Source organism: Canis lupus, chromosome 5 (assembly GCF_003254725.2).
Source record: "Canis lupus dingo isolate Sandy chromosome 5, ASM325472v2, whole genome shotgun sequence".
Lineage (NCBI taxonomy): Eukaryota > Metazoa > Chordata > Mammalia > Carnivora > Canidae > Canis > Canis lupus.
The window spans coordinates 42254801-42306360 of NC_064247.1; the positions used below are offsets into that span (position 1 = coordinate 42254801).

The following is a 51560-nucleotide window of genomic DNA, read 5'->3' on the forward strand; positions in this document are numbered from 1 at the left end:
CTTGTAGCCCTACCTCATACCACTCCCCTCCAACCATCATGAGCTCCTTTCCTTTCCTCAATGTCAGATAGCAAATTCCCTCCCGCCACAGGGTCTTACCACATGCTGTTCTCTCAGGAAAATTTTGTCCCCCTTACCTTACTAACCTCTACTCCTTCTTCAGAGCTCAGCTTGTCTTGTTTCTTCAAGAAAGCCTTTCCTATTGTTCCCAGGCTAGGTCAGTTTCTTCTGTTGCATGATCCTACAGAACTTTGTTCCATTCCTTCACAGCACTACCCCTTTTTTTCAGGGTCTTTACTTATTATTTTCAGGGAAGAAGGATCACAACTGTTCTTACCAGTGTATTCCTAGCAACTAACAGCACGTTGTAAATGCTAAATAAATATATTGGATGTAATTTAAAATGTATGCTTATTTGCTCAACCCCTACTATGCACCAAGTCCTATGGTAGGCCCTTAGAGGATTCAGAGATAAGACAAATGCTTGAATTTAAGGAGGTCCATGCCAGTTAAGAGCAATGGATATGGTATGGATTTTGGAGACAATTTTCTGCAACAGAGTGGAAGTGTCTACATGAGAGAAGTGTCTATATGAAAGTGCTTTGGTTGTCAATTGGAGGAAGGACATATCAATTCCTATGTACTGTTCTAAGTGTTTTATGTGGCTGAGGTCATTGTAGGAATCTTACAGATAGGGAAAACAGGCAGAGGACTTATTGAAAGTCACACAGCGAGCAAGAGGGAGACGGATGTTGAGAGAATGAGAGGGAAGGAGAGAAAATGGTGTCCACGGATTACAGTACCTACAGCCAAGCTGCAGCCCAGCAGGGCTACAGGGCATACACCGCCCAACCAACTCAAGGATATGCACAGACCACCCAGGCATATGGGCAGCAGAGTTATGGAACCTATGGACAGCCCACTGATGTCAGCTATACCCAGGCTCAGACCACTGCAACCTATGGGCAGACCGCCTATGCAACTTCTTATGGACAGCCTCCCGCTGGTTATACTACTCCAATTGCCCCCCCAGGCATACAGTCAGCCTGTCCAGGGGTATGGCACTGGTGCTTATGATACCACCACTGCTACGGTCACTACCACCCAGGCCTCCTATGCAGCTCAGTCTGCATATGGCACTCAGCCTGCTTACCCAGCCTATGGGCAGCAGCCAGCAGCCACTGCACCTGCAAGACCACAGGATGGTAACAAACCCGCTGAGACTAGTCAACCTCAATCTAGCACAGGGGGTTACAACCAGCCCAGCCTAGGATATGGACAGAGTAACTACAGTTATCCCCAGGTACCTGGGAGCTACCCCATGCAGCCAGTCACAGCACCACCATCTTATCCTCCTACCAGCTACTCCTCTACACAGCCGACTAGTTATGATCAGAGCAGTTACTCTCAGCAGAACACCTATGGGCAGCTGAGCAGCTATGGACAGCAGAGTAGCTATGGTCAACAAAGCAGCTATGGACAGCAGCCGCCCACTAGTTATCCCCCCCAAACTGGATACTACAGCCAGGCTCCAAGTCAATATAGCCAACAGAGCAGCAGCTACGGGCAGCAGAGTTCATTCCGACAGGACCACCCCAGTAGCATGGGTGTTTATGGGCAGGAGTCTGGAAGATTTTCTGGACCAGGAGAGAACTGGAGCATGAGTGGCCCTGATAACCGGGGCAGGGGAAGAGGGGGATTTGATCTGGAGGCATGAGCAGAGGTGGGCGGGGAGGAGGACACGGTGGAATGGGCAGCACTGGAGAGCTGAGGTGGCTTCAATAAGCCTGGTGGACCCATGGATGAAGGACCAGATCTTGATCTAGGCCCACCTGTAGATCCAGATGAAGACTCTGACAACAGTGTAATTTATGTGCAAGGCTTAAATGACAATGTGACTCTAGATGATCTGGCTGACTTCTTTAAGCAGTGTGGAGTTGTTAAGATGAACAAGAGAATCGGACAACCCATGATCCATACCTACTTGGACAAGGAAATAGAAAAGCCCAAAGGTGATGCTACAGTATCCTATGAACACCCACCAACTGCTAAGGCTGCTGTGGAGTGGTTTGCTGGGAAAGATTTTCAAGGAAGCAAACTTAAGGTTTCTCTTGCTCGGAAGAAACCTCCGATGAACAGCATGCGGGGTGGTATGCCTCCCCATGAGGGCAGAGGGATGCCACCACCACTCCATGGAGGTCCAGGGGGCCCCATGGGTCGCATGGGAGGCCGTGGAGGAGACAGAGGTGGCTTTCCGCCAAGAGGACCCCGGGGTTCCCGAGGGAACCCATCCGGAGGAGGAAATGTCCAGCTCCGAGCTGGGGACTGGCAGTGCCCCAATTCGGGGTGTGGAAACCGGAACTTCACCTGGAGAACATAATGCAACCAGTGTAAGGCCCCGAAGCCCGAAGGCTTCCTTCCACCACCCTTCCCGCCCCCGGGCGGTGACGGTGGCAGAGGCGGCCCTGGTGGCCTGCGGGGAGGAAGAGGTGGCCTCATGGACCGCGGTGGTCCCGGTGGGATGTTCAGAGGTGGCCGCGGTGGAGACAGAGGGGGCTTCCGTGGTGGCCGGGGCATGGACCGAGGTGGCTTTGGCGGAGGAAGACGAGGCGGTCCTGGTGGGCCCCCTGAACCTTTGATGGAACAGATGGGAGGAAGAAGAGGCGGGCGTGGAGGACCTGGAAAAATGGATAAAGGCGAGCACCGTCAGGGGCGCAGGGACCCGCCCTACTAGACGCAGAGACCCCGCAGGGCTGCCATGACTACCAGATTTATTTTTTAAACCAGAAAATGTTTTAAATTTATAATTCCATATTTATAATGTTGGCCACAACATTATGATTATTCCTTGTCTGTACTTTAGTATTTTTCACCATTTGTGAAGAAACATTAAAACAAGTTAAATGGTAGTGTGCCGAGTTTTTTTTCCTTCTTTTAAAGATGGTTGTTTAAAGACTAAACAATGGGAACCCCTTGTGAGCATGCTCAGTATCATTGTGGAGAACCAAGAGGGCCTCTAACTGTAACAATGTTCATGGTTGTGATTTTTTTTAAATAAAATTCCAAATGTTTATTAAAAAAAAGAAAGAAAGAAAGAAGAAAGAAAGAAAGAAAGAAAGCCACACAGCGCTTAAGTAGTAGGGAAGGGATTTGAATCCAGGCTACCTGCCTGGCTCCAGTCTTCCTGACAGGTAAAAGCCTCATGGAAGAGGCGGCAATTAAGCCAGGCTTGAAGGATCTGGCCAGGTGGAAAACAGGACTGCCATTCCAAGCAAAATCCGGGAAATATGCGCCTAATTACAAGTTTCGTTTCTTCCTTTGCCCGGAGCCCCATTAAATAGCAGGAGGAATTTCATAAGTGCACCGAATAAAGAGAGAAGGAAAAGAAATCGAACTTCCGGCGGCGCTAAGCAGTAGAACTGTTTCCATGGGAACAGTAACTGCTTCCCAGGTAGGTGAGATCTCGCGGTGCGTGAGCCGGCGGAAGTGACGTCGGGCCGCTGTTGAGGCCCTGTGGAGGATAGCCGCGGCCCCTCCTCCCAGAGCAGCCGCCTTTTCCCGCGTGAGCTGCCTCTGCTGCTTGGGCCGCCGCGGGGAAATATGGCGTCTGCCCTGGAGCAATTCGTGAACAGTGTCCGACAGCTCTCGGCTCAAGGTGAGGCCCTGGACCGCCGGGCCGGGCCTGGGCGGGCCTTCCGGGCCGCGGGGACGGGCTTGCAACCCCAGCCGCCAGCGCGGACGGCTGGGACCTCCCTGTTGGTCCCGAGCCTCGTCTTCGGGGCCGGGCTTGGGGTTGCGGCGCTTAGACCAGGGAGGGATCGGGCGCGGCTGAGTTGGGGCAGCCCCCTTGCGCTCTAGGTCTCCGTTGCTCTCGTCTGCCTGCCCGTGCGCTTGGCGACCTGGCCACCTCCCCTCGCTGGGGCCGGCTGGACCCTCCTCCCCCCGGCCCGGGCCCCTTCCACCCGGGCGCTCCGCTTGACAGTTTTGGGGGCAGTGACTTCCGGTGGACGCCTTCCCGAGCGCCCATTGGTCTCCTCGGCCTCCCTTGCCTGCGGTGATTGGTACACCGCCTCGTCTGTCACCCTGGCGCTTGGCCGCCGCTGGGCTAGGCCGCGGGCAGCAGGCGCGAGATGAATCCTTTCTGGGTGCCTTGGCTCGGAGGCTCGCCTTGGCCGGCCCCTCGGATGCCGGCCGGCGCGCCCTCGGGAAGCCTCCGCGCCTATTTTAGTCCCGCAGAGTGCAGAGGGAGCTCTCGCTCGAAGGGCTCCATTTCCAGGGGCGGAATGATGACCGTTGTTACTTAAATTTTCATGCTCTTTGATTCAATTAATCTCATCAACCTGCATATAGGATGCTGGACTCAGAATTCAAGTAATCAGCTGCAGGCTGCGAAGGTCCCTTTAACTACCCTGTTTCTTTATCTCTAAGGTAAAAATAAGCCCCTGCTTCAGAGGTGTTGGGCTTGAATGAGAGGAACCTTGTAAAAGCACTTGAAACACTACCTCATATTTGGAGTGCAGTAGATGAAGTTAAAAATTATTGCTAGCAGCTATTAATCTGTAAGGTTCTAGGAGCTGCGTGGACAAGTCACCTTTAATCTCTTGAGTCTCAATCTCCATTTGTAAAAATAGAGGAGTGCTATGTCCCTCACTGTTATTATGAGTTAACTGATCGAATATGAAGCTATACTTAATGAAGTACTTCTCCTTACCCTTATTAAAGAAACGAGGTTCACAGGTAAGGCACAGACTTGCAGTCTCTATGAATGAAGAAAACATTCATTCATTTATGCCACAAACTGTTTGATTTCTACTTCCTAGGATGTAGTATGGGTATTTAATTTAGATTTGGGTTAGAATCTTGTCAATCACTACATGTGTGAGCCACTTAATTTTCCCTGGGCCAGTTTTCTCACAAAATGAAGCAGGGACTATTTAGCATCAAGTGAGATTTATCTGAAAGCTTTGCATGGATGCTGTGCAAGTCACTGCTTTAGGAACAGTCTGCCAGGCAGAGATAAAATTGATACTTTCGCTGCCTGTGGCTTCTGTGCCTCATGGTCACTGCCTAGTAAATGTTTTTGAGGCTTCTGTTTTTTCTGCTCTTACTCAGAATTTTCTCTTTTTTGAGATTTTATTTATTTATTCCTGAGAGACACAGAGAAGAGAGGGAGAGACATAGGCAGAGGGAGAAGCAGGTTCCCTGTATGGAGCCCGATGTGGGACTCGATCCTAGGACCCCGGGATCATGACCTGAGCAGAAGGCATACACTCAGTCACTGAGCCACCCAGATGCCCCCTCTTACTCAGAATTTTCTAATGTGGACCTTAAGTGAAGGGAGTTTCATAATGTCCAGCTTTCTTTGATTAGAGGAAATTTCTTAGGCCACATGTCTGATTGGGTTCGTGTCAGATGCGCCCTGTGGCACTGAACTTATTGTTAACTCTCCCCTTGACCTACATTAATTATAATTCTTATAATTTCATAGTGACCTAGCTTTTATTTTAAGTCTCAACTCTGCATTGATTACTTAATTGGGGAAAAATAATAGACTGAAATATTTATTTCTGTGTTTCATATCATTGTAAATGTATTTAGAGTAGCAAGTAAAAAGGAGGCAAATTGTGTAGAAGATTTCACATTTAGCAGTGAGATTTATAATAAAATGGTGGTATTTCCCCATTCAACTTGTGTTATCTCTGAAAGATGATGCCTAATCAGATCACAGATTTTTTTATTCTTATTTTGCAGTGCTGTTATGTGATGATAATATATTTCTTTATATTTGATAAAAATTTAATAGTATAGAAGGCCGAGAAACGAAATTACCAAAGTTCCTAGCTACAGTCACTTTTTTTTTTAAGATTTTATTAATTTTATTCATGAGACACAGAGAGAGAGAGAGAGAGAGAGAAGCAGAGACACAGGCAGAAGGAGAAACAGGCTCCATGCAGGGAGCCTGACGTAGGACTCGATCCCGGGACTCCAGGATCATGCCCTGGGCCAAAGGCAGGCGCTAAACCGCTGAGCCCAGAGATCCCCAGTCACTTGGTTTTTAAGTATTCTACTATTTAAGTGGTTTTTTTTTTTTTTTTTTTTTGTAAGAAGAAAAATCCCTCAGCTACTAAATAAAAATAGCTGATATTTATAGTTTGAAGTTCAAAATGCAAAAGAGAACTCTAAAGGAGAAGACAAGTGGTTGTTGCCCATGGACTTATATAAACCCCATACACAGCACCACCATTACCCCCAGGAGAATGGCTGAGTAGCCTTGGCAAGTGTAGTGTGGCCATGGTATCTTTTATCAGTATAACCCATCAAAATTAGAGTGAGTCTACTTTAGAGTGCTAACTCAGGCCTAACTAAATTCTTTACCTTAGTTGTTATAACATTGTGGTATGTGAGAAAAATCAGTGGATCAATTAGGAGATTAATTAACAGGCTGTTGATTGATTGGGTGGTAAATAAGCACTGTATTGTGATACTGGAGAAATGACACAGCCTGTCCATCTGAGTTTGTGTTGAATTACCTAACCACCACAACCCCAGGTGATGCACAACATATTTTCAGGTTAGGTAAGGGAAGGCGGGTGAGATGAGGGTCCGAAGAAGACTCAAGCTGATTGTTAAATGAAGTGTATGAATTGGTAGTGGAGGACTCAGGGGAACAGAGCGAAGGAGGGAACACCAAACATGGAGAACAGGATGTGTAGAGTCAAAGGTAAGAGAACATGGCATGTTGCTTGAATTTTCTGAGCTTTGTGTGACCAGAGTAGGTGTGTGTGTTGGAAGGGGGCAGGTAGCAGGAGGTAAGGCTAGGGCGGTTCAGAGCCCTGTTACTTGCCTGAGGCATTTGGACTTTTTCCTTTTTTTTTTTTTTTTTTTTTTTAAATTAAGATTTTATTTATTGGGATCACTGGGTGGCGCAGCAGTTTAGCGCCTGCCTTTGGCCCAGGGCGTGACCCTGGGGCCCCGGGATTGAATCCCACGTCGGGCTCCCTGCATGGAGCCTGCTTCTCGCTCTGCCTGTGTCTCTGCCTCTCTCTCTCTCTCTGTGACTATCATGAATAAATAAATAAAATCTTTTTTTATTTATTTATTCATGAGAGATACAGAGAAAGAGGCAGAGACATAAGCAGAGGAAGAAGCAGGCTCCTCATAGGGAGCCCGATGCAGGACTCGATCCCTGGACCTCGGGATCCCTGAACCTTGGGATGATGCCCTGAGCCAAAGGGAGACACTCAACTGCTGAGCTACCCAGGCGTCTTGCATTTGGGCTTCTTAAAGCCATTGGAGTAGTTTGAATTTTACATTTTGGGAATATCACAAAGGTACCAATATGGAGAATGGGTTGGAGGAGAGAAAGAGTGAAGTAGGGGGACTGTTTTCAAAGATTTATGATGTAGTCCAGGCAAGAAATGAGAAAGGTCTGAATTACGGCAGGCGAGAGAAAAAGGAATGGAGACTTAGGAAGTAAAAATTAAAAGTAAAATCGTATTTGGTAATGTTCTGTTATAGAGAGGGAGATGATACTGGTGGTAATAGTAATAGTAATGTGTGCATTTCTGGCTTGGGCGATGGAAGAGAGAACAGAGGAAACGTACAAACTTTCAGGGGCCAGAGGGAAATGGGAGGTCTGGTTTTGAGGTCATAGTCAAGGCTATTTCAATTCTCTGGCCCTTTTGAGTCCTCATCTGAAATGAAGGAGATACAAGAAATCATCTTTAAGTCATTTCTTGCTCTGAGGTATGAAGTCTGTGGTTAGAGTTTCTTTAGTTTGGTTAGTGCTGTAACTGAATGATAGTGTTATTCCTGTTTTCCAGGGCAAATGACTCAGCTTTGTGAACTGATCAACAAGAGTGGGGAACTCCTTGCAAAGAACTTATCCCATCTGGACACCGTGCTGGGGGCTCTGGATGTACAAGAGCATTCCTTAGGCGTCCTTGCTGTTTTGTAAGGGGCATCTTCTTTTATAGTCTTGTGCTTGCTAACCCTGAACGCTTTCTGGCTGTATTTGTGTGTGTGTGTGAGAGTGTGTGTGTGTGTGTGTGTGTGTGTGTGTGTAGAAAAATAAACCATGTAAACAACATTGAGTTCTTTTGCACAATTATAAAGTCAAGTCATAGGAGTTACATTTTACTCATCCTAGCTAATCATGGCATGTTTTCCAGTTTTATCATTAACTCTTGTTTATGTTTATACACATTTTGAAATTTAGTTTAAAAAATCAAATGGCTATCTCAGTTGTGGGCACTATGGTTTGAGTTTATCTGAATACTTTTCTTCATGTAATCCATCGGATTGTCCGCATTTTCTACCTTGGAAAGGAAATAGGGAAGAGTGATGGCACAGGGCACAGTGGAAAATGTGAAGTCAGATTACCAATGATCCAAAGCAACATTGCTTCAGATTCCCTTCAAAGAAGCTCAGGCTGTTCAAGACCAAATTAAATAGATCTTATTTCATTTGGGGTTCCTTGTAATTACGTGTGCTTGACAGAATTCTTTTTCTCTTTATGTTTTAGATTTACAAATTGGGATTTTATTTATGATAGGCACACAGTGAGAGAGAGAGAGAGGCAGAGACACAGGCAGAGGGAGAAGCAGGCTCCATGCACCGGGAGCCCAACGTGGGATTCGATCCCGGGTCTCCAGGATCGCGCCCTGGGCCACAGGCAGGCGCTAAACCGCTGCGCCACCCAGGGATCCCAACAAGTGGTTTTTATTTTTTATTTATTTATTTATTTTTAAATATTTTTTTTAATTTTATTTATTTATGATAGTCACATAGAGAGAGAGAGAGAGAGAGAGAGGCAGAGACACAGGCAGAGGGAGAAGCAGGCTCCATGCACCGGGAGCCCAACGTGGGATTCGATCCAGGGTCTCCAGGATCGCGCCCTGGGCCAAAGGCAGGCGCCAAACCGCTGCGCCACCCAGGGATCCCAACAAGTGGTTTTTAAATGAGTAAATAGCCCTAAGCACATTGGAGCTCAAAAGAACAATGGTTTTGTAAACTTCTGGTTAGAAGTTTATATTGTTCATTCATGAATATTAGCATGATATTTGGCCTCATTTAATAGAGTTTTCTTTTGTGAAAGTTCCTTTTAAAACATATTTTCTTCAACCTTTGTGTCTTGTTCTGTGTCTTGATCGTGCCAAGAACCAGGCCGGTCTCATAGACTCTCTTAGTTTTTGAAAATACCGTGACTCATTTACCATCTTTTTTTTTTTTTTTTTTACGATTTTATTTATTATTCATGAGAGACACAGAGAAAGAAGTAGAGACACAGGCAGAGGGAGAAGCAGGCTGCCTGCAGGGAACCCGATGTGGGACTCCATCCCAGAACCCTGGGATCATGCCCTGAGCCAAAGGCAGATGCTCAATCACTGGGCCACGCATCCCCTCATTTATTTTCATAGAGCACTAGAGATAGGCAGGCCTTCTGACCTCAGTTCCTTTTTTGTTTTCCCCTGCAAAATATCAGGATGAATTGATTCTTTTCTCTTTATTCCAGGTTTGTGAAGTTTTCCATGCCTAGCGTTCCTGACTTCGAAACATTATTCTCACAGGTTCAGCTTTTCATCAGCACTTGTAATGGGGAGCACATCCGATACGCAACAGACACTTGTAAGCCAAATAACCCTTTGTTTATTTCTCACTGAATGCATTTTGCCTATCTAGTCAATGATATTGTCAACATTCTGTCATTGCCATCTCTAGTTGCTGGGCTTTGCCATCAGCTGACAAACGCGCTTGTGGAAAGGAAACAGGTAAGCAATGTTATTTAAGTATTTATGGTTATGTTTTAAGAACTATCCAAGTTACACAAAGTACTGATTTGTTAAGGTTCTGGGTTAGTACTGAGCACCCTGACAAATAAATGTGGCGGCCATGCATTGGCCGTAGGGACAGCTGGCTCCTACATCAGGGGAGAGAGCAATAGTGCCTCAAGGCAGTCTACTGCTGCTGGTGGATGTTTTTGGAATGACTATCCTAGTGCCTGTTATGTTGTAATATATGGGGATTTTGTTTATTTGCTAGAACTTTTAACTTTTGACTATGACGTTTTAGCCTACAAAAAGACCATATGAAGAATCCCCACGTACCCTTCACCCAGATTCTTCAGATGTTAACGTTTTACCACACTTACTTACCTTATCTTTCTTTCTTTTTTTTTTTTTTCTGAGCCATTGGAAAAAAAATTGCAGATATGTTGCCATTTACCCTAGATACTTCAATGAATGTTCCTAAAAATTAGGACATTCTCTTACATAACCATAGTAAAATGATCAATATCAGGAGATGAATGTTGATAGAATCTTTTAAACAAATCTAATGACCTTATTCAGATTTTGCCACTGGTTTCACTAATGTTCTTTAAACAAAAATCTCAGATCATGAATTGCATTGGGTTGTCATGTCTCTTTTATTTCCTTTAATCTGAAACAGTTCTTTGGTCTTTAACTTTTGTGGTACTGACATAGGTTATAATTGGGTTTCTTTTTATTTATTTATTTATTTTTATTTTTTGGCTTCTTTTTAAATTATTATTTGAAATCGAACTTTGAGATAGTGCTTGGAAGGAGACAAAACCGAAAGAACCATTTGGTATTTTATAGGAATATTAAATTGTAGTTTGAAAGAGATGGTTAAAAAAAAAGTCCTTATTGAAAAAACCATGTAAGTTATTTAGCAGTTTTAGAGTCACATCTCCTGTCCAGAAACTGATTACCCTTCACTTGAAACTCGGTTTGGTATTTATAATCAAGGCAGGAAACAGTCTGTTTATAAGTTTTTTGGTATCAGTTTCAATAGGAATCTATTATCAGGTGAGAGAGGGTGGTGTTGGAGAGAATTTATGGCTGATCCATAGACTGCCCTGTGGGAAAATGCCAACTAATCAGGTTCTTTATTACAAATGATTTGAAAAGTTTTTGGTTTTTTTTTTTTTTTAAGATTTTATTTATTTATTCGTGAGGACACAGAGAGAGGGAGGGAGAGTCAGAGATACAGGCAGAGGGAGAAGCAGGCTCTATGCAGGGAGCCCAATGTGGGACTCAATCCCGGGTCTCCAGGATCAGGCCCTGGACTGAAGGTGGCGCTAAACCGCCGAGCCACTGGGCTGCCCCTGATTTGGAAATTTTTTGTTTTGATATAAATATAATGAACTGTTGAGAAAGTATTATTGCTTTTGATTATTGATCTTCGGTGAAAAAAAAGCTTTATGATGTAAAAAATGATGCTGAATTACTCTAACATAACAAACAACTTAAGAAAACATTTTCTGACTGAGTAGGGACAGAAATTTCCTGAAAGAGTATGGATACCTCATATTGTTATTTAAAGGAACCTATCAATTAGTGTTATTTTTTATTTGTAAGTGACAACCTAAGATCCAATGTGCTGCCATCTTTGAGAACTTATCTGAAAGAGATGTCATTTCTGACAGCCCCTGCGAGGAATCAGCATCCTTAAGCAAGCCATAGACAAGATGCAGATGAATACAAACCAGCTGACCTCAATACATGCCGATCTCTGCCAGGTAAGCTACCGAAGAGTGTGTCTCCCTGAGTCAGAGGTAGAAGGTTGGTCCTGTGTTTGCTTAATAAAGGAAAACAATTTGGTGGAGAGTGTGATACATTCTAGAAGTTGAAATAGAAGTAGGTACATTGTTAGCCAGGGAATTTTCAGCTGGCTGCTACTGAATGCAAACTCTAGAATGGGGGGCTCAGGTGGTAGGTTTGTGATGTGAGGAAACAGTAATAATGCGTGCGGTGTTAAAAATGTCCCAGGTCATTTTCTTTTTAAGGAATTCTAGAGCCTGAGAATAAATACAGGTAACTTCTTACAACTTAAAGTGTTACTCATTTGTTTTATTTTACATGGTTCAAAATCCAGAAGGCAAAAGGGAAGATATGTAATGAAGTCTCTCTACCACCCTGCTCACTAGTCTCACTCATCTCTTCTCTCCAGAGGATATCTGTTAGTTTTTTGTGTATCCTTCCAAAAGGAATTTTGTGCACATATACGCAAATGCGTGCATTCCCCCCCACCTTTTTTTTTACACAAACAGCAATGATCTGCATGAGCTCTTACATACCTGCTTTTTTCTTTTCTTTTTTTTAAAAAAGATTTTATTTATTCATGAGAGACCCAGAGAGAGGCAGAGACACAGGCAGAGAGAGAAGCAGGCTCCATGCAGGGAGCCTGATGCGGGACTTGATCCCAGGACTCCAGAATCACGTCCTGGGCCAAAGGCAGATACTCAGCCACTGAGCCACCCAGGCGTCCCACTTTTTTCTACTTAATATATCTCGGAGAGGACTCTACATCCATGCGTTACAGCTACAGAGTATTCCATAATACTCTGGGGTTCAACCAGCCCCACGGGGACTGTGTCTTTAATTAATAACATGGTACCTGGATTATTCCAAATACATGTCCTAGTATCACAGAAAGGTGCTTTCTTTTTTCTTTTTAAAAAAACTTTTGTAACTGAAGTATAACAAACTTTAGGGAAACAAACAAACCAGGGACAGTGCACTGGTCTTAAACATCTACCTCTGGGATCCCTGGGTGGCGCAGCGGTTTGGCGCCTGCCTTTGGCCCAGGGCGCGATCCTGGAGACCCGGGATCGAGTCCCACGTCGGGCTCCCGGTGCATGGAGCCTGCTTCTCCCTCTGCCTGTGTCTCTGCCTCATTCTCTCTCTCTCTCTGTGACTATCACAAATAAATAAAAAAAATAAAAATTAAACATCTACCTCTGAGTTTGTACCTATATCTACACCTGTGCCAGCATTGTACAGTTACAGAATGCTACCACATGTTTGGTTTTGAGTTTGAGTTGAGCAGTTCTCTACATTTACATAAAGGTTCAGCAATTGAAAAGAAATAATTGAAGAGAAATTTCCATTTTTAATCATACCATACTGGTCTGTTTCTGTTCCACTAATTCAAAGAGATAAAGGACTCACTTGTCTGGGTATCTGTAAACAGAATGGGTGCTAGGTGGGCTAGTAAGGAGTTTTAATTCATCTGTGGAGTACTTTATCTCATGGCTGCATTTAGTCTTTTATAAAGAAATGCTATTTTATTTTGAATGCTTAGGAAGATGGGGGTAATGTGGCAACATTTAGAACATTTTTTAATAAAATGGTTTAAAATATTGTCTTGAACTTTCTGAAAATCTGTGAATTTGCTCCTGCTTCTAAAGCCTTCCAAGTACAATGAAAATGATGACTTCATATAAAATTTTTCACAGCTTTGTTTGCTGGCAAAATGCTTTAAGCCTGCCCTCCCGTATCTTGATGTAGACATGATGGATATCTGTAAAGAGAATGGAGCCTATGATGCAAAGCACTTTTTATGTTACTATTATTATGGAGGGATGATCTATACCGGGCTGAAGAACTTTGAAAGAGCGCTGTACTTTTATGAACAGGTAATCATCTCTCTAAATCCCCCTGAGGTTGTGTTGAACTTGTGTGATCAAAGAAGTGCACAGCTGGAATGGATTGATCTCAGGCCTCTGAGTTTTGAGTGGAGGTCCTTTCAAAGGCTGTTTCTCTGTGATCATGTAAATAGTGGTAAACTGTTGCTTAAGTTGAAGGGCAGTGGCACTGGAGGGAAGAACAGTACAGAGTGGGGTCTAATTTAGGCCTTGCCACTCACACCCTGTCTGATTCAGGTTAAGTTCTGTATGTCTCTTGACCTTTATAGCTTCCTTTGCAGAAAGGGATGAGATTGAATTGAATGATCTTTCAAATGTCTTTTTGTTCTGAAACCATCTGTGGTATTTTGTTAAATTTTATTTACTTTAATAAGTAAAACATTCTTTGTGTTTTGTGTCCATGTAATGACCACTGGTCTATGTAATGAGATATATTACATAATTTGGTAAAAATTTTTTAAAGTCTGAGAAAGAGATATAATATTGGCTAATACTAGTATTTTAAAATTTTGTTAGATATTTATATTTCTTATTATATTCATAGCACGTATTAAGGTAATAAAGGATATTCATATTCTAAGCCTTGAAGGAGCTCACAATTTAGTGGAAGTGATAACACATAAATACACATGCATGGCATGTTTCTCTGACAGAGCATTGCCTCATTGCGTCAGGGGGTTGATAGGCACTGCTAAGGGGACCAAGGGAAGGGTCAACAGAAGGTGCTCTTGGGCAGAGATAGTGTCATTAAAGGATGTGTCTAGTCAGGGGTCCCTGGCTGGCTCAGTCAGTAGAACATGCACCTCTTGATCTTGGGGTCTTGAGGTCAAGCTCTTTTCTGGGTGTAGAGCTTACTCAAAACAATGATGTGTCTAGTCAAGCAAAATCTTCAAGGTGACTTCTCTTTAAGAGTACATAGTTCTTCAGAAAATGATAAACACTTCACAGCCACTGAACAGACGATCATTTTATAGCCCAATATGATAGCTGATAACATACTGATGAGCCAGAAATATCAAGATGATGAGGACATTAAAAAGGCAGAAAAGTATGTAATGCATTTAGAAAAAATATTTCTATCACAAGTAGTTAAAATTTTAAAAACAAAACATTTTTGATACAGATAATAGGATTCTTTTCGCTGAAAGTGCATATATCCCCTGATTTTGCCCTAACGACAAGCATTGTCTTGTGTTTGTCTACTTCATGTGACTGTTTGAATAATTACACAGGCAGCTATAGATGGCACTGGTACCTTCATTTCAGAAGGGGATACAGATTTCTTATGGCTTAAAAAAAATTCCAAAAGAAAGATACACTTACTGGAAAAAAATTAGATCATACAGTATTATATAAAGCAAAAAGTGAAAGCAGCTTCATCTTCTCATATCACTCCACATGTTGACCTTCTTGATTTACTAAGTCCTTGATGGGTGGAAATGTAAGTTGATTGTGATGTATTAAAGCAGTGTTGTGGGTAGGAATCGTATTTGTATCCACATGCATTTCTGTGTTTCTGTAGAATCTCAAGTACCTCAAAGTTTCAGTGATGGGTTTGGATTTGGAATATTTGAGCTGACTTGGGTATGATAGTTTTTACTTCTCCCTGACCTTTATAAATCTGGTAAAATAAAGTGGAAAGGCAGCCACAGAATGGGAGAAAATATCTGCAGATCATATTTCTGATAAGAGACTTCCAGCCAGAATGTACAAAGACTTCTTACAACTCAACAGTAAAAAAACTAAAATTTAAAAATGGTCAATGGATTTGAATAGACATTTCTCCAGAGAAGACACACCAATGGCCAATAAATACATGAAAAGATACTCATCATCGTTAAACATCAAGGAAATGCAAATCAAATCCACAATATACCAATTCACACCCAGTGGAATGGCTAGAATTAGGAAGAGACAGCCAACAATAACCAACATTGAGGAGCAGGTGGAGAATTTGGGATCCTCGTAACTGCCCATGGGAATGTAAAATGGTGTGGCCACTGTGGTAAACAGTCTGGGATTCCTCAAAATGTTAAACCTAGAGTTACCACCATGACCCAGCAATTCCACTCTTAGGAATATACCTGAGGGAAATGAAGACAAATGTCTACCCCAGAATACGTACACTAATGTTCATGGCCACTTTATTCATAGTAGCCAGGAGGTGAGACAACCCAAATGCCCATTAACTGAGGATGAATAAATGAAATGTGGTCTACCCATACAGTAGAATATCATTCAGCCAGAAAGTAGAATGAGGCACAAAGTATCTGCTACAACATGGATGAGCCTTGAAAACAAGTCAAAGAAGCCAGTCACGAAAGCCCATGTCTTTATTATGATGCCATTTATATAAAATGTCCAGAATAGGCAAATCCATGGAGACAATGTAGAACAATGGTTGCCTAGGGTTGGAGGGAGGAGAGAATGGGGAATGACTGCTAATGGGTATAGAGTTTCTCTTTGGAGGGATGGAAGTGTTGTGAAATAAGGTAATGGTCATAAATAGTTGGATAGCTTGGTGAGTATACTGAGAGCCACTGAGTAGTATTCTTGAAAAGGGTCACTTCACAGCACGAGAATCCTCTCTCAATAAAGACACTATTAAAAATACTGATACGACGTGTAATGCCAGAATTGTTATTTAATTAAAGTGATACACGTGGCTGATTGCCCTTTCTGCTGTGGTGTGCTCTCTCTCCTCTTGCTCAGGCTATAACTACTCCTGCCATGGCGGTCAGTCACATCATGTTGGAATCATATAAAAAGTATATTCTAGTTTCTTTGATATTACTTGGAAAAGTACAACAGCTACCGAAATACACGTCTCAAATTGTGGGTAGATTCATTAAGGTGAGTTTTTTAAATTGATGTCCTAGGTGACATGTTAAGTCCATAGAGAAATTGTAATGATACCTAGTTCTGTAATTTTATTTTATAATGACTTGGCTCTCCCAGCAGCTTCCAGTTAGCAGACACTTAATACATTTAATAGCAGACACTTGTGGTCTGGGAGCTGCAGTTTTAACAGAATCTCTATTCCATTCCACACACCCTCTGATCACCTGGTTGAGCTGGAATGTTTCTTAGAAATTTGTTTTCAGGGGGCCCCCAGGTGGCTCGGGTTGAGCGCCTGCCTTCAGCCCAAGGCGTGATCCTGGAGTCCTGGGATCAAGTCCCATATCAGGCTCCCCTGCATGGAGCCTGCTTCTCCCTCTGCCTGTGTCTCTGCCTCTCTATCTGTGTCTCTCATGGATAAATAAGTAAAATCCTTAAAGAAAAAAAAATTTTGTTTTCAAACTTTTGGTCTGAGTAATAATTGCCATAGATGTTTAGGCTCCTAAAAAGGTTGATTTGTTGTGGTTATTGTTATCCTTCATTACAATTTAGCAGAAATACTGGAAAGGCAGTGTTGATTTTTTTTTTAAAGATTTATTTATTTATTCATTCAGAGAGAGCAGGAGAGAGGCAGAGACAGAGGCAGAGGGAGAAGCAGGCTCCACGCAGGAAGCCCGACGCGGGACTCGATCCTGGGTCTCCAGGATCACACCCCGGGCTGCAGACGGCGCTAAACTGCTGCGCCACCGGGGCTGCCCGATTTTTTTTTTTTTTTAAGATCTTATTTATTCAGGAGAGACACACAGAGAGGGAGAGACACAGGCAGAGGGAGAAGCAGGCTCCCTATAGGGAGCCCGATGGGGGACTTGATCCCAGGACCCTGGGATCACACCCTGAGCCAAAGGCAGATGCTAAACCACTGAGCCACCCAGGCATCCTAGCAGTGTTGATTTTATTGAGCTCAATCTGTCCAAGTGTTGGGAAATCTTAAAGCCCCCTTGTGAAAACCACAAGTTCTGCTCACTGAACTGTTGTTTTCACTGAGGACCCAGCTTTGGGATCACATAAAAAAATAAATCATTAAAAAATTTTTTTTTAAAAACATGCTCATAGTTTATTTATTTATTTAAAGATTTTATTTATTTATTAGAGGGGAGAGAGAGAGAGAGAGAAAGAGAGAAAGAGGCAGGCACAGAGACAGGCAGAGGGAGAAGCAGGCTCCATGCAGGGAGCCTGACGGGGGACTCGATCCTGGGTCTCCAGGATCAGGCCCTGGGCTAAAGGTGGCGCTAAACCACTGAGCCACCCGGGCTGCCCTGCTCATGGTTTAGAATAAAATTTAGGGCAGGGTCACCTATGTGGCTCAGTTGGTTAAGTGTATACCTCGGCTCAGGTCATGATTCTGGGGTCCTCAGGAATCAGGTCCCATGTTGGGCTCCCTGCTTGGTAGGAAGCCTGCTTCTCCCTCTCCCCCTGCTTGTGATTGCGCATGCTTGCTTGTTCTCTCTCTCAAATAAATAAAATCTTTAAAAAAATAGAATAAAATTCGGCAATTCAAAATATGAGGTTACAATCATTTGGATAACAATTTTAACCTTGTTCTTTGTATAGAACTGAAAATTTCAGGATATCAGTTTGAAAATCTTCCCCATGAGATTTTTATGCTATCTTGTTGAAGATTGCCAAGTGTTTTTTGCTGAAGACCCCTATTGTGTTTTTTTCTTGTCAAAAAATAACAGATGAGCCTGGTGCATTTGGGAAGGTGTGTGTATATATGTGAGAAAGTGTGCAAGACAGTTGAGAATGATGGAGAATTTGCCCCCCCCCCCAATGCAATTCATCAGGAAAAAAAAAAGGCATGCATGCATTTATTAAATGCAGTATGCTTTCACCTGCTATGCAGTTATTTGCTCTGAAATACAAAGTTTTTTTTATAATAAATCCCATTGAATGTCTATCTTTGGTCCTAAAAACTAAGCATTCACTTTGGGGAAATTATAAGTTGCTAGGTAACAATAAAGAGTATTGAATGTACTTGTTCAAAACCTAGTAGCATGGTCGATCTGTTGTTGTTTTTGTTTTTTTGGCTGCCTCTAAGAAGTTTGTATCTCTAATGCTTTAATCTGATTTTTCCCACCTTTAATCCTTCAGCCTCTTAGCAACGCGTACCATGAGTTAGCACAAGTTTATTCAACCAATAATCCCTCAGAACTCCGCAACCTGGTCAACAAGCACAGTGAAACTTTTACTCGCGATAACAACATGGGGCTGGTGAAGCAATGCCTGTCTTCTCTTTATAAGAAGAATATTCAGAGGCTAACCAAGGTGAGGCAAGTGCCACTCTCAGATAACATCTTCTGATTCTCCCAGGGCCTCCTCTTCTCTCTTCCTCCTCAGTGCTCAGAAGCAGATCCAGGGATACAGTGTGGCAGGATTTCTTTACTAAGCAACAACTCTCACTACTGATGACTTAGAAAGAGTTTGATTTATACCTTTTGGTCTTTTCAGGGCTAGAGCAGGGTATTTGAGAAGAGGAACAGGTGAAGAGGAAGACAGGTAGGAGATAACGGCTCCATGGGGAGGCAGAGAAAGGTAGCCTGAGAGAGGTAAACAGTGCCATGGGCAGTCGGGGTGGGATTCATCATGCAGGCACGAATCTTTTGTGACAATTGTGACAAGCTGTAGAACCTCTTGGATGGTGCTGGTCTCTGTTTGAACTTCTTACTTGACACAGCACGACCCTGACATTGCCACCTAGGCCAGAGTTGAATGAGCTATGTGCAGGTCAACTGTAGGAGGTAAGCCAATTACGTGATTTTTATTTTCAAAATGAAAGTAACCTGATGGTTCTGGATTGCAGGAAATGTGCTTATTATTAAGTGTTCAAACACTACAAAAATGTATGAAAGAAAAATGAAATCTCAGGTGACCTCCAAAGGCACGTGCTACGGGTAGCAGGATGCTAAGAGCAGCTTAAACCACCAGGATTGTTTTTTCCTCCTGAAAAGGAGTCTAGTCAGAGGTAGCAGTTCACAGTGGGCGAAAACATGGATCAGTCTGTTCCCGGGCAGCAGCGGAGTAGAGGGTGAAGAGGCAGAGAGCCAGGATAGGGGATGTCTGTGGCTAGGTGACCTAGTGATGGAAGGCTCTGGGTGGAGGATCTGACAGTGAGAAGGCCTGAAGAAGCCAGAGAGTGGTGAGGAGGGGACAGTTGTGGAGGCAAGTAGTCCTTGCAAGGAGAGGAGGAGGGGAAAGTGAGGAGATGGCCAGTGAACAAGAAGGGGAACCCCTTCCAGTACTCGAGAGAGAGCGACCCTGGCTGCCTAACTCACAGAAGGAAATCAGGGGATTTGTAAAAAGTTAATTTGTAGAAAGAAAATGAAGAACAAGAAAGAGAAAGTAGCTCAAGAAATATCAAAAATGAATGTTGCTGTCAGCCAGAGAAAAGCCAAGTTGACCAGGCAAAAAAGGCCAGGATCTAAGAGATCAGGGTAACCAGCAGCCTGATTTTCCCCACGAAATTTTTTTATTTGGTCCAAGTGCCAACAGAACCACTTGAAGTAAAAGTAGTTGCACCCTGTCTGTGACTGGTGCTTGCACTTTAGATGGAAGAATCAAAATGTTAACATGGATAAAAGTCAGTGCCTTTCAGAAAATGTTAAATTGCAGAGTGGCAAATAAACGTTAAATGAAAAAGGTGAAATCTTTGCAGGCGGCTGTTATATACTTTTTACCATCATGTCCTAGAGCCAGAACACTAGAAGTGGGAATAACCCAAGGATTTTCTAACCACGTCAGTCTCTTTCTCGTTCCAAAGTCAGAAAATCAGAAGTTTTTCATAAAATCTTAAGTAGATTGTCAGTGTCAGTGACGGGGGTGGTATTCATGGCATTGCTGGGGCCAAGGGGTTATCACATGGAGACTAAATCTGCTACTTCTTATGCATGTTTTAGTGGACATTTTTCTATATTCTTCTCTCTGTTCTCTATGTATATGGAGATGCAATTAAATGTGATTGGGATTATATTCTACATACTGTTCTCTACCCTGCTTTTTTTGGTTCAGTATATCTTAAACCTCTTTCTGTGGCAATGTAAGCATATATCACAGTTACCCTATGTAGTAATCTGATGGATGGATCACAATTGATTCAATCTGTCTTCTCCTGGTGGACATTCAAGTGGAAGTTTCTATTTGTTTTGAGATAGGAAAAATGATAGTTCTGTGTATTTAGAAATGTTGACTTTTTAAGTCTTCACTTGTGTTAAAGTGCTTATGTACTTTAAAAATTAACAATAATTTCATTTTCTTGGATGCTACTCTTTTAACTAAAGTATATGTAGATTCTTTGGTCATTGGCTTATTAAAAATTCACATTTGGATTTTAACATGCCTTGCTCTGAAAAGGCCATTGCTCTAAGTATTGCCAACTTTCCTTTCAAAGAGCTCTTTTCATTTTCAGGTCCCCAGCAGAGCAGTGGAAAACACTGACTTCCTTCTAAACCCCCATGTGTTTACATATTTTAGCTTTGAATTTTGAAGAATGAATGTGATAATGTTAATTATTTTTAATAGGTAATACATTTATAATACAAAATTCAAAAGATACAAAAATCTCCATCCAGTTCCTATACCCTAGCCACCTCTTCTTCAGAGGCAACCAGTTTCTTGGCCTTCTAGAGGTTGTCTATGCATGTATATGCATGCATGAATAAAAGCACCCCTCCTCACAGGTATATATACACTTTGGTTTACACAGCATGCCATGCACACTTCTTCATTCTCCTTTTTTTTATATTTAATGGTGTACATTATTATCTCAGATCTTATTTCAGTCCGTGAGAAGTATCTGGGTTTTTGGGGTTTGTTTTGTTTTGTTTTGTTTTTTACAACTGCATAGGAGTCTGTTGATGCAATTGTACCAGACCGCACTAACCTGCCCTCTGTGGTGGACATTTAAGTGGTTCCAGTCCTTTGCTCTCACAGACAGTGCTGCATAAATAACCTAGTGCCTGCATACGTCACTCAGACCCGTAGGAATGTATGTGCCAGAAAACATTTCTAGAAGTCATTACTCCTCTAGGAAACTGATGACTAAAGCCACAGGTTTTATCAACTTCAAATCATCTTCACAACAAATAATTACTTTGCACAGTAATGGAAAGCAAATTTTCAGTAATTCAGTAGAGCTCTGTACGCATTGAATAAAATGTATGTCCTCAGTTGTTTCTACCTATGATTAATTCTACTTCTGAATTTCAGACCTTTTTAACATTATCGTTACAAGATATGGCAAGTCGTGTGCAGTTATCTGGACCTCAGGAGGCAGAGAAATATGTCCTACACATGGTAAGTGTGTTTTCACTTTTAAAAAGTTAATTAGTGGATTTTTGTCCTTGTAAAAGTCATAGGTGTTCATTATAGATAATATTTTTAAAGAGGAGGGAGGGACGCCTGGCTGGCTCAGTGGTTTGTCACCTGCCTTCGGCCAGGTGCGTGATCCTGGAGGACCGCTATCTATCTAGTTCTGCGTGGGGCTCCCTGCATGGAGCCTGCTTCTCTTTCTGCCTGTGTCTCTGCCTCTCTCTCTGTCTCTCATGAATAAATAAACAAAATCTTTTTAAAAAATAAATAAAAAAGGAGGGACATCCAAAGTCAGCCTTTGGATATTTTGGATTTTGTTTCCTTACAACCTATGGGGTTTTCCAGTCATAGGTACTCATATGATGTACATGGTGTGTCCTGTTTGTCCTCCTTATTTACGTTTTTTTCTTAAAGATTTATCTATTTATTCATGAGAGACACAGACTGAAAGAGAGAGACAGAGGCATAGGCAGAGAGAAAAGCAGGCTCCTCACAGGGAGCCTGATGTGGGACTCGATCCTGGATCTGGATCTCAGATCATGACCTGAGCTGAAGGCAGGCACCCAACCACTGAGCCACCCAGGCATCCCATACATTTTTAAAACACTTGTGAAATTATTCAGATGTACCAAGAGTCATAAAGCAGTGCTACTCAATGTGCTGGTCCATGATGAAGTCATGAACTTGTGCTCATATGTAGGTCAGGGCACTGCTGCCCACACCAAGGATGTCCTGCTCAGCTAGAGAGAGAACAGTTGTTGACTGGGATCGGACTTGAGCCCCTTACCTCCTCACGGGCCATTGTCCGTTCCCGACCACGCTTACAGCAGTATGGACAATAAAGGGGGCACCATCTCAGTACCCATCTTCAGAAATCAGGTATTACCAATACCCCTTCTGGTAATGTCCCAGTTACATCTCTCCACTCCCAAATTTGGATAAGCATCATTTAAGTGAGCACATGGTAGGGGTGCCTGGGTGGTTCAGTCAGTTAAGCATCTGCCTTTGGTTCAGGTGGTGATCTTGGGGTCCTGGAATCAAGCCCACATCGGGCTCTCTGCTCAGCAGGAGTCTGCTTCCCTTCCTCCCTTGCCCCCCCCCCCCTTTACTCATGCATGCATACTCTCTCTCAAATAAATATAATCTTTTTAAAAAATATTTATTTATTCATAAGAGAGACAGAGGCAGAGACATAGGCAGAGGAGAAGCAGGCTCCATTCAGGGAGCCTGATGTGGGACTCGATCCCAGGACCCCAGGATCACCACCTGAGCCAAAGGCAGATGGTTACCATTGAGTCACCCAGGTGTCCCAATAAAATCTTTTAAAAATAAATTTTAAAATGAGTACATAGTAACCCACTGAATGATACATTGTAATCTACTTACCTATTCAGTTATGTAAATACATGGCTCTGATCTGATCTGTCAAACTAAACATGTCCTCAGCCCAGGTCAGGCAAATCTTAGGTTACATAGAAAGTCAGCATTACATTTTTCTGCTAATGATCTCCCCTCTGATTTCAGGAGCACTGCCATATCAGGATTAGGAGTAATAAAACTATTTTCCATTATGATAATGGAGTACTTTATTTCCATTGAGCAATTTACAAATGTTTTGAGGTTTTTCTCCTTCGACCTAATTCTCAAAACACACGCACCCTTTCCAAAGAAACAAAATCTGACTTGATCAGCTTTGGAGTGCCTTTCAAGAGTGTAAACTCTACAGGGGTTACACAGACCGAGTAAGCTACATGGTAACCCCAGGAAACTCACTATTTGGTGGGTGAGAAGAAATGTGTTTATGACACCTGTAAGGACACATGAGCTAGGGAAATGCTTTAAGGGAGCAAAATGGGGGCGGGGGTGGTGGTGGTGCATTTTGAACAGTTTATGAACAACCCAGACAGACCGTAACAGGCTCTAGATCAACCAGCAGTGTTTTTTCTACCATGGGACATTTGGCAATATTTGAAGATATTTTTGGTTGTCACAGCTAGGGGTCCTAACATCTACTGGATAGAAGCCAGGGATGCTGCTATACGTCCTACAATGCAGAGGACCACTCCCACAGCAGACAGTTATCCTGCCCAGGATATCCATACTGCCAACCTTGAGTGTAAGCTCAAGACTTGCTCTAGAGTATCCGGTCTTTGGGGATGGGGAATGTTGTTGTTTGTAAGAACAGTTTGAGGTTCACAGCAAAATTGAGGGGAAGTTACAGACATTTCCCATATGCCCCCTGCCCCTGTACATCCATAGCTTTCTCCATGATCAACAACCCTCACCAAAGTGACACATGTGCTACATTTGGTGGCCTACCCTGACAGGTGGTCATTCGAAATCTATAGTTTACACGAAGGTTCACTCTTGGTATTGTACATTCCAGTTTTGACATGGATAATGACATGTGTCCATCATTATGGTATACAGAGTTATTTTTACTGCCCTAAAAATGCTCTGTGCTCTGCCTTTTCATCTTACCCCTGTCAACCAGTGATATTTTTTATTGTCTCCATAGTTTTTTTTCCAGAATGTCATATAGTTGGAATCCCACAGAATGTAGCCTTTTCACATTGGCTTCTTTTAGTAATCAAAATTTATGGTTCCTCAATGTCTTTTCATGGCTTAGTGCTCATTTATTTTTCATGCTGAGTAATGTTCCATTGCCTGGATGTGGGACAGGTTATCCATTCACCTCCTGAAGGATATCTTAGTTGCTTTCAAAGTTTGGCAATTATGAGTAAAGTTACTATAAACATCCATGTCAGGTTTTGTGTGGATGTAAGTTTTCAGCTCCCTTGGATAAATACTAAGGAGTGTGATTGCTGGCTCATATAAGACTATGTTTAGTTTTGTAAGAAGCTGCCAAACTGTCTTTTAAAGTGGCAGCACCATTTTGCATTCCCACCAGCAATGAAAGAGAGGTCCGATTGGCCCACATCCTTACCAGCATTTGATGTTGTCAGTGTTCCAGATTTTGGCCGCTCTAATAGGCATGTAGTGGTATCACATGTTAATTTGCACTTCCCTGATGACATAGGATGTAAAGCATCTTTTCATATGCTTATTTGCCATCTGTATGTCATCTTTGGTGAAGTATCTGTTCAGGTATATTTGGCCCATTTTTTAATGTTTGTTTTCTTGTTGAGTTTAAGAGTTCTTTGCATATATTTTTCTCTTTTTTTAAAATCTCATTGCCCAACATGGGGCTCAAACTCCCAAACCCAAGATCAGGAGTCACATACTCCACTGACTGAGCCAGATAAGCCAATTCTTTGTATATTTTGGATAACAATTCTTTGTCAGACGTGTTTTTTAAATATTTTCTCCCAGTCTGTGGCTTGTCTTCTCATCTTGACATTGTGTTTTGCAGGGAGAGGCTTTTAATTTTAATAGGAGCCCAGCTTATCAATTATTTCTTTCACAGATTATGTCGTTAGTGTAATACCTAAAAAGTTATCACACCCAAGATCATCTAGATTTTCTCCTACATTATCTTCTGGGATTTTTTATAGTTCTGCGTTTTACATTTAGATCTGTGACCCATTTGAATTAATTTTTCTTAAGGATGTAAGGTCTGTGTCTAGATTCATTTTTTTTGCATGTAGATGACCAGTTGTTCCAGTACTGTTTATTGAAAAGACTATCTTGCTCCATTGTATTGCCTTTGCTCCTTTGTCAAAGATCTGTTGACTATTTATGTAGGCCTATTTCTGGGTTTTCTATTCCATGGATGTGTTTCTTCTACAAACACCATGTTGCCTTGATTATTGTAGCTTTATGGTAAGTTTTAAGGTCAGGTAGTACCAGCCCTCCAACTTTGTTCTTCCTTAATACTGTGTTGGCTATTCTGGGTCTTCTGTCTCTTCACATAAACAACAATCAGTTTGTTGATATCCGTAAAATAACTTGCTGGGATTTTGACTGGGATTGTGTTGAATCTATAAATTGGGAGGAACGGACATCTTGATAATAGTCTTCTTATTTGTGCACATGGAATATCTCTCCATTTATTTAGCCCTTTTTTTATTTCCTTCCTTATTCTTTGATTTTGCTCATAGATCTTGTACATATTTTGTTAGATTTATTCTTAAGTGTTTCATTTGGGGTGGGGATAATGCTAATGTAAATTGTATTGTTTTTAATTTGAAGTTCCCACTCATTTGTTGCTGGTTTACAGGAAAATGATTGACTTTTCCACATTAACCTTGTATCCTGCAACCTTGCTATAATTGCCTATAGTTCCAGGAGGGTTTTTCTGTTGATACTTTCAGATTTTCTATATAGACAGCCTTCCTTATCTGTAAACAAAGACAGCTTTATTTCTTCTTTCCCAACTCTTTAATTTCCTTTTTAGTCTTATTAAACTTCCAGTATGATGTTGGAAGGAGTGGTATGAGAGGATATCCTTGCCCAGCTCCTCATCTTTGTGGGGAAGCTTTGAATTTCTCACCATTAAGTTTGATGTTAGGTGTAGGGTTTTTGTAGATATTCTTTATGAAATTGAAGGCATTCCCCCCTATATTCTTACTTTACTGAAAGTTTTTTTTATCATGAATGGTTATTAGAGTTTATGAGATATTTTTTCTGCATCTGTTGATATGATGATCATGATCTCTTTGGTCTGCTCATGTGATGAATTACTTTAATTGATTCTTGAATGTTCATCCAGCCTTGCATACTTGGGATAAATCCTGTTTGGTTGTGGTGTATGTACTTTTTATTTTATTTTTAGAGAGAGAGTACGCGCGCATGCGCGAGCGTGTGTGTGCAAGAGCAGGGGAGGGAGAGAGGGAGGAGAGGGAGAATCTCAAGCAGATCCTGCTGAGTGTAGAGCCTGATGTGGGGCCAGATCTCACCACCCTGATCATGATCTGAGCCAAAATCATCCTTTTATTTTGGGGGGGGGGGTCATTGGATTTGCTTATATTTTGTTGAGGATTTTTGCATGTATGTTCATGTGAGGTACTGGTCTATAGTTCTCTTTTTTTGTATTTGTCTGGTTTTAATATTAGGGCAAACCTGGCCTCATAGAATGAATTGGGAAGCATTCCCTCCACTTATATCCTCTGAAAGAGATTGTAGAGATGTTATGAAATCTCTGTAGAGTAGGAAGTTGATTGGTGGTTGCCAGGAGCTGAGATAATGGGAAAAGGAGTCAGTGCTCAAATGGGTACAGGGTTTCCTTTCGGGTAATGAAAATATTTTGGAACTAGATAGAAGTGGTGGCTACACATTACAAATTACACTGATTTGTTCACTTTATTTTTTTCTTAAGATTATTTATTTTTTTTATTGAGAGAGAGCAAGAGAAAGCACAAGCAGGGGAAGGGGCAGAGGGAAAGAGAGAAGCAGACTCCTCGCTGAGTAGGGAGCCCAATGCAGGGCTCAGTCCCAGGACCCTGGGATCATGACCTGAGCCGGAGGCAGACACTTAACTGAGCCACCCAGGCGCACCTGAATTTTTCACTTTAAAATGATTAATTTACATCATGTGAAACTTAGTTCAGTAAAAACTTGCAAGGGCCAGTGTGTGTATGTAGTGTGTGTTTTGCACCCCTTAGCATATATAATGGTGCCTAACAAATGATAGGTGTTCAGTAAGTACTTGTTGAATAAACAGATGGTGCTTAAAAATACACATACAAGCTTACTGCTTTTTGTCCTTTCCCCCAATTATGTTGAAACAGTATATATCTACATAGTGTCCAGGTCTAAACTACTCCTGATTTCTTTTTTTACAGATAGAGGATGGTGAAATTTTTGCAAGTATTAATCAGAAGGATGGAATGGTCAGTTTCCATGATAACCCTGAAAAATATAATAACCCAGCCATGCTTCATAACATCGATCAAGAGGTAAATACAAATGTCAGGTTTTGATTTGTTTTAAGTGATGTTCGAGATTCTGTATTTGAAATACTGTCTCTATGCTCTAGGACAATTTTAGTTTTAGATACAGGTAATTCCCAACTAGTTTCTAGGAACATCTTAGTTCCTGGGAAGTTATTTTAAAAATGGGCATTGCTTCAACCTCTCCCAGATTGTATGGTTATAAGTAAATAAATGGTGGGTTGGATTTCACCAAAGCCTAGTTTAGCTATTGAAACACTTTAGGGTCTTACAATCAGTACAATGTTATGTACACCCAAACATCATTTATAATGTAGAGCCTCATTTCTGTGAGAAAGTGCACTCAGAATTCCAGGTGGGAAAGTCAGAAACATCAGTGTCAGGGTGGCTGGAGGGGTAAGCCGTCCTGCAGTTTCCTATTAGGCAGCAGCCAAGAGCCAGAGCAGTCCCCTTTGCATCTTCTGAGGTCATGCTGCTCTGAGTGCCACTCTGGGGTCTAGATATGAGTTAGGATTGTGTGGACAGTCTGTGTTTCTTACCTCAGACATCAAATCTCAGAAACCTGGGACGCCTGGTTAGGTCAGCAGTTGAGCGTCTGCCTTTGGCTTGGGGCATGATCCCAGAGTTGCAGGATCAAGTCCCGCATCGGGCTCCCTGCATGGAGCCTGCTTCTCCCTCTGCCTATGTCTCTGCCTCTCTCTCTCTGTGTCTCTCATGAATAAATAAATAAAATCTTAAAAAAAAAAAAAAAAAAAAAAAAAAAAACCTCTCAGAAACCTAAAAGCAATCCAGAGTAACATAGTATATAACTTCCACAGTCCTTTTTTTGCAATTTAAAATCGGAAAACCCATGAAAACTGGAGGGTTTTGGTAACTTAATGTGATGACGAATTTCACCTGAAATGATGTATAGCCTTTATCCCACTTATTGTGCATTATTTTTAGGTTTCAGTGCAAAAGATATTAATGTGTCTGATTATGGGTGCTTCCCTAGATCCTATTGGGATGTTAGGTAATATACAGTATTTTTCCTGTTAACTTTCCGCATTCAAAAAATTCTGATTCCAAAACCTATGTAGCCTCAGGCATTTCAGATCATGGGAGTATGAACCTATAGCTCCCTATATTGATAATTTAGGTTAAAAAAGGAGGTAAATTGGGCAGCCCCGGTGGCTCAAGCGGTTTAGCACTGCCTTCGGCCCAGGGTGTGATCCTGGAGATCTGGGATCGAGTCCCACGTTGGGCTCCCTGCATGGAGCCTGCTTCTCCCTCTGCCTATGTCTCTGCCTGCCTCTCTCTCTCTCTCTCTTTCATAAATAAATATTATATATATATATATAAAGGAGGTAGATTGACCTAAACTCGCTTACTAACCACCTTCAAACATGTCTGTCACCAGATGCTGAAGTGCATAGAGCTGGATGAGCGACTGAAGGCCATGGACCAGGAGATCACAGTGAACCCCCAGTTCGTACAGAAGGTGATTAAGGTTCCCTTTGTTAACTAGAAATGGCCTGGGTAGAAAAGGAGGGGTATTTCCTCATCAGAACTGTGACCTTGATTTGAGGTTAAATGTTTAGTTGCCCCAAGTTCCTAAAAAATCCTTGTCACTAAGTTCACAGAGAGTCACGGAGGGCATTTTCAAACTATAATAGCCTTTCTGTGTGTACACAGGGTGGCTGACGGTTGTTGGGGAGGGGACGGGTGCTTGTTTGGGGCTGAAGGGAAACCTTTGACGAGAACAAACATAGATTGTCTTATTTTCCTCTTTACAGAGCATGGGATCACAAGAAGATGATTCTGGAAACAAACCATCTAGTTACTCTTGAAACTAACATCCATCCTGAGTTAGATGGAATTTATCACCTTGGCCAGTGGCAAGTGTTAGGAGGGCAGCAGGGAGGACCAAGCCTGTGTGACCTGGACATTAAGAAATTACATTTTGTTTTGACATCTTCAGTCCTATGTGCTTTAAGAAAACCATTCTCTCTGCAAAGAAAGGAAAAAAAATTCAAACTTTAAAGTCTGTTGTGGATTTATTTATCCTGAGATTAATGTTGTTGCATTAAATCTACATTTTTGTTTTAAATTACTTGAACATTCATGTGTCTTCTGTATCGCTTTTTTCCCCCTCTAAAAAGTTTTTAAAGGATATATTCATTGTGTGAACAGGAATAGTTAAAACTTCAGGAATTTTTGGAAGATTTTAATCTAAAGTTCGATATTGGTGGCCTTTACAGAGGAAAAAAAGCCTAGGAGAGTTTATAATGCAGAAGCTAATTTTTTATCAATAGAATTAATATGCATTTTAGTGACAGTATGAACTGTGAATTCAGGAGATGCTGTTGTGTGCTTTCTAACCTGTGGTATGTGCTACACTCGTGTAGTCTTGGAAATGGCATTTTTTATGAGACCAGCGCCAGATTTTCCTGCATTTTGTTCCAGAAGCATTTTCAGTTAAGCTACATGGCTGCATCTTGATTACTGTGTTCAGAGTCTAGTATAGAACTCTGAAATGTTGTCTAATGAGGGCTCACCGATTAAGCCGGGAAATGGTGTGTGGTCTTAGTAAAGTGTGATAAGAATTTAGTCCTTAAAAATGTCTCTCTCTTGCTAGCAACATTCACTTTTTAAAATGTGTCAACTTGTATAGTCAGTCACATTTTCATTATTTACAAAAAGAAAACTTACACCTCATGTAAAAAGTTGCCCCTAATCGACTTTGGGGGTCAGATGATCTATATTGGTACCTCCGCTATGCTTCAGGAAAGCAGCCACAGACAATGAGTTCCAAGAAAACAGATACAAAAATTGGCAGAGGGCTGGATTTGACCCTTTATCAAAATTCTCAAATTTTCTAGCTCAAATTAGTACTGCTTGTGGGCTGCACTATTTTCACTTACGTTTACATGTACCTATGCTAAGGAAAGAAAAAATATTTCATGGAAATTTTCCTTTTATCAGCACAGTAAATTACAGAGTTTTAAAAAACAAATTGGACAACTTTCTGATTTTCCTACATCTAAATTAAAATCACCTGAAATGTGGGGCACTTGGGTGGCTCAGTCAGTTAAGCCATCTGCCTTTAGTTCAGGTCATGGTCTCAGGGTCCTGGGATCCAGCTGCTGGGTGGGCTTTCTGCTCAGCGGGGAATGTGCTTCTCCCTCTGCCCCTCTCCCTGCTGCTTTGCCTACTTCTGCACACACCAGACTCTCTGTGTCAGATAAATAAAATCTTTTAAAAATTCTTAAAAAAAAAAAAAATTACCTAAAATGTATTTGAGAATTCTATTAGCTGCCAGTCATGACTTTTTTTTTTTTTTTAAACTTTTATTTATTTATGATAGGCACACAGTGAGAGAGAGAGGCAGAGACACAGGCAGAGGGAGAAGCAGGCTCCATGCACCGGGAGCCCAACGTGGGATTCGATCCCGGATATCCAGGACCGCGCCCTGGGCCAAAGGCAGGCGCCAAACCGCTGCGCCACCCAGGGATCCCCAGTCATGACTATTTTAAGAATAATTCTATTGTGGGCTTCTCATGAATTGGACACTATTCATTTTTTCCTAAAATGAATTCATTAAAACCCCGTTTGCAAACCACACATCCTTGCCCCTCCTGTGTCTGTTGTCTCTCACCTTCACACCTACCTTTCTGATCTATGGCTAGAAAGATCTTTCTGATCTTTGCACATCACATTTTGTTTTTTTACCAACTAGAGGCAGACTGGAAGGCTAGGGAGGAAAAAAAGAAGCCAGGCCTCCCCACTGTCTGCTTCCCATTGAAGAGTAAAACCCCAGCAACAGCTCTCTGCCTTAACATTATGGTTCAATGCAGCAGCAGTGAGGCCTGGTTGCATTTCCCATGCTCCTAGAATTAGCCTTCTCTTAATTGTTGAGAGATTCCACACTCAAAAGGCGGGCCTCCCTCACATGCACAGCCTGGGGACCCAGTTCTACTGGCACCTTCAACCTTCTAAATTCTGTTAATAACTCTTCCATTTGTCCCCCAGGCCCTAAGGGTGGTATCTACTCCCTTGTTTTTTTTTTTTGTTTTTTTTTTAAAGATTTTATTTGTTTATGAGGGACACAGAGAGAGAGAGGCAGAGGCAGAAGCGGGCTCCCTGCAGGGAGCCTGATGAATGACTCAATTCCGAGGTTCCGGGATCATGACCTGAGCTGAAGGCAGACACCCAACCACTGAGCCACCCAGACACCTCTGGTATCTACTTCCTGCAGTTACTACCTTGGTGAGACATTTTTCCCCCTTCCCCAACACCTGCTTAATGTACTTATTTCTGTTAAACTGGTGAGTGGTTTCTCTCTCTTGACAGGTGTTACTTCTGAAAATCTTGGATCAAGGAGACGAGTAACCTCATTTATTACTAATAGAAGACTCACACATGCTGCCTCTGAAAAATTTGTTGCTTGGCTATGCTTGTGTCTTGTTTTGGTATATTTATCAGAATCTGCTGAATAATCTGCTTGCTGAATCTGTTTGCATGAATGGTTAAGATACCCTTAGCTGTTCCTTTGAGTTAGTTCTCAGCAGCAAATTACCTTGTGAACATGTTTACTTATGAATACCTATTGCATTTTGATGGCACCAGAAGATGGTGAGTTTGTGCCTAGGGAAGTAAGGCAGTTTCTGAAGTCCAGGGATGTAGCCTTGGGTTGGTGTTCATTAGTGGACCTACCAGTTTTCTGAGGACTTTTCAAGTTCATTTTTCATGGTAATATCAAATGTTAATAAATACTCTGGATTAATGAGAGCAATTGCCCTCAGTACTTTATATATTTCTGTTTGTGTTGGTACCAAGTAAGCCACCCAAAGGGACAATGTTTAACTTTTAATATAGACTTTCTATATTAAATGTGTACACTTGATCTGAGTGATCTCCAATTTGGGATTTACTAGTATAAATTATTATTTAGAGAAATGCCTGCATTTATGTTTTTGAAGTGGTAAATGTTTTCCAAGCTCAAGAGTACTAATGGGCAATAAAGCAGTGGGATTTTTCTGCTTTGTATGGATGGCACCTCCTCTGTTTAGTAAATTAAAATCCTAAACGAAGTGAGGTTATACAACAGTACTGTAAAAGATGCTTAATAACAGAGTAATGCCTTGTAATCTAATCAGGGACAAATACTTTTCTAACAAACAATTTGGCAGAGGGGAAACATAAGTCTTTTTTTTTTTTTTTTTAAATTTCATTTATCTATTCATAGAGATGCAGAGAGAGAGAGGCAGAGACACAGGCAGAGGGAGAAGCAGGCTCCATGCAGAGAGCCTGACCTGGGACTCGATCCAGGGTCTCCAGATCATGCCGTGGGCTGCAGGCGGCGCTAAACCGCTGCACCACCAGGGCTGCCCAAGTCTTGGGTTTTTAGATGCTTGGTGTTCATTGGTGGGCCTACCTTGTTAAGTTCCTTCCTCAAGTTATGCCAGCTGAGGTCAGTGGTATTCTAATTCTCTCCCCCATGCTTGCTTTCAGAGATGTAGTGTGGGCTTTCTAAGTTCTAGGTTTCTGGGTTGCAACTTGAAATGGTAAGCAATTTGTAGAAGAAAACATCATACGCACAGAAGTCTGAGCAGTTACAAAAGGCCCAGAGAAAATAAATGTCTAGGTAAATCAGATTATTGTGAATAGGAAAAATCAATACTACCCTTTTTTAGGCACTTGAATTAATGATGGTAAACAAAGACAAAATCCTATCTGCATCCTTTCCTAAATTCAAAATTTGAGACCAGAGAACTTTTGCTAATTTTAAAAGGCATTTAACAAGCCTGGATCCATAATGATGTGGTAAAGTTTATTATTAGATGTAAAGAAAGCACTTGGAATTTAATATTTAACATGCAGCTAGTATTAAAACACAAAAAGCCTATTAGTTGAATTCTAACTGGGGGGAGGGGGATTATTTTTAAAAGCTTTCTGAACATGCAACGGTTAAAATTGCTAAATTAACACTAGTGACTTTTCTTTCCTTTTTTTAAGTAAGCTCCATACCCAACATGGGGCTCGAGCTCACGACCCCGAGGTCGAGTCACATGCTCTACCAACTGAGCCAGTTGGGTGCCCCACTTGTGACTTTTCTTTAAGAGAAGATATTAGACTACTAATAGTTTGCAACTAACTGGACACCTTATATACAGAGTTGTCTAATAACCTAAAACTTCAAACCAACTGAGAGGTTGTGCATGAGTTCTACCTTCTGAACCCACTGTTTGGTGCCTTTCAACAGCCAGACAGACCCCCAAGCTTAAACACCTCTGAAAACACAAGATTATTTTGGATGCTGGAAGAAAAGAAAGCTTAGATTATTAATTATTTCTGTAATCAGGAACCTACTGTAGTACCCTTAGAATAATGAGATGTGATTAAATATATTAGATGCAATTTTTCACAAATGAAACATACCTCTTCCTTCTGAAACTGAAAACTGATGTAGGGACATAGTGATTTGACTCAGAGCCCATTTGTATTCCTCAGTTATGTAAGACCACCCATTGGTAAAGATACACCTAAAAGCCTCTCTGAGGGATTTCCCAGTGAGACTTGGGTTGGTGCCATGGTCTTGGCAACTAGTGTCCCTGAAGCACTTCATCAGTCTGGATGATAAGCTGTCAACACCTAAGCAAACAAGCCTTTTGGTTAGTAGTAGGAAGGCAGACAAGCATCAAGAAATCTTTAATTCTGATTGGGCCTATTTCACTGGTTTATTTTTTTAAAGTGTTTTTTTTAAGATTTTATTTATTTATTCATAGAGATGCAGAGAGAGAGAGAGAGAGGCAGAGACACAGGCAGAGGGAGAAGCAGGCTCCATGCAGAGAGCCTGACGTGGGACTCGATCCAGGGTCTCCAGATCACGCCCTGGGCTGCAGGCGGCGCTAAACCGCTGCGCCACCGGGGCTCCCTATTTCACTGGTTTAAAAAAAAAAAAAAAACACATGTTCTAGACTGAATGCTAGGCAGTGATACCTACAATGCTTTTGGTAACTCTTCATAAAATTCTTACTACAGGACACAAGCTTTGAATTAGCATGGTTGAGCATTGTTCGGCATTATTGCCAATTTTGCTTCCTCACTGATGATATGGGCTACATTTTCTGACTTCTTAGAGGTCTCTGTCATTGAATGTCCTTGAACGTTTACACTGTGAGAACCCAGATTAATTCACTGTTGGCACAATTCACTGAGGCAATGAACTGGCATGTAGTAGTTACTTTTAAACAGATTTATAGGTTTGAGAAAGCACTTCCAAAAGAACACTGAAGCCAAGGGTGCTGGGAAGAGTATTTAATGACATAGATGGAGTCCAAATGTAGCCGAATGCACAATGAGTTTTATTGAAAATAGCAGTGGTTGAATAAACTGTCCTCCACTTGGGGGACCTTCATTAGCCTTTCTTCCTGGTAATAAGGTCCTGTCCTCCACTAACAAACTGAAGAAGTTAATTCCATAAATCAGTTACAAAACAGGAACAATTTTTTTTCTTGCCATAACACCTGTTTAACCAATGTTAGTTTTAAGAACAGCTGCCACTAAGAGAAAAATGGGGGGAAAATTACCAAAAAAAAAAAAAAAAGAGAGAAACGAAAAAACCCAAACCAGAAACATCTTCCTGCCTTCTTGATTGAAACGATATGCAGATTTTTAAATATATATACTCATCTTCTTGTTAAATAATAGCCATAGTAATTGAAATTTTTGTAAAGTCATGTAAATAACATTACTGTGGAAATCAGGCAGTTTGTATTTAGCATTGCTGCTGTGGCCATTTTCTGGGTGAACCCTGTTCATTCTGACAAATGTTGAAATGACGTTTTCTTTTAAAATTGGAAGAGGCACAGTCACATAAGGAGGCTGCAAATATTCCTTGCACCTTCCCACTAAGGCTTTCAAAGAATTTTGCAAACTCAGTAAAATTCAAGCATCTGAAGTCTAAAATAAAAATTAAAAAAAACCCTCCAAATCTGTTTATCCTTATGGGTTTTCTATTGTTTGCTTCAGAAGTTATCTTGTGACTTACGAGCCAATACATTAAGTCTGTGATGTCCACTATCACGAGGAACTGGAGACTCAGTAAACACAGAAAGGCACTGCCTGACCTCGCAACTCCCATACTCAACCTTTTGTCACACCACTAAAGAAGACGAAATGAATTGCAATTTCGTTCTTTCCTCTCCTCAGCATAACGCGGAAATTCGTTATGAATTTCTACTTGATAAAGGCCGAGGCTTCCCCGCCCAACCCCCGCACCTGCCCCCTCGCGACACCCCCTGCCACAGCCACGCGGGCGAGGCGCGGAGACCAGCGGCCTCTGACCCGACCGGCCGCAAGGTGGCAGCACCGCCTCGCAGGCCCAACCGCACTCCCTCCGGCCCGGGGTGTGATCCACATCTCTCCAGCTCTTCCCTCTAAGGGTCCACGGCACATCGTGCACGGAAGCCTTTAGAATTAACCTCTAAGTAGACAGGCGCCCAGGTTTTAAACATACATATTACTTAATAACTGACTCATGGTAGTGAAGACCTCGGACGCCGGCCTTCTCGCCCCGGGAGGCGAGGGTGCCAGGCACATGCGCACTCCGCCGCACCCCACCTCCAGTTTCCGAGCGAGCCTCCCCGCCGCGCTGCGCGCTTCCCCACGTCACGGGACGGCCCCCTCCGGGCCACCTGCCGGCACGTCCCACCGAAGACCGGTTCCATGCCATGTAATCAAAGCCGATGGTGAAACCGTAAGCCGTTACCCTGCTCGTGATCACATCGAGACTTTCTCTACTTCACTCTTCCTTGTGGACCAGGAGTACTAGGTTGGCTCTGTATTCCCTCAAATCTCTTTTAAAAATATTTTTCAATTTTAAGTATCCCCCGCCTTGAAATGGTTTCCTCCACCAGCCGGGCCGGTGCGGCCGGAACCATTCCTCACTTCTGGTGGGGGGAGGCGCGGAAGTCGGGCGGCGGAAGAGGCAGGCGGCGGGAAGCGGCTTCAGGTTTTCCGCGAGCTCAGAGCCGCCTGGCTCGCGCGGTTTTCTCGGGTGTGCGGGCTGGGCTTGGGCCCGCTCGCTTGGCGGTGCAGAGGCGCGTTCAGCCAGCCCGTGCCCCCCCGCGGGGTGCGCGGATGGTACGGCCCGGCCAAGTCACGCGCCTCGGGCTGGGCGCCGCCGCCGCCGCCGCCGCCGCCGCCGCCCCGGGTGAGTGGGGAGGTGGCCGGACCGAGCCTCCTGAGGGCAGGTGCGGGGCCTCGCGAGCGCAGGCGGGCGTCCCGGCGGGCTCCAGGAGCGCAGGGCGAGTCCTGTCAGGTGCGCCGCGGCCCGAGCGCCGCTCCGGCCCCGAGGCTCTCCTCGCCCGCGGGGGTCGGACGGAGTCCGTGCGGAGCCAGTCCCGGAGCGGCCGGCCGGCTCGTGCCGCCGTTGGAACCCGGGCTGGCGGGCTGCTTCGTGGAGGTCGAAGGGAGCCTGGTTCGGGGGGAGGGCTCGGGGAGGGGCGGGCGGCGGGCGGCGGGGGGCGAGGACCGGCCGGGAACGTGCCGGGGCCGAGGGCGCCCGGGTTGGCGGTGCGGCGCCCCCGGAGCCGCTGTGCGGAGCCGCCGACGGGGTGGGCGGCAGATTCCCGGACCGTAAAGGGCCGAGGACCGTGAGCTCGGTTCCGACCCGGCCGGCGTCGCTGATGGGTTCTCCTCGAGTGTTGCCCGGGGCCCGCGCGTCCGGCCGTGCCCCCGCTGCCCGGGGGAGGGTGCGTGTGCGGGTGTCTCCTCTCCCAGGCCGCCGTCCTCGGGAGGGGTAGGCCTACCTCAGCGCCCTCCAAGGCGGCTGGAAGACGCTTTCCTCTCCGGGTTGCTGGATATCGCTGGGCGCAGCCTTGTCACCTGGAATCCTTATTTACCCAAGGGTAGGCTCGCTGCGGATCGAGGCCCAGGTGAGCCTCAGCAGCCATGGGAGGAGGCACCCGGCACCCGCGGCGTCCACCGGGGTGGCTGTAGGGGCTCCTGTCACAGCGGAGAAAGCGCTGGAGGCCTTGGAGATTGAGGAACAGCACGTGGCTGTGTTTGCCCTGGTAGTGTCACCCGCGGGAACTTGGTAAACAGAAATCCAGGTGAAGGTGGAAATAGTAGAGCCACCAAGGTGTTGAACGGGTTTGAGCTGGAAGTAATTCCCTGTGGAACGTTCCACCTTGGACTTGCTGGGGTCCAGCTGCTGACTGAATGAGACTCCCCAGTGGAAGACTAGGTAAAGAAGCTGCAGGGGACCCTGCTGCTCCTTATTAGTTAAGAACCATTATGATGCTGTGTTTATTTTCAAGGTGGTTTTTGAGCCTCTGTGGTCCTATGAGAAGACCCCAGGAAGTGGAAATGAAATAGACCCAGGGCCATGGAAAGGGCCCTACTTTTTTGAGTTATTTGGATTCTTTCTTTGAGTTGAAGAGACTAGGGGAGGGGGACAGATTTCTGCTTCTTCCTTGGGTTCTGGAAAGCTCGTTGAGAACTGTTAGGTATATTCAAGCCAGTTTAGTTTCTTCGGTAAACATCTGGTTCAGATTGGAATTGGGGGTAAATAGAAAACTGACTACTTGGGACACCTGGGTTGGCTCAGCAGTTTGGTGCCTGCCTTCCGCCCAGGGCGTGTGATCCTGGAGACTCGGGATTGAGTCCCACATCGGGCTCCCTGCATGGAGCCTGCTTCTCCCTCTGCCTGTGTCTCTGCTTCTCTCTCTCTGTCGCTCATGAATAAATAGTCTTAAAAAAAAAAAAAGAAAAACTGACTTCCTGCCACTCAGAATTCTGATTCCACGTGTAGTGGTTAACCTGAGAGCTGGGGTTGGCCTTTGTGTCTCAGCTTTAGGTGATTCTCAGGATAGGAAGATACTTGACATCACCTGTCAGGTAAAGGCTGGAGACAGGTTTTCTTTCTGGATTTTCTGGAGCTAAGTGGTATCTCCTTGTCTTCTGATGGCTGTCTGGGGCTCTTGTACTCCTGATCAGGACTGCTTTTTAAAAAAACCAAAACAAAACTACTAGTAAGAGTCTCCCATGTTGACCAGGGATGCTGGGAAGTAGCTTGGCAACGTCACCTCTGGTGTCTCCTTCCCATTGGAGGAGGAGAGAAACTTGTAGGCCTAGGATCTGAAGGATTTCATAGGCATGGTGTGGGTGCTGCCAAGGCAGTCCCCTTGTAACCAAGAATAGGAGGGATGAGAACCTTGTATTTGTAAATGTTTTGTATTTTTAAAAGACGTAAGTATATTTATATTTAGAGAAGTCCTTTATGAAATACGGTGTAGGCGTGCAAAAGTTCAGCTCAAAGTTTGGCTGCAATGTCAACTTGCTGTCAGCCACTGCTCAAAAGGCAAAAAGCCTACTAAGCCATTTAGAACCATGGGAATCTCTGGCTCTTTTTTTGTGATGTTCTCATTTTAAGTTGGCAGTAAGCTGCTTGATTGTTGCGTGTGTATCACCAAGTGCATTGCTTTTATGATCTGCTTAAATTTTTTTTTCCTTATCTAGAAAACTTCAAGCCTTAGAGCTGCAGTATGGCCACCGCTGCCCTGCCCGACTCATTTGGAAATGGCCTTGCCTGCTCTTGTCTAGGTGGAATGGTGCACGCGTGATTTTGCTGAATATAACGGTTAGTATGGATGCTCTACAAACTGGGTGAGCCTTAGCCAAGTGCTGCTTTCTTGCAGATATTTTGCTGGAAGGAACCTTATTTCTCTTTTATTCCTCTTAAAGGAAGATGTAGTCTCTTTCTCCAGGGTTAATGCCTCTGCCTTTATGTCTTAGTGCTTCTTCCTGTGGGATTCTTACTCCATTGATGGTCGCTTCACCCCCCTCTTCCATAATAGATTCTTTTTTTTTTTTTTTTTAAGATTTTATTTATTCATGAGAGACACAGAGAAAGAGGTAGAGACACAGGCAGAGGGAGAAGCAGGCTTCCTGCAAGTAGCCTGATGGCAGAGTGGATCCCAGGACTCCGGGATCACTCCCTGGGCTGAAGGCAGATGCTCAATTGCTGAGCCACCCAGCCACCAATCTGTCCCCCATAATAGATTCTTAAAGCATCATTTTCTTTGATCTCACCAGAGCGAGCCTGATGGAACCTCTTTTTAAATTTGGCTTATTGTGGTCTCATGACACTAGGCTTTCAGACTCTGGTTCTCCCCCATGCTTATGCTCTTGAACCTCTCCTGGCCCTAGATATCCTCAGTGAGCTCTCTGCTTTCTGTGGCAACAACTGCTCTCTCTCCATGGGCAGCTCCTGAATCCACTCATCTATCCAGTACTTTAATGTGGTGCCTCCTGTGTGTGTCAGGAACTGTTGTAGATAAGACAGGCTCACTCCCTGCTCCCGCCTCCACCTTGGGAAACATTCATTTGTGGGAAACACAAACAATGCAGCTTCCAGGAGACCTAAAATAAAGCGGAAGAGGGGAGAGAGTGATGTAGTAGAAGGGAGTGGATGTTGTGGGGGCTGGTTTGGGAGGCCTCTCAGTAGGGACATGCAAGGAAGAAGGTGAGTCAGGCAAAGGTCTGTGGAGTGTCTTGGACTTTCACCCTCTGCCCAGCCCTCTCTGTTACTACGGTCCAGAATCTCCATGGAACTCTCAGGGTTTTCCAGCTAAATATCCTGCTGTCTCTTGAACTCTGTCTCCTCTCCTGCTGTACCCCTCTCCCCAGGAACATCCTGTGCCCCAGATCTCCCTACTTGCCAGGCACCTGCAAATCCCCATCTGATCCCCATGCCTGATCAGCCCAGCTTACTTGTGTTTTGTGTTGGCCTCTGCCATTCCCACTGTCACTCAAGCTCTAACCTGTGCCTCAGGTACAAGAACGAGAGCAGTAGTAGTTGTGTCAGCTAAGAGGTTGCGTGCAAGATGCCAGGTGGGTGGCAGAGTTAGTGAGCAGGCTGGAGAAGGGAGGCTGCTGCGGAGGATGCCGTGATGGACAGACCACAGGGGTTTTGAGGATGCCATCACCCAGGACTTGCTCCCCACACCCCACATATGTGTTTGCACTGGGTTCAGCTTCCTGGGCAGATGCCTCTAACTGGTCAAGCCTTGGTCATGCCCATGGAGGAGGATGAGGACAGAGGCTTTGGCTGCATAATAGGGGAGGGGATCCCCAAAAGAGGAGGTTTGGATCCTAACCCCTGTCTGCTACTCAAATTTACCATATTTTTCATCAAAACCTATCAAAGAATTTCCAGTCTGAAGAAAATTCAGGCCTTCACTGTGGCCTAGAAGGGTCCCTAAAATCCACCTCCTTCTAGTCTTCTGCCATCATTCCCCAGCTCTGTAGAGCCCTAGTCATGCCCCCCCATACCCCTGGCCTTTCCTCCCATCAGCTCTCACTCAGGGAGCCCCTGATGTCCCAAACCACATGGCACCTCCTCCAGTGAGTCTCTGCCCTGGACCTGCTGTCCTCTTACCGAGGCTGTCACCACAAGAGAGCAAGCAGTGTGTCGTATGTCCCTCCCCTCCTCGAGGGTAAGCTCCACGAGGGCAGCATCATGTCACCCAGCATGGCAGCTGTTGATAGAATATACAAGTCTCTTCTCCAGACCCCTATGGCATTGATTGGTGTCACATTTGCCATATTGTCACCCGCGCATGTGTTCTCAATGCTTTCTGCCTCTCAGCCCCGTCACAACCCTAACTGAAGGATTTTCCGTGGGGTCCTTGAATCACGTTCTCTCTTCTCCATTGTAACTCCTGATTGGCAGGGACTGTGTTTTGTCTGCTGAGTTTCTGCTACAGCTGATGCGGTGCTGGCTGGCTGAACTGCGTTGCTGGCCAGAAAGCCTATTGATGACACCTTCCCAGTTCCTGTGCTCTAGAGCAGCCTCCAGGTTCTCTGGTGTGAACATAGGCTGCCTGGCTGATGGTGTCTCCTCTCATCCGCCCCCTGCAGGCCCTCTGCTGTCTCCAGGACACCATGAATGCCATCGTTGCTCTCTGTCACTTCTGTGAGCTCCACGGCCCCCGCACTCTCTTTTGCACAGAAGTTCTGCACGCCCCGCTTCCGCAAGGGGCTGGGAATGGGGACAGCCCTGGCCAGGGCGAACAGGCCGAGGAGGAGGAAGGTGGCATTCAGATGAGCAGTCGGATCCGCGCTCACAGTCCAGCTGAAGGGGCCAGTGCAGAGTCCAGCAGCCCGGGGCCCAAAAAGTCAGACATGTGCGAGGCAAGTGCTCTGGGAGTGTTGGAGATGTTTTTTCCTTGTCAGGAACTTGTGCTTATGCTGAGTATTTGACCTGGAGGGTGGGCAGGAGACCCTGTGGGACTCAGCAGTGGCTGTGATCTCACAGAAAAGTGGGAGCTTCAGGTGATGGGTACAGGCCATTCTTGTGGGCCCTGTGCAGTGTGTTCACTTCTTTTTATGTCCGTCCAGTTCTTTCCTTTCATCCCAGCTGTCGTTTTATCGGCCGACCCTGTGCCAGCAGACACCTGACACCAGTTGACATTTGCTTTTCAGCCCTCCCCTCTGTATGCTCGTGTCTGCACACAGGCCCATCCTTGGCTCCACTTGCCTCAGCCCAGTATCTTGGGAAGTTTCCTCCTCATGGGGTCTTGCTTTTACTCTTGGTGTCATTTATGAGCTCTAGGGAATGAGGTTTAAGTTCCCTTAGCAAGTTGCTGCTTTATATGACAGACCTGGGTCGAGATCTGAAATCAGGAGTGGTATTAGACCTGCCGCTACAGGGTGGACAGGAATCCAGCTGCATTAGTTTGGTTCCACTGAGAAGCTGACAGCATGCACGAGATTGATCTTTTCATTGCTGGAAACACCTGTGAGGAAGCAGAAGGTGGGGAAAAGCATTGCCACCATGAACAAATCTGACAGCTGTGAAGGAGAGGAAGGAAGGAAAGGGTGCTAGAAAAGAGAGTCATTGAGCTGGAATTGCCATGGGAAGGGTCCTGCATCTCCCACAGAGGGGCTTGCCTCCGTACATTCTTGTGCAGTCTGGGTGGGGATAGCGTCTGGGACCTGACCTCAGTGCCGACGTGGTGGTGGCTCTAGAGGGGCAGCAGCCAGGACCACCAGTCCCTTCCACTCCATAGCACTGGCTCTGAGCTCGTGTTGTCAGGGTACCACAGCAGCGTGGAAGTCTGGCAGCCTCCTGGTGCCCCTGCTGAGTGGTTGTGTCAGGACCAAGGACAGAGGCTAGCCCCTTATTCTATGTGGGCCTCTTTGCACCCCTGACCTGCTTCTGTAAAATGAGGATTCTCAGTGTAATTATCTCCTAGGGTTCAGTGGATTAAATGAGGTGTATGCAGAGCTCTTCAGAATACCTGCCACATAAGTGCTCAGAAGATTAGATCTCTTATTTATACTCTGATAATCTTTGTGATCTCTGTGTTCTGGTTTTCCTATTCAGGACACGTTAAAATCTTCACATGGGTATAACTCTAGATGCCAGTTATCTTTATTTGAAAATAGACTTGAGTTTTCTCATTCAGATGTACATAAGAAAGTTTGTTGCCTGCTTCCTCACTAATTGGTTTTCTTCTCTTTCTCGGGGGCAGGGCTGCCGGTCCCTTGCTGCAGGGCATCCCGGGTATATCAGCCATGATAAAGAGACCTCGATTAAATACGTCAGTCACCAGCACCCCAACCACCCCCAGCTCTTCAGCATTGTCCGCCAGGCCTGTGTGCGGAGTCTGAGCTGTGAGGTGAGCACTGTGACTCTGGGGGGTACTCTGTGGGAATATCACAGATACTCCAAGGTGCCCTGAACAGGTTCAGTACTGGTTACAGAAAGGAAGACAGGTCATTGCTTCTGGGAAGAGGATAGGTGGATCAGTGAGCAGGGAGCAGCTGCAGTTCTTTAAAGCTCCAAAATACGTTGAGTTGGACTGCAGTGTTCTAAATGGTTTCTAGCTTATCATTTCAAGCACCAAACTTAATCTATTCCTTTTTTTAAAAAAGACTTATTGATTTATTTATTCATGAGAGAGACAGAGAGAGAGAGGCAGAGACCAAGACAGAGGGAGAAATACACTCCTCACAGGGAGCCCGACGTAGGACTGGATCCCCAGACCAGGATCATGCCCTGAGCCGAAGGCAGATGCTCAACCGTTGAGCCACCCAGGCATCCCTGTTATCTGTTTATTCTTGATGAATGTATTCCTAAGACATTAAACATTTCTAGGTTATGTGGCTTACTCTATCAAATACCACCTTTTTTTTTTTTTTTTTTTTTCCAAATACCACCTTTTTTATTGTCTCAATCATCAATACAAGCCTTAGTGGTCACTGTGTGCTCTCAGAACCTCTTGAAGGTTGAATCAGTTTGTTCCTAAACTACCTGGCTCCTATTGTTGAGTTCAAGTCTTAACCCTTATGGTTTTTGTTTTTTTACTTTTTTTTTGAAAAAAAAATGTTTATTAGTATTTGTGCGTGCATGTGCACATGCACATGCTCGCGTATGAGCGGGAAGGGAGAGAGAGAGAAAAATCTCCGCAGACTGAGAGATATCTAATGGGGGTCAGAGCACAGTTGGTTTTATCATCTCTAGGTCTTACAGCCCACATAGAGCCTGACTTTGGGATTGATCTCAAGACCCTGAGATCATAACCTGAGCTGAAACCAACAGTTGGATGCTCAACTGACTGACCAGCGTAGGTGCCCCTTAGCTCTCATAACTTTATCTGTCACAAAGAATTCATAATCCAGTTATAAAACTTCCATTCTCCATGCCCACTTGATCTGACTGAGGCCCCATCTCAGTTTTCACTTATGGTTGCAGTGTGCCTACCTTCAGCTGTTTTGATTTCCTACTGCTAATCTGCTAGAAGCAGGTGATCATGCCTAGTTGAATTCTGTGTAAAGTAAGAGTGAATGTGTTACAAGGGGGACCTAACTTCTTGGCTGTAAATAAAGTATACACATTTTATTGTTTGGACTCTACAGTGATTATTTTGACCTTCTCCAGTATATTCCAGATGAGTGATGTTGGCAGATTTGAGTCTGGAATAGATATAATATTTGAACAGGAGTTATTTATGGTTCAGGGTAGAAAAAAGTCATGAACCTACTTTACTCATCCTTGCAATGTATGATTACAGATGTTTTCTTTTCTTTTTTTTTTTTTTTAAGATTTTATTTATTTATGAAAGATGGAGAGAGGCAGAGACACAAGCAGAGGGAGAAGCAGGCTCCATCCAGGGAGCCTGATGCGAGACTCAGTCCTGGGTCTCCAAGATCACACCCTTGGCCAAAGGCAGACGCTCAACTGCTGAGCCACCCAAACATCCCGGATGTTTTCTTTTAAAGTCTAGTCCCAGGAGCAGAAGAAAGCAGTTTTCCTCTCGTCCCCACCTTTCTCCCTATTCCTATAACTAATGCGGGTTAATTAGTACAGAAAGGTAAGTGGGAGGAGGATTTGATTGTGCACAGAACTGTCTCCTGCAATGGCTGTGGATTTTCACAGGTCTGCCCTGGTCGTGAAGGCCCTATCTTCTTTGGGGATGAGCAGCACGGTTTTGTGTTCAGCCACACTTTCTTCATCAAAGACAGCCTGGCCAGGGGCTTCCAGCGCTGGTACAGCATCATTGCCATCATGATGGACCGAATTTATCTCATCAACTCCTGGCCCTTCCTGCTTGGGAAGATTCGAGGGATCATTGATGAACTTCAGGGCAAGGCACTCAAGGTGACCCCACATAAAGGGAAAATGGGTGGCAGTGGGGGAGGAACTTTGCACTGATGGGGATCAGAGCACAGCTGGTTTTTATCATCTCTAGGTCCTGCAGCTGTTGCTCACTCCGAATCATGGTCTTCTGACTGTAGAGTCAGTCCTGCTTGCTTTACTGGGCTCTCTTGAGTACATTGTCCAGTTTTCCTTCAATTCTGGCTGCTTGATTGTGGTCACATGCCCTGGTTTCTCCCCAGTGTCTGTGCTTCCTCTGACCTTCATTTGGAACCTGTCCACAAATCGTGTTGTAGACTCATCAATACTATAGACTTCTAGCTCTTGTAGTATTGTTTCTCAGAATAGGCCATTGTGCTGAACAGCCCTCAAACCTCAGAGGCATAAAGCCCCATAGTTTTGGGGGTTGCTTCCTTTGTTTTGTTTAGGGGTTGGGAGGAGAAGTTTTCTTCTTTTTTGTTTTGAGAGAGCAGGTTGAGAGCAGAGGGACAGGGGGAGAGAATCTCAAGCAGCCTCCACACCAAGTGTGGGCCCTAATGCAGGGCTTGATCCCATGATCCTGAGATCATGACCTGAGCCAAAATCAAGAGCCTGGCACTCAATCAACTGAGCCACCCAGGTGTCCGACAGGTTTTTTTTTTTTTTTTTTTTAATTGTAGTTGTTGATGTTCTGTGTCCATGCAGGAAATGGGAGGGATATACTTGCTGCAGTCAGCCGAGCAGGTGGAACAGCAGCCATATTGGAAGATTGCTCATTTCTCCGCAAGAGGGCATAGATGGTGCTGGAGGGCCTTGTTTCTCTCTCACCTCATTGCCAGAATTCAGCACATGTCCCACCCACACGAGGTCACTCAGTGAAAACCTCCATGTGTCCAGAATAGGAAGGGGGAGGGGGGGACTGGAAATATGTGGAGAACAGCACTAATGATCACGCAGGCATGTATGCGACCTGAGTACCCAACAAGTGCTTGATGAGTTGGTTGTGGGAGCGGAAGTGGGTACAGGGGAAATTCATAACCGATTCCTCTTCCTTAGATAGCTTTTTGTCAAGCTGTGAGGCAAAAACCATTGGGAATGATGAGACTGGCAGCACTTTCTGCACCCTATATCAGAACAGCAGAATGAGACAGTCTTCAGGAATAGGATCCAGGAAGTTGGCTGTGAATGAGCTGGCTTTGGACTCCTTGGCGGGTTTTGTTTCATTAAAAGGTCACCCCTTCCTTTCATGTTTTAGGTATTTGAGGCAGAGCAATTTGGTTGCCCACAGCGTGCCCAGAGAATGAACACGGCCTTCACACCATTCCTGCACCAACGCAATGGGAACGCAGCTCGTTCACTGACCTCCTTGACAAGCGATGACAACTTGTGGGCATGCCTTCATACCTCCTTTGCTTGGTAACGAGATTTTTCAGTCTTCTAGCCATTGAGAGTAGACATGGTATACTGGTTAGATTATGCATGAATCTGGGGAGGACAGTTGCTGGGTGAGTTCCCCTAGGGAGCTCTGTGCTGTGTACTTGTTGGCAGGCGCTGACCTGCATCTCCCTTTTTTCTAGGCTTCTTCCCTTGGGCACATGGAAAAAGGACTTAGGTGGCACTCACATCCCCATATGCTTTTTTTCTTTTTTTTTAAAGATTTTATTTATTTATTCATGATAGTTACACAGAGAGAGGCAGAGAGGCAGAGACACAGGCAGAGGGAGAAGCAGGCTCCATGCAGGGAGCCCGATGTGGGATTCGATCCCAGGTCTCCAGGATCGCGCCCCGGGCCAAAGGCAGGCGCCAAACCGCTGCGCCACCCAGGGATCCCACATCCCCATATGCTTAAGATGCCCCTACACCAGAGCATTGACCTCTCTTTCTGTCTATAGCAACAAACCTTTATCTCACACAGGTCTGTGGGTCAGGAATTTGAGAGGGCCCGGACTGGACAGCTCTGGCTGATTCTCAGGAGTTCATCAGTTGGGGCTACAGTGGTCCCTGGCCATTTGGTGCAGGCTTTTGGAAGCACTTCTGGCACAGGCTGTCTAATAAGAGTGTGGTGGCACTCAGGCCTCCCTGGTCAGGAAGAAAGGATGATCTCTGTCTTTTTAAAATCACCGCGGTCTGGCCACAGATTGTTTCTGTTCTTTCCATTGCAAGATAGACCAAGATGGACCTTTCCCAAAGATGCCCTCAAATCCTCACCCTTGTGCAACGGTGACTTCCAAGTCTGGGGCCTCATCATCTAAGGTGTGGAAGAGGTGCCTTGAACAAAGATCTTTGCGAGTAGCTCTGAGGGCTTGAGAACTAAGGAGAGAGTATCTGTCTCCTGTGCTCAATGTAAAATCATTTAGAGATTTTCAAAGAGATCCAAACTGGAATAAATAGTACAATCAACTGTACACTCTCGTTTTCCAGCTGTAGTATTGTCAACATTTTCCTGCTTTATCTCTCCCCTCCCTTCTTTCTGGAATATGTATTTTTTAGATTATATTTATTCGTTCATGAGAGACACAGAGAGAGACAGAGACATAGGCAGGGGAGAAGCAGGCTCCCTGCAGGAAGCCCAGTGCAGGACTCAATCCTAGGACCCCAGGATCACACTCTGAGCCAAAGGCAGACGCTCAACCGCTGAGCCACCCAGGCATCCCTGGAATATTTTTTTAAAGCAAATCTTAGTTGTATCATTTCAAACACAAAATCATCCAACAAAATCGACCCATTGCTTAGCATCATCTAGCCCGATACATGTTCAGTTTTCTTGTATGGCCTCAGGACTGTTTTTTGAAATGGGGATCAGATCACCACTACAGACTGTACACATTGTTCTCTTAGTCCAAAGCAGTTTCTCCTGCGCCTCTGCCATGGATTTTCCCATGCCTTTTGTCGGAGGACCTGGGTCATTTGTCCTGCAGAATTCTTCTTTTGGGTTTGGCTGATTGTGACTTTGTGATGTGTGCAACGCAATCTTTTGTACCCATATTTTCTGTAAGCTACTAGTGAGATCAAAAGGCTTGATTGGCTTCAGGTTCCACTTTTTTTCTGGCAAGAACACTTCACAGATGGCGCTTTGTTCTGCAGGCTCCTGAAAGCATGTGGCAGCCGGCTGACTGAGAAACTCCTAGAGGGTGCACCCACAGAGGACACATTGGTCCAGATGGAGAAGCTCGCGGGTGAGCAGGGAGTGCTTGTGCTGGAAGCCTGTGCTGGCAGTCGCTGTTGGGGGCCATCTCACAACCACCTAGCCCTCCATCCTGATTTAAGGGGACCCTAGGAGGAATAACCCAGGAGGAGCATCTGCAAGAGCTCAACCTGTAGTCTTTTTTTTACTGTGTTTTTACTGTGGTTTCCTGTTTCCCTTTCCTTGACAGTCACATGAAGGAGTTTACCATCCTGGGCAGTCTGGGAAAGTGCTATTTAGCGCGGTGAGGCTGTGGAGAAGATACGTGAAAGGTTTTCTTGTCTCTGTCTTATGATCCCCAGGTGCCTGCCCTCTGTAGACACTTGAATAATAAAATGTTAAGCTTCAATTGGACCCAGAGTTTCCATCAGGGTAAGGCTTCTCAAGCCTTACTAATGTATGGGGACTCCTTCCCAGGTTTTTGATCAGAAATCTACGTCTAGGGCTTAGGGTCCTGTGTGTTTGAAGTAACTTCGTGAGGGATTCTGCTGTGGTGTGTACCAGCCAAGGAACCTCTGGTCTCAATCCAGAGACGAGGAAAGCACATATGCTTTTCGTTTGGAGATGATGTGATTCTTAGTGACCTACGACAGCAGCCCCAGCTTTGGGGTTGGGTAAACCAGACTTGCAGTGTATGTTGTGTGTGATGTGTTACTGGTAACATTTGACATGGTTCAGGTTGCAAATGGCCTTCTTAATAAATTGGAGCTGTTTCAAGGTTATTCCTATAGTCAGGTGACTTTGCACACTTAGATTCCAACATGCTTTCCTAAGTGGGAGAAAAGGAGTAGAATTTCAGCGAGACCAGAGCATGACAAGACCTTGGTAATCCACCTTCATGCCCTCATGCATCAGAACCATTTATTATTGTGATTCAAATTTCTAGATTAGTAAAGATGGCAAGGGTAGTCTGTTGGTGGGAGTATACAGAGAGCCAAGTGGCAGGCACACAGGGCTTTCTGTCATGTCTTAGGCTGTATTTTACTTTGGAACACACACTTTGGATTTGGACAGAACTGACTTCAGATCCTGGCTCCGCTCCTTGTGCATTCTGTATGACCACACAAGACCTCTTCCCTATGGTTCTCATTGGGAACATAGAGGGAAGATGTCCTTATTTGTGATGGTTGTCACAGAGATTAATGGAAGTAACAAATAACTTCCTTATCTGTAAAATATGGTGAAGAGTTCTGACCTCAGGACAGTTGAAAGGATAAAGTGAAATGTATGGAAGCATTGAGAATAGTGCCTGACTGAGGAAGTGTTGAGTGACCAAGCTATCGTCATTCTCATCTTTGCTTGGAATTATCCCACAGCCATGAACACTCATAGTCTTGCAGGTGCCTGCTTCATGATGCAGTGTGAGGCTTTGAGCCAAGTAAATAGACCAGTGGACTGAACCCTTCCTGCTCATCTCAGAGCTCCAGGGGCAACAAGTGATGTAGGTAGCTGGCCGGAACCAGAAATCAGAACACCTTGGGCTGACATGGACACAGTAGCACTGTCGCATCCAGGGAGTGAAGGAATCCAAGGACAGCAGGTTTCATAAATGTCTCTGTTGTCCATCTTGCAGACCTGGAAGAGGAATCAGAAAGCTGGGACAACTCTGAGGCTGAAGAGGAGGAGAAAGCCCCCGTCTTGCCAGAGGGTGCAGAAGGGCAGGAGCTGACCAAGTGCCCGACGGATTCTTCCTTGCTCTCAGACTGTGGAAACTGGCAGCCCCGAAAGTTGTCTGTCTTTAAGTCCCTTCGGCACATGAGGCAGGTAGGCGGCAGAGGGGTAGTCCTGTATTCAGAAGCTCCAGAGAACGGCCCCATGCCCTCCTTCTCATCCAGCACACTTTGTTCTTAGGCCCATCATCTTGAGACCCCATGGGGACTGGTTGGTTAGGAGTGACCAAAAAACCTCCATGGCAGGCTGAAGATAGCTGGGGCCGTCTGGCATAACTTAGCCACAGGAGCACTGTGCTCCCCTTTTAGTGAGGACGTAGGTGTCTTTTTTAAAGAAAGTCCTGCGTGGTTGGCTTCTCATGGTCCTCTCATCATGTCCTGCCAGAACCTTTTAAAGGAATTGAACAGTACTGCAAAGTGGAAATGATGGCTGCCCTTACAGAAAATTGGAAAGAATGTGGATGTCCAGTCATAAGAATTGCATCCAAACAATGGAATGTCCTTAAATACAGAAAGGAAAGCATCCAGTGTATAGTACAGGGTGGTATGTGTGTCTGTACATATGCGTACCAGAGACGACAGAAAAGTCACACAACAGTGTTGACCATGGTTATATTCAGTCAGATGGGAAGAAGAGATCACAGGATTACAAGGGCAGGCCCTTTTTATATTTTCCTGTGATTTTTTTTTTTTTTTTTTTTTGCTATGAGCATGAATTTTAACAAAAGATAGTTATTTCTGTTTTGGAAAATGAAGTAAAGATTGATTTAATGTCAGATGCTCTGTGGGGCTTCTTGATGAGGAAGAATCACCCATGAAAACCACATATTTGGCTAAAATTGTTCTTGTTTGTTGCTTATGTGGATTAAAGTTAGAAGGAATCTTCCAATTTCATGGGAGGTGGGAATATTTTGAAGCTATAGGAATTTTGTAAAAAGGAATATTTCTAATTTCCTTTTAAAAAAAAAAAAAAAAAAGGCCACGTTCTAAGCCTGTTATAAGGCTGTTATAAGGTAACAGCCTAAACTCTATAAAAATGCCAGCGTCAGGGGAATTATAAAAGAGAGAGGGACTAATCTAGCATAAAACAGAATAAAGAACTCAGAATAAATGAAACAGGCATGATCCTTAAGTGACTCCTGGGTTGAAAGGATAATAGCTACAAGGGACACCGTTAGAGATTTGGGGCTCTAAACCCAGATACTGGGTCAGTGGACATCCGGGTAGCATTTCTGTGTGTGTTGTGTTTTGGAGCTGTGTAGAAGAGCCCTTATGCTTCCTGGGTGCTAAAGTGTCATGCTGCCTGTCCCTTACTTTGAAATGGTTCGGCAAAATCGCATAGAGAGAGAGTGAATGTTGTAAAAAGCTAACACGTTTTTTGCTTCAAGTTTTTAAAAATAAGATTGAGGAAAAGATCTTAAAGTGTGCAAGGGCTTTGGTATCAGGCTTCGGGTGCATATCCAGAGCCTTGCACCTGCCTCCACCTCACTGTGGGCAAGTCAGCCAGCCCTTCCCTCTCCTGACCCATCTTCTCTCACTATGTGGAGAACACACAAATAACTTTGGTTGCATA

General features: G+C 44.2%; 2 protein-coding genes and 1 pseudogene across 9 annotated transcripts in view; all 3 read left to right on the plus strand.

Annotated features, from left to right (window-relative positions):
• The first annotated feature begins 738 nt into the window (after positions 1–738).
• On the plus strand, positions 739–2909 carry LOC112647235 (RNA-binding protein EWS-like; annotated as a pseudogene).
• A 578-nt stretch (positions 2910–3487) lies between these two features.
• COPS3 (COP9 signalosome subunit 3) lies at positions 3488–29596 on the plus strand. 2 transcript variants are annotated; one of them, XM_025428124.3, is made up of 12 exons: positions 3488–3655; positions 7824–7953; positions 9515–9627; positions 9721–9770; positions 11450–11542; positions 13262–13441; positions 16163–16303; positions 18440–18613; positions 21551–21637; positions 27397–27510; positions 28904–28984; positions 29280–29596. In XM_025428124.3, the coding sequence occupies exons 1-12, from the start codon at positions 3601–3603 to the stop codon at positions 29331–29333; spliced, it is 1272 nt and encodes a 423-aa protein (XP_025283909.1). In that variant the 5' UTR covers positions 3488–3600; the 3' UTR covers positions 29334–29596. The 2 variants fall into 2 exon arrangements, with proteins under 2 accessions (XP_025283909.1, XP_025283911.1); XM_025428126.3 differs by lacking the exons at positions 3488–3655; positions 7824–7953 and having other exon boundaries at positions 9545–9627; positions 11382–11542.
• A 6585-nt stretch (positions 29597–36181) lies between these two features.
• Positions 36182–51560, plus strand: part of FLCN (folliculin) — a 19611-nt gene continuing 4232 nt past the window's right edge. The window contains exons 1-8 of one of the 7 annotated variants that reach the window (XM_025428120.3): positions 36182–36319; positions 39010–39130; positions 41413–41685; positions 43029–43175; positions 44936–45157; positions 46389–46549; positions 48218–48309; positions 49891–50081. In XM_025428120.3, coding sequence (XP_025283905.1) covers positions 41437–41685; positions 43029–43175; positions 44936–45157; positions 46389–46549; positions 48218–48309; positions 49891–50081 — 1062 coding nt within the window. In that variant the 5' untranslated portion in view covers positions 36182–36319; positions 39010–39130; positions 41413–41436. The other 6 variants (XM_025428119.3, XM_025428118.3, XM_025428117.3 and 3 more) reach the window with 6 other exon arrangements.

Excerpts from the sequence above, each read along its gene's own strand:
- COPS3 (XM_025428124.3), top strand. The coding sequence starts at position 3,601 with ATGGCGTCTGCCCTGGAGCAATTCGTGAACAGTGTCCGACAGCTCTCG. Across the intron at positions 9,628-9,720 it reads CCGATACGCAACAGACACTT|TTGCTGGGCTTTGCCATCAG; the intron begins GTAAGCCAAATA and ends TGCCATCTCTAG. Across the intron at positions 13,442-16,162 it reads CGCTGTACTTTTATGAACAG|GCTATAACTACTCCTGCCAT; the intron begins GTAATCATCTCT and ends CCTCTTGCTCAG.